The sequence below is a fragment of the Lactuca serriola genome, chromosome 6, assembly GCF_051521515.1.
Source record: "Lactuca serriola cultivar US96UC23 chromosome 6, Lser_US96UC23_V15, whole genome shotgun sequence".
Lineage (NCBI taxonomy): Eukaryota > Viridiplantae > Streptophyta > Magnoliopsida > Asterales > Asteraceae > Lactuca > Lactuca serriola.
In genome coordinates this window covers 6,877,575-6,949,663 of record NC_136413.1, presented here as the reverse complement: position 1 = coordinate 6,949,663, position 72,089 = coordinate 6,877,575, and the positions used below count along the sequence as shown (strand labels likewise).

Sequence of the window (72,089 nt, the reverse complement as noted above, 5' to 3'; positions counted from 1 at the left end):
CGCCATCATACCACGTACCACATAACACATAACATACATACTGTTGGACAATTCTGGGATGCCCGACCAACCCCGTCCGGCCATTCTGGGGTGCCGACCTACCCTGTCTGGCCATTCTGGGGCGCCGATCTACCATGGTCAAGCAGTTCTGGGGTGCTGACATACCCATGTCAAGCAGTTCTGGGGTGCTGACCTACCCTTCGGTCCTAACAATCGACCTCTGAGGACTATTTCACCCCCTACTACTACTACCACATATATCATAACATAAGCATATTGTCAGGAATATCTAGGGTGCCTGACCTACCCTTCGGTCCTAACAACCGAACTCGGAGATTATTACCCTCCTACTACCACTATCACATATAACATGTCATGCTTGCACATAAACATACCATGTACTAGTAAACCAGACAATCATCTCAACTATAATCAACTACTAGTGGGCCGGCCTTGGTGCCTTAGACCCACTTCTATTGGAAGGTAACTTACCTCACACTGCTGAAGTCCCGTAGACAAAACTCTAGCTGTTAGATGACAGGTTCTCGAACTGTCAATCATCAAAATAACACCTAGTCAGTAATTGGGTTCCACCACATATCCATAAGTCCACGCTTGGGATAAAAGACTGGTTTACCCCTATCTTAGCTTGATTCAATCCCAAGGCCCAATCCAAATGTCCAAAAGTCAACTATGAGTCAAAGCCCAACATGTGGCCCAATTTGGACCTTTACATGGTCTTACTCAAAGGCCCAATCATTTATTCCGGTCCAACATTTGACATTCTAATGGCCCAATATCATATAATCATTAAGGCCCAAACTTTGGACAATCTATGGCCCAATTTTCCAAATTGGGCCCAAGCCCCTTACATGGGCCTTTCCTTAAAGCCCATTAAATTATTCTAGTCCATATGCTTGATTTTGGATGGCCCATTAATAGCCTAATCACCAAAGCCCAATAGAAAGGCCCAACTTAAGGCCCAAGTAAGATTAGGGTTTCACATAAAATGACAATTAGGGTTAAGTGAGAATCACTTAGCCCATTAAGGACTTAATCCATTAAGTCCATCACTCTACTAGATAAGTCATATGGTGTGATTGGGTGTAATTCACAACTCAATTCCATTGGCCCAAAAGTGGGTCCCAATAAATCTGAGGCCCATAAATTTAATATTAGGGTTTTCAAAACTCTAATTAGGGTTTCCAACCCCATCTTAGCCCAATAGGCCCAATAGTTAGGTCTTTTGATCAATTAGGGTTCATATGGCCCATTAGTCACATGTTAGGGCTTTTAGGTCAATTAGGGCTTCATTGGGCCCATTAGGGTTTTAGTCCCTTTGTCCAAACATCCCAACGAATCAAACACAACAAGCACACCGCTATTCAACATGGCAACTAGTGGCGGCAAGAGGCAGCAGCCACACCATGAGGTGGTTATGAGTTTCTTTCATTATTCCTTTATCGTTTACAATTTTACAATGCAAATCTCCAAAATAAACACACACACTAATGCTAAACACACATAGACACAACCACCCTTGTGGTGGCCGGCGGTGGCACGTGGTGCCAGCCACCACCTCACGGTGGTGGTGGCTGTTCTTCATTTTCTAGCCACACAAAACACATGCAACACACACTTCGAATAGTAGTATACGCTCCAGCCACCTACCTGGTGGCTCACGGAGTCAACATCAATGGATTTGGGATGGCAGGCACCACCTCATGGTGGTGGCAGTAGGGTTTTCTTCATATCTCCGGCCAAAAAATGCTCTTGCAGCCCTAACCATTGCAACACACACCCATAACACCATAACACGAACACAACTTTATGAGACCACGAACTCAGCCACCATTTCACGGAGGCAATAGCTGACGGAGGCGGTCGGCGAAATATAGCGACCTTCAGTTTGGCAGCAGTGATGTAACCATGGGAAAGAAACGGAGAAAAGAGAAGGTGGTGCGATACCCATAGCCAAACTAAGGCTTCCACACGCAGTCGGAGCCCTAACGGTGGCAGATAAACGTCGGAAAACAGTGGCTTTATCTTCTCGTCGGAAATGACCGCAACGGCAGCAGCGAGACGGCAAGGGGGTTCGGAAGTGCTTGTTGCTAATGCCGATTGATGAGGTAGCGGCGCCTAGAGGCTGCTTGATGGTGCTAGGTGGTCGGAGAACAGAGCAGATGGGTGCTGACGGCGCCGGAGTTGAAGGAGGCATAAGGTGGATCTGGCGGCTGAACATGTTAACATTAGGGTTAGGGTTCCTTAGGCTTATATATCCGACTCAATGGGAATGATTGCCATGATGGCGTAAATGGTCCCTCCCTCATGAAATTATTTCGAAACTAATCCACAATTTACCCTTTCAGCCTTCATCCTTAAAATTCATTACTATTTAGGTACAAGGTTTACCATCTACACCCCTGCTTCCACAATTCCTCTCAAATTCGATCTCTAAATTACCAAAAAGCCCCTTAGCCTCCAAAATATCTTCAAATAAAGTCCCAGAAGTTACCATTTTGTCCCTGCCTTCAATAATACTTACAAATTAAGTCCAGGTTTACACTTTAATCCCCATCTTCTAAAATTATGACAGTTAACTCCTTGAGACCAGCATCTTGCTATATAATTATTAATTTTTGGGCTACTATTCATTCAATAATTTTTTTATTTATTTATTAAATATACAGGGTGTTATAACTCTCCCCCACTTAAATTAGATTTCATCCTCGAAATCATTCCTTACCATTCCTTACGCGCCAAACCACTCAAGTAACATGGTCGTAACCTTGGGCACACCCTACCCTCCCCAACATAATTGTAAACAACCTTCACCAGGCCCTAAGATTGGTAGATGAGTGAATTCCTTGCAACCAGATCACCCCCTACTCTGTTTGAAATTTGTAGTCTCTAGGTGGTCTGACTCCCTAACAGACCACCCATACTGAATCATTATCTCTAAATCCAGTCTACTTATCTCTAAACTGACTACTCAGCTTCTAATAACTCGAGGTTCCCACTGGAAAACAGAATCACAATCCTAATTATCCCTGCAGAGCACTTATACATGGCTAAGGCTCAAATAATCCCACTGTGAGTGACTTGTCACTCCCCAATTAACCAGCTATTCCGTCTGTACTAGCAACCTAAAACACAAACACTCACATTGCCCAAACGCTAAAATTGCCCGAATACTGAACTACCTAAAGCGGTATGCAGCCACATTGCTACTTTCCAAAATCTACTAAGACCTTCCAAGTTCCAATTCATTCGTCAGTCTTCGGAAATACCTGGTCCGACCCGGCTGCGGAGCCAAAGGGCTCCCACTTAGTCGTCTCTTGCATGGAAGCAAACCAAGATCCAAGCTTTCATTTTTATGACATAAATAACCTTAAACATCTGAAATGATAGCTTAAAGGCTTTGGAGTATTTCATACTCACAAAGGTCTAGATTTTGGGACAAAAGATTGAAATCCAAGCTTAACTAAGATATAGAGAGGCATGCATCAAGGTTATAGCTTTATACCTCCAAAAGATGCACAATGAAGAGAAAATTTTGGATCCAAGGACTTGAGAGCAACACCACTTCTTTGATGATCTTCCTTCATAAACAAGAATGCACACGACTCACTCAAAAGCTCAAATATTCTCTAAAATGGTTAGGGTTAGCAAGGAGGTTCAATATGAGGGGTGGAGGTTGATAAAAGGAAGGGTTTTGGGCCGATAAGGGTGTTTAAATAGTATAAAACCCCAAATATTAAGGTTTAATTCAGGCCACGTACGCCCAGCGTACCAGTGTACGCCCACCATACTCGAGCAAGTTCAAGTACACCCATCATACTAGCATGTACGCCCACCGTACACTTGTAGTCTTCAAAAACATAAAAATGCCCCTATCGGCCACTTTGCAAACAATTTGAATACAAAGGAGGTAAAAGATAAATCCTTGGAAGGGAAAGATGTTACAAATCTTCCCCACTTGAGCTAGACTTTGTCCTTAAAGACCGTTTTCGCAATTAGATCACGGTAATGCTCTCGGATCTCCGGCTCGAGCTCCCAAGTCCATTCGGAACCCTTCTGGTGTTGCCACTGGACCTTGACAAAAGACACCACCTTGTTGCGTAAGGCCTTCGTCTTCATATCCAAGATCGCCAATACTCTCTCGATATAATTCAGAAGATCATCAACCTGAATATCGTCTAAAGGGGTAACCGCAGAGTCAACAACCACACACTTCCGAAACTGAGAAACATGGAAGGTGTTATGGATTTGATTGAGCTCATTGGGAAAACCTAGCAGGTATGCAACCTTGCCCACCTTGGAGATGTTCCTGAAGGGACTAATAAAAAGGGGGCCCAACTTGCTCGGCTTTCGAAATCTGATGACACCTTTCCAAGGTGACACCTTCAGAAGTACCAAGTCCCCCACCTGAAACCCTAGTTTAAGGGCTTTTAACCTATATAAACCATAAGATAGCCTCTTTTTTCCTTGTTTAACTAGCCTCCATACCCTTGAAAACCTTAATTCGTTCCTTAGCCTTTAGGTGGTGCTTTTGAGCTCTTGAGAAGCTTTTGGTGGGTATTGTGCATCTTGAGGTGGTAGAAGAAGAAGCTTGAAGACTCATTATTTGGAGGAAGGCCTTGAGATCCAGCTTTAGCACCTTCATTTCATGGCTTTTCAGGTATAAAGTTTAAATCTTGTCCTCTCATTTCATAGATCTACTCATTGGCTTGTTTTTTGGTCATTTTGGTCCCTTTGGGTTGGTTATTGTGAGTTAAGGTCATTTTTGGAGCTTATCCTTGTAGATATGGACACATTAAGGGTTTCTTGAGCATAAAGGTGCAAACTTTATGGTGGTTTTGGTCTCATGCATGTGTTAAGTCATTTATTAAGCTCTTTTGAGCTCTAAAGTCCCATTAAGACATGCATACACATAAAGCTGGAAACGTTAAGTCATAAACCACCTTAGGGAAGTCAGATTTGAGTTTGGGTTGATGTCTTAATCGATTAAGAGTTGAAAACGAGAAGTTGGCCAAGTTGGTGGAGTACGCTCGACATACAAGCATGTACGTTGCGCATACAAGCCCTTAAGCGTCTATGTTGAGCGTACAAGCTAAGTACGCCCCGCATACTCAACAGAGTGGGCTTCGATCATTTTGGGCTCTTGGTTTTGGGCATGTTGGTCTTTGGTTGTCTTGGGCCTTGTTGGGCCATCTGAATTCTATTATTAGGCTGTTTAGATTTTGTTGGACTTTCTTGGGTGAAGGTCTATGAAAGGGATTGGGCCCAATTTGGAAAATTGGGCCATATTTAGACTTTGGGTGATTATTTAGATTATGGGCTTTTGAACATTTGGTTTGGGCCTAGTTTGGAAAAGGGTAAAAAGGTTTTATACCCTAATTTGGACTCTTAGTGTGAGTCGGGATCCAATTGTTGACTGGACGTTATTTTGTGATTGATAACGCAAGAATTTTAGCAGATCTGCAATCAAAGATTTATTTGTGGGTTTCAGTTCTCTGAGATGAGTCTCCTCACTATACTATGGGTCAAAGGCACCAATGTCGACCCATTGGCTTATGTATTGTTAGGGGTGGCCTTTGGCATTGTATGTAAGACATGGAGGTGGCTCCTGGAATATTTTTATGCAAGACCAGGGTTTGGACCCTAGAAGTTAAGTAGATTGTATGCTTGTTTTCTATGTGATACTTGCATGGAAGATTAAGAGGTGGCTCTTGGTAATTTTCTAAAAGACCTAGGGTATTGGCCCCCAGCTTCGCAAGGAAAGACCAGATATGGTTCATGACATAATGGGAAGACTATGGCTGGCACATAGCATTCTCTATGTATGTATGGCATGTGGTATTTTGGGGAACTCACAAAGGTTTGTTCTTACAGTTTATTGTTTATGGTTTCATGTACTTCCGGTTCGAAAGGGAAGAGTCCGGCTTGATCACAGCTCATACACCCATGTTTTTCCGCAACTTTGTGATTTCGGGATTGTAGTCTGATAACTGTTTTATTATGAAATAGTTCTAAATGTTTAAGTAAAAGATAAATGAGTGTTTTGATTATATTAAATATAAAATTTTTACCTTGAATTTTTGGGGTGTTATAATTTTTCGAAGAAGACGATGAAAACATGTAACTCTTCTTGGGTTGACGAAACTCGTCTTGAAATTAGAACATAAAGATATGCATGGGACACGAGTTGGTGTAGATGGGAGGTAAGGATGGGATGATGATTGGTGGATTTTGGTGGAATCATTGGCAGGAGAGAACTATGGGTGATAAGGGCTATGATGCTTGATTCATGTGTGTGGGGAAGGTTTAGGATTAGATAATATACGTATATAGATTAAATTTATGATTGTAGAAAAGCCCTAAAGTTTTGGGCTAGTTTATGATATATTCCTAAATTAAATTTCATTAACGAAAAAAGACAAGAAATCGGTTATTTTAACCACTTCAACCCTTTTTACCTTTTTCAGTAGGTTAACTGTTGGGGTAGTGCGTCAAGTTGATTGATGAGCTTACATGGTAGCTGATATGGCATGTCATTCATTTATAATTAAAAAAATCGGATTTTTTTAGAGAAAAAGGGAAGGTTACTCGAACCCTTAACCTCATACTCTCACACCATAGACTTTACCATGTGAGCTAGAAACACTTATGTTATCATTTCTTCAAAATTATTAATGAAGTGTTATAAGCCTCATCTTCCTTGCCATGTATACACTACAAAAGAACCTGCAAATATAATGTTCCCAATATGAAATGGGGGATTTAAAGTTGAACTCAGAATTCTCATCTCTTTTATTTCACGTCTATCCTATGAATACTAGCAATCAAACACTCTTAAATACCATTTCAAAATTTGAATCTTCCCACTCTCTAAAAACTCTCTGTTATTTCTTAAAACCTAGACATCATAACCAAATTTGCCTTCGTTACCATTGCTTTCCACTCTCGGCCTGTCACAACCACCACCACAACTCACCCTATTTTTCTCATTCTTTATACGCATATACCACCATCGTTATAATCACCACCGCACCACCAACGCATAGCTGCACCACCACACATCCTTTGCCGCCTCCAGAAACCCTAACCCAGATATTTGAAAAGAATGCTTAGATCTAAGAAGATGAATGCTTTCATTTGTGGCCACAAAATATTAGAGATGGATTCATAAAGAAAAACATGTACATAAACCAACCATATATATATATATATATATATATATATATATATGTATATATATATATATGTATGTATGTAGATGAGCATAAATAGGAACAAAATTTTGGTTCTTTCTTTTATTTGATTTTTTATTTCATCCATCTTAAATACAAGCTACAAGTTATAGAACTTGCAACTTCTCTTTTGTACATTCATATTTAAGATTTTTTGGGATTATAGTGTTGTGTCTTTGGGCCTTATTGATTTAGTTTCTTTTGTAAATGAGTTGGGCCTTTCCACTCGTATTTATTTCTAGGGTTTAAGTACTTAAGATGCATTCATGCATCGTATTTGAGTAAACACTGATATTATTCTGTAAACCCTAATCACTCCTCTATAGTAGCAATTCTTCATTGAGTTCTTTTGAGGCGTGACACTTAATCATTCAGCAATATTTGAATCATTCTTGTGTTCATGCTTTTACTTTTTTTGAATCTAAACGATCTTAAAGGTTTTTAATCCTAACAATTGGTATCAGAGCGTGAGACTGCGTAATCTATATGCATCTCTTCTATTTAAAAAGTTTTAGGTTTTCCGTTAATATAGGATCTGGTTCAGTCATCCTCAAAATCATCTTGAAGTCATAAAGGGATCTTGATATTACCCTATAAACTAACTTAGTTTACACGTTTGATTCTCTACAAGTATCAAAGAAAATATCTTCATGCAACACGATGATTCTTACATCAACTCCTTAAATATTTCAATCAGTATTAGATCAACAACAAGGATCCCGATTCTCTTCCTTCATGAATATGAAGTTTGGGCGCTTCATTTTGAAGATTACATTCTCGGTTCATATGATAATGTTTATTTAATATGGGAAGCCATTACTCTAGGTCCATTTGTTCATACAGAAACCAAAAGAGCTATCAAAACTCAGAAGGAATACAACCAGCTGCTCCTTGATGTGAAGGATGTTCCTTAGGATGAGAAATAGAAACTCATCATCAACGTCAAAGCAATGAGGATCATTAGATTCGCTTTGCAGACCAATACTTTTCGTATAGTTAGTTCATGTGATACGACGAAAGCCATCTGGGATCGGCTCAAGGAACTTTACTCCACTGACGCAGATCTTGAGCATTCTACACAAACACTCCTGCTTTCAGAGTTTGGGGCTGTCACACAAAATCCAGAAGAAAATCTGAGCCAAACATTCAATCGCTACAATCATTTTCTTAGAAAGATGATGAAACATGGTATTGGACATGAGGTGATCGAGCAAAAGGTTACTCTCATGAATGGGCTTAGATCTGAGTGGATGGCAGTGGTCTCTACCGTCAAAACGCACGAACAGTTCAAAAGGTACACTTTAGCCAAGCTTGTTGGGATTCTTAAAGCATGTGAAAGTGACGTTTTGAAAGAAGCGAAAGTTGTTTCTGGTATGGGGTCTTTAGCTCTTGTTGTGAATGGCAAGACAGTTGCAGAGGATGAGTCTAAGTCTGATCATTCTGAATGTGATCTTACAAACGAGGAGCATCATTTGATTGTTTCGAACCCAAAGTGGTTTGAAAGGAAGAAATTTTCATCAAACAAGAACCGAAACTATCAGGGTAGCTACAGCTCAGAAAAGGTAGAAGAGGAAAATAAAAGCGCTTCTCAAAAAGAGGAAGATAAGAAGGAAAAGAAGCTCAAGGGTGACTCCGGCTATGACTACAACTATTGTCATGGCAAAAATCATTTGGCTCAGGAGTGCATGCTAAGAAGGTTAAATGAGAAGAAAAAAGGAGAAGATGATGAGACTTACTACATGCGAAAGTTGGAAGAGATCAAGAAGAAAAAAAGTTGTTGATAACTCTATGCCTGCTTTGATTGTGTAGGAAAATATGGTTGAAAACGAGTTTGGCGGGGTTGAGGTTTGGTCGACAGACTCTAAAGTTGACGGAGTTCACAGGGCCACACATGGCAGAGCATTCATTCCGAAAGAAGAGAGTTTGCGGTTTGCAGGAAGATGTTTGATGGTGAGAAATGATGGGTCACAGACGTAGGAGTATGCTACTGGGAGTGGAAGAAGAGATGATAGCTATTTTATAGCAAGACCAGTTCCAGAACAAATCAACGAGGGTGAACAGCTGATCAACAAGGTAAATCTAATTCTTGAATCTCTTAATATACCTGTGTGTAGATACGAAACTGAATTAAACGACCTAAAATTCACTTTTTCAAGCATTAGTGATAGTTTAAAAAGAACTCACTTGACAAACACTAAACTAACTGATCAAATTAGCAGGTTTTTGTCGAAAAGTGATGAGAGGCGGATGTGGATAGCAAAGATCGAGTCGGAATTGTCTATGTCTAGGGATAAATTAATTTACTTGCAACGAGACAATTTGATGCTTTTAAAACAACAAAACATTTTTTGTTTAATTGCTAAAAGGATTTAATTTAACATTACTCAGTTCCACCTTGATTGTGAGATTGGTGAGAAAATTCACAAGATGATTATACCATTTCTTGAATTAAAGGAAGACGAAATTAACGCTGACTGTTATAATTGTGAATCCATTGTCTCGTCTGACGAGACTTCTGATGCTTACATGGTATGACTAGAACAAATTGAAATATACATTAAGTCCAAAGACCACAAAAACATGTTAAAACAACTTTTGGATGAAAACGATAAGAACCAAATTAAATATGATACTATACAGAAATCCGATTCATTGAGTCCCAAATTGAGTTTAGACAATAAGATAAATGTTAAAAGCACATCCAAATTCGATGAGGACAATGATATGAGCGAAATCTATGTAGAGGATGAGGTGTACTGCTCAGAGTTTGTTAGAAACGAAACTGAGCATGTGAAAGCTTTGATTTCTGAAAATTCGGTTGAATTTGCACATATTTCTCAAAATAAACCTGAACTTTCGAAAGCAAAAGCAACAGTTTTTCCTAAAGTACAAACAGTCCCTAATCAGGTGTTTGCTACTAAAGGACTAGACAAAAATCAAACCATCGAATTAACGTCCATTGTCAACGAAGACAACAAAGATGGTTGCGATGAGCACTTTTGGTCCGCTCCTATAGATAATGCAGACGAAACTAGGGCTGTTCAGTATTTGGATAAAACCGAATTGTCCAATTGGACAATTTGGATTGGACAATTTGGTTCGGATATTCGGATTTTTGGATTGGTTTTCGACAAAACCGAATTATTATTTTGGATTTTTGATTGGTTATGGTTTATAAATAAGAACCGAATCGTCCAAAAAATTGAATAACAATTTATTATTTATTTATTTTTAATATATATCTATAGTTATTTATTAATTTTGTAATTTATTTTTTGAAATAGGTTAAAAGTTTCACGTAATAAAAAAATTTAATATGAATTTTCTCTCAATAGTTTTTTATCTATAAAATATTAAAATATAATATACCTTCTTAATTGTTGTTTATAAATTTCAAAACATAACTAACTAATTTATTTTTTCTTCTTGTGTAAAATTCGGTAATATTATAATTATATGTCGTTTTAACATGCTTTAGCTTTTAAAAACCGATCCAACCGAATTATAATTGGATCGGATCGGATCGGATTTGAATTTAGTTTGGACTATTCGGATCTATGTTTTGAAAACCGAAATAAATTTGGATTCACTTGATTGGATTGGACCAAACCGATCCATCCAAACGAACACCCCTAGATGAAACGAAGGGTTTGTCAGAAAGAACCTCATGGAGAGTGAAAGGAAGATATGTGGCAGAACCACTAAACAATTGCTCAAGCTTTGAAAAGGGAATTTCAAGTGGAACCAAGGATATTCAAAGTGAACCTAAGTTAGTGGCAAACGAATCTCGTTCAACAAAAAGCGAAACCCAAGGCGAACATCCACAAGTCCTCAGAGCAACTTGCAGATCAAAAACGAAAAAGGAACTTGAGATATCAAAGAAATCTCAATGAATGGAAGCAATTTTGGCAATCCCAAAATTCCAAGTATGTTCGTAGAGAAAAATCTTCCAATCAAAATGCGAAAACTCATTTGTATGCTAATCCCAGTCAATGTCTGCATTGTCTCTCTTTCAATCTGAAGGGTTTTCGAGCATTCTAACACTCCTATGGTGTACATGCAACCCTATAAAGCTTGGATCTATGTTTTCTATATTATACATGTAAATAATCTAGATTCCAAGGTTTCATCCTAACTAGCATAATAAGAAGTCAATATACTACAAGAAACTAGTAGAATGACATACCTTTAAGATGGAGTAGCTTGATTCCATGGAGCTTAAGAGCCTAGTACCTCAAGTGTGACATCTCAAATGGTTCACACGACACCACCAACAACTTGGAATAACTTGAGTGAGAATTTCTTATGCTCAAATCGGCTAACCCTCATGTGTACACACCTTAGTGCCAATTTCTTGAGCCATGGGGTCCTTATATATTGTGGCTATTAGGGTTACACCATGTAACTCATGTCTTTCCATATTCTTCATGCTCCATGGGTTAAAACCTCCATGGAGTATCCATGGGTTACTCCATGGGTTTAGCCCAACATGAAGAACTATAGATCATAAGCCCACATATATAAGAATGAATGATTTAGACAATCAATCCCCATATATTTAATTACTCTCCTTTTGATCACAAAATCAATTGCAAATTAATTCTTGATAAATACTAATTAAATAATATGATTTCATATTAATATATTAGAACTTATAATATATTAACAAATCATATATATCCTTTTCTCACAAAAGTCTATCCAAATTGTTCTAATGCCATGCAACCAAAATGGACCATGCCAATCGGGTCAAGTACATACCAATTATAGTTATGGACTTAGACACTAATCCAATAGTCTCCCACTTGGATAAGTCTAAAACTATTATTACATATGACTCCAAAATCCGACTAGCAATCGTAGCTCTTAAAAGTTGTTGTCGAACTCTGAACAAATCAATGACGCGTCCATTAGATAAGGTATCATATATTCCTCCATTCTACATATCATATGGACTGAGACATGGATTATAATTATTCTCTATGTCCATTTGTTGTTTCCCGATTTCCGATTTAAGACAACTGACTAATTGAACAAATCAAATCAGTCCAGGCTTGGCCAAGCACTTCGGGTGTCACTGCTAAATCGTCAAGGGGCCCACAGATATCGCTTTTATCCCTTTAAGGGTAAAAGGAATGGATAAACTTCGACTCATATGCTTGTTCTACTACTTGTTCAATCATACACAAAGGCACGTTTTATAACATCAAGTTACCAATGCGTTTTCGTACAATCAATGTATAACCAACTCATAAGCAACAACTCATATCTCTAGGTTTGAATGATATAAGATATTATCATCTCATCATCACTCGTGATAAAATCCATGAAGTGAGTCAAATGAGTGTGGGTTTAATCCAATACTCAGAACTTATGAGCACTCATGAATGTTGTAGCAACTCTTACTATGTCCAATACCTTGTACATCTACAAACGAGCTTCATGACAGTCTTGCCTTAATACCTACTTCCAACGTATTATCAATTGTGGATGGTTTGAACAACTTAGTCATTCAGGAAGAACGACCTAGTTATTCTTGAAGTCAAAACATGCAAAGTGAAACACAAGAATAATCGAATCCAATATGGTCTCAGAACTTATGAATATAAATAGAACACCTTTTATTTATCACCATATTGATTACACATCATTCATTGCATACTGTTTCAAATTATCAACTTTATACTTGAATTAAGACAATAGTTGTCCCATGCTCCAAGCATGTACACTATGTTCTCTAAACACTAGTCATGCCATACACCAAGTATGCACACTATGTTTGTCTATGATCTTTACTTTGTGGAATAGATCGATTGAACATAATTCTATTGATTCTCATTTCACAATCCCAAATCCTTACCGCAAATGCACGAATTCCAAATTCCTACCATTTACCAAAATCTGTTAGATTTTAAACTTATATGCGCAGATCCTCTTTAATGATTATGAGAAAAGTCACAAAGACTTGTCAACAGACATTATAGAGTTTTCCAATGGAGATCAACTCCATGTAAATGAAGTCTCATATTCAAAGTACATTGCTTTGAACATCCTTCTGGCATTAAGTTTTCTAATCTTACACAGATCTAATGAATAACTTCCACCTATGGGAACATTTCCACATTCTCATTTTGACTATAACTTCTGAACAAGAGTTGCCTCTTTTCAGAATATCTCAATATGGTCCTCTCCAAAAATTTACACCATACTTCCAACTGTCCCTGAGCAACCAATCTTTAGTAAACCTTCGATTGTCCTCGACAATTGCTTGATAACTTTAGTCATATCCAGTTCTAGTACTTTTCCCTCTTAATGCCATAGGCATTTGTAAAAATTTAGAACAGATGAATATTATAGCACATGCAATCGATCTTATATCTGAAGCATATGGGACACAATTTATGATGTCTCACATAAAGACATGATTCTAGATCAGTCTTTTGCTACAATATTTTTTATTTGCCATGTTTTCATAATTCGACTATGAAGAGGGATGTCGTAATCATAATCGAATTTGAAAACGCAATATATATATATATATATATATATATATATATATATATATATATATATATATAATTTCCTCATGTTGAACCATACCAACACAAAGTTCATATATATATATATATATATATATATATATATATATATATATATACCAACACAAAGTTCATATATATATATATATATATATATATATATATATATATATATATATATATATCCTTGACTAAAGATGATTAAAATCTCAATCTAACCTTTTTAGAATTGAAATGAAGTATATTTCCCTATCCCTTAATTATAGCAAAACAACTTTTTTTCCAATTGAAACTTTTGTTTTCTATAATTAACATTGCTAACTTGCAACACTTACCATAATTATCATGCTCCCACTAACATGATGATTATTAGCATAACACTTATGCTCTCACTAGCTTTGACATGTACTCAGAAATCAACTAGACTTCTAGAAATCAATATTTTATTGACTTTCTTACCAAAGTTCATACTTCTGATACGAGATGCTTTGATAAAAACTTTATCAAAATCATACATCTTTCCTTATATAGCACACATGTATGTCTAAACAATTTTAGAACTATGCAAAGGGATGTCGTAATCACAGTCTCAATTGTTTAGACCTTTTCCATTCCTCACGAGTCCATGTTAGTGTGCCGATTAACCACACACGCTCCACTAACGACTTTGAGAATGCAAATATCACAATTGCTATCTACTTAAAATCTACTTAGTGAAAGCATTTCCTCACCATCATTTTCATGAATCAGAGAGAAACCTTATGACACTTAGATTTCTATAGTGTATATGTTCCTATCAATGTAAATTTGTCATAAGCATAATCACAAGACAAGGTTAGTGACAAATCCAAACTCATATGGACTGAACTTGTGTAATCTTAACTTCTTGCCATCTGGCAGCACAAGGGCCTGCCATTGCTTCCAAGTTCTTATGCAACCAATTGAGAATCCTCAGAACTCATATGCAAAGCCAACTTTAACTGGAATGGGCACATAAATAGGAATATGTCAACACGATAGGTTATAAACCTCAAGTCGTTAGCTATTGAGAAATTACAGGTTTTATTCTTGATTAGATCTTGAAATTCTTTTAGGATCTTTTAGACTCCCACTGTCCTCTTGACATATAAGACTCTCTTGCCAAAAACCCATTCTTTGACAAACAAATATTCAAGAGATAGTGCGGATTCTTATCAAGACAAACACTGCACACAATTGGTCTAAGTTGGTCTCTGTTTTATCCAAAACATCACAACTTACCAATTTCAAATGTATAAGAGTAATACACATTTTACTCTTACATTTGACAAGTGTTAATAAACCTTCTTTAAGATGTGTCACTCAAATTACAATCTTGGAGTATGACTCTAAGACTTGTTTTTGGAACGAAGTATGACTCATCTTCTTGATTTAACCATTTCAACAATTCACGATTCCTCTTCTTAGCCATAGGAATGCACTAAGATGTCCTTAGAGTACCAATTGTGATATGGTTTCTTAATCATTAAGATGATCACAAAACATGATACTAAAGTACTCTCCCATCTTTTCAGATTTGAGAAACTTTTATCTTTCTGCCAAATTTGATTCTTCCCATTTGTTCTGCCATACATCAAAACTTTTCCAATGTTTCAAAATTATACTTAAACTGTTAAGTATAACCATATTTATTAAACTTTAGTAAATCATGACGAATAGTCTTATTGATCTTTTGTAGTGGACTTGACCAGTGCACACAAATGTGTACTTGATCCCTTAGTCCTTCACTTGACTCACATATACATTTGAACAAGGAATTAGTCTTAATTTCCCAAAGATGAAAATTCTCATTCATCATACTATACAACTTGCATGATTCCAAGTTTCGGTCCAATTGAAAACTTGGGTGATGAGAATCTTTCCTTATTTGGTAAATTTAGACATTACCAAAAATGAAAGAATCAAATTCATATTTTCATTATTGCTAGAAACATACAAACATCAATTTTCATAAATGTCATTGAAAGGAGATATAAAATAAAATAAAACAAAATTTTATTTATTTATAAAATGCGAAAAAAACTTTTTTCCTTACAATGCAAGTTTAAATGAAAACTATGTTCTTACATATTTTCTAGCAATCTATCATAACTCCTAAGTAGTAACTCAAGAAGCCGATCTTCAAACCATGCGATTGAAATCCATTTTCGCGATCAGATTCAGCATACTCTTTCTTTAAGTTTCCTTCCCTTTGCTTGATCCTTCCAAACATCAAAATGTAAACAAGTCACATTTTGTATTAAGAATCATCAATAAGGAGCTTAACAGAGCTAGATAGTGGACTTACCTGAAGCAGAGTCAAACTTTTTGACTTGACCTTCTCTCAGATGTTTCAGGTAGTTAGGGCAGCTTCGCAACCAATGCTCCTTCCTTTGGCAATAGAAACATATGGACCCTTTGGGAATGGTACACTAGAATATCTCAGACTTAGCCTTTCTCTTTACCATTTGGTCAACCGAGTTGACTATGGCCGATCCCTTTCCATTGGGAAGAGAAAGCTTTTCTGGATATCCAATGTTACCATTGTCAATGTCCATGGTTTTTGGGAAGTTGATCTTCTAATCAATTTTTCTTTACCAGTGCTCCAAATCACTGTTGATTCAGCAGCACTAAGCAAATAGATAAGATCATTAAAGGTCATGTAATAGTCTGTTACATAGTAGTCCTTCAAGAACTCACTATGTGACTAAGGAAGTGATTAGCCAACATCCGACTTCCTCAAGACTTTGACACCCAACTCTCCCAGCTTGTCAATATGTGACTTCTTCTCCAAGATGTGAGCACACATAGACCTTGCTTGCCAATAAGGCTTGAGTGACCTTGAACTTGAGGGTTAGGGAGAATAATTGGAGGGGGTGGAGGAAGAGAAGTATGATTTCCATGAGATTTGGGAAGATCATAGTTTTCTAAACTAGACATTTATAATGGGATAAATTCAAGTTAGTTGATTTAAAGTCCTTAATATAACACCCAATATGAAATATTAAGGCTAGGACCCAACACAATATTTTATAACTTGGAAGAGGGATTCCGTAATCCAAGCTATAGAATATTTGAAGGTAGGCGAATGACGATTCACCAATTTCCACCATGAAAAACAAAATAAATTATTAGGTTTTAATTGGATTTGAAACTCCTAGATCTTTTGAGATTCATTGAACTTTTCAATGGCATGTTTCAATCTCGATTATGCCCTCTCAAGTTTTGTGACTGGGATGTCGAGGCTCACAAAACAAGGTGTGAATAACAATGCAAATATACTTGGTACCCTTAATATTTATCACTTAATTGATGTGTCGGTTAACCACACGCGCTCCACCGATCCTATGATAAACATTAAGTTACCCTTTACCTATCTTGTTAAATCCAGGTTAGTGTGTCGGTTAACCACACACGCTCCACTAACGATTTATGCAAAGTGCAAAGTGTAATTTCATGGGTTAGCACCAAATTCACATTTTCCTAAAGTAACTAAGATTGGTAATTTATAAAAGATTTAGTTACTTTATATTTATCATTATACGTATAATGAAGGGAGAATTATAGTCCTTGTCCTATCCGTTCGGCTAACGACCCTCCACCAGTCAAGGAAGCGGTGGGTGAGAGTGTACACTCATTAAACTGTAATTTTATATGCAGTAACCTTATACCCCCCTTATATACCGACTTCGTGAATGAGGCCTACTAACGGTAAGACTGACTTGATCTTATACATATATATATATATATATATATATATATATATATATATTATTAACTTATAATACTATAAAGTATAAGGGTTGAATTTTAACTTTTAAAATTCTAAGGGTTTATATTGGAATTAAAGTATTCATGAGGGAAACTTTACAAATTCCAAAACTTGAGGGCCATGCAGTTTTGAACTATTCAAAAACTTTTCAATTCCATAACTTATGTGTTTAAAATAGTTTTAATGAAAAGCCCTTCAAGTTCCATAGCTTGAGGACAAGTTATGGAAGACTTTAAAACATTTAAAAATGAGACTCTCCATTTTCATAACTTATGGAAATCTTATGAGTTTTAAGAATCATAAATGTGACTTTTCATATAACTTGAGGATATGTTACAAAAACACATTTTATGAATAACTTTTAGATCAATTTGGATTGAAAACACATTATCACATAATTTTTCTATTAATCTAAGCAAACTCATAAGAACAAGATAATTCATATCAAACAATTTTCATGTAATTAGCCTAATCATTAAACTAATACAAAACATGAATCTATTGAAAATTATCTTTTGAATTGGATTAGAATGAACATTACCACATCAAAATAAGTTTTATAAGTCCAAAATAGTTTAAGGTAATGATTCTAGACCAATTCCAGCCTTAAAACACGAAAATCTGCCAACTGGAAGACAAACTCGTCGAGTTCCTTACAAGAAATCATCGAGTTCATGACTTAACACATGAACTCGTCGAGTTTATAGCCAAAAATCATCGAGTTTTCAGTCTGGGCAAATTCTCGGCTTTGAAAAATAAGTTGCATCAAGTATAATTGAAAACAAGCCTAGGCTCTGATACCACTGAAGGGTTTTTCGAGCATTCTAACACTCCTATGGTGTACATGCAACCCTATAAACCTTGGATCTATGTTTTCTCTATTATACATGCAAATAATCTATATTCCAAGGTTTCATCCTAACTAGCATAATAAGAAGTCACTATACTACAAGAAACTAGTAGAATGACATACCTTTAAGATGGAGTAGCTTGATTCCATGGAGCTTAAGAGCCTAGTACCTCAAGTGTGACACCTCAAATGGTTCACACAACACCACCAACAACTTGGAATAACTTGAGTGAGAAGTTCTTATGCTCAAATACACACCTTAGTGCCAATTTCTTGAGCCATGGGGTCCTTATATATTGTAGCTATTAGGGTTACACCATGTAACTCATGTCTTTCCATATTATTCATGCTCCATGGAGTATCCATGGGTTACTCCATGGATTTAGCCCAACATGAAGAACTATGGATCATAAGCCCTGGTAGTTATAACGTTCTAAAATCAAATATCGGTCAAGGGCCGATATTTGGGATATAGGTTATCACGGTGGGATATCAGTATTTTTATATCATGCATAATTAATATATATAAACATAAAACATATATAAAAGTAATATAAAAAGTTAAAATTCAAAACTATCAATGTTTGAAACATAATCTTACGTAAGCCACGGAATCGTCCTCCAAGTCCACATCTACCAAGGCATCCAATTATTTTATCTAGATCATCCACATCAACTCTAATATCATCATCATCGTTTAAGAATTATGTACTTAACACATCAACATGATCAAACCTGTAGAAACTAGCAAGTTAACACTTAAGTATGTAACAATTAACATAACAATAAGATCGGTTAATACTTAAAACATGAATCTATGACCTAAAACTAACAATTAAGCACTTAACATAACAACAGGTTCAGTTAAGTTAAGTCCATAAGACTTAAGGCCATGACTTAACACTAAAAAAAGCAAGTAAAATTACTTAACCGATATCCCACCTGGAAATCGCCTAGAAATATCGGTAAATATTGGTAAATATCACCGATTTTTGCGGTCCAATATTTTGGACTGATATTTGACACCGCTATTTTGAAAAGTATTGATAACCGATATCCCACCTGGAAATCGCCGACATTAACTGCTTAAAGCCCACATGTATAAGAATGAATGATTTACACAATCAATCCTCATATATTTAATTAGTCTCCTTTTGATTACAAAATTAATTCCAAATTAATTCTTGATCAATACTAATTAAATAATATGATTTCATCTTAATATATTAGAACTTATAATATATTAACAAATCATGAATATCCTTTTCTCACAAAAGTCTATCCAAATTGTTCTGATGCCATGCAACCCAAATGGACCATGCCAATCGGGTCAAGTACATACCAATTATCGTTATGGACTTAGACACTAAGTCAACACAATCCAACAAAACCCAAAAGGAACTTTGTTCAAAAACATTCTTTTTCAAAGAAGCCCACTGAGAAACCAAAATCTCATCACTATCAACCCACGAAGGCCTCGCTCAAAGATATCAAAGGAAAGGGAAAATTAGTCTCGCATTCTGACGCTCAAACCAAGAAATCGACCAATAACTTAAAGAAAGTTGAGAAAGAATTTTTCAAGAATCAAATCAAAAACAAACAAAAACAATCTAATTCAAAAGTAATGCAAATGAAAAATAATAAAGTAAAAGTGTTCACCATAACTAAGAAAGATGAAACCACTTTGGTTAAACGAACTTATATGGTTGATCTAGCAATTACTTTTCCTCTTTCTATAAAAGGCTCACAAGGACCCAAGCAACTTTGGGTTCCTAAATCTGCTTAACTTCCATAGGTTATGCGTGAGGAGCAGTTTGACACTAAATAGTATATCGACAGTGGTTGCTCGCATCACATGACATAGAGGAAGGAAGAGTTGCGAGAGTTTCGAGCTCTCAATGATGGTGGAAATGTGAAGTATGGAAACAACTCGTTTGGAAAGATCAAAGGCTGTGGGATGATAATGAACGGATATTTTTCGATTCGTAAGGTGGCACATGTGGAAGCCCTACAGCACAACCTAACTAGTGTTTCACAATTGGTTGTTGGGACAGGCTTGAAAGTATCATTTGACGATGAAGGATCTAAGATTATAGAAAAGAAGACGAAAGTAGTTCTCTTAAAGTCACAACAAAAAGGAGAAATGTATCCTTTGAATTTAAACCCAATACGAGGGAAGCCTGCCATATGCTTGCTTACGAAAGCTCACTCTAATGATAGCTGGCTATGACATATACGACTTTCTCACCTTAACTTCAAAGACATCAATAATCTTGTTCTTGGTGATCATGTTAGAGGGCTTCCTCTCTTGAAATATGATAAGGATCATTTGTGTGTAGCCTGTGAGATGGGGAAGCAAAGCAGAAAAAGTCATCCAACACTAGTAAACACGAAAATCATTAAACCTCTAGAACTTCTACACATAGAACTTTGTGGACCTTTTGCAATCGAAAGTGTCGGTGGTAGTAAGTATATTCTTGTAATTGTTGATGATTTTTCACGTTTCACTTGGGTGTATTTTCTTAAACAGAAATCTAAAGCTACTCCTAAACTCAAGAATTTATAAAGCAAATTGAGCTTCAACTACGAAAGCTGGTTCGCAATGTTCACAACGACAATGGGCTAGAATTCAAAAACCAAGCGTTTGAAGAATTTCTTGCTGAAAAGGGAGTCTCACACAACTTTTCTGCTCCTTACACTCCACAACAGAACGGTGTAGTTGAAAGGAGAAACCGCTCTATGTGTGAAGCTGTACGAACTATGCTCACTTTCGCATGTCTGCCTTTATACTTCTGGGTGGATGCTATTGCAACTGCTTGTTTCACCCAAAATAGATCTATCCTGAATAAGTGATTCTTTATTACTCCTTACGAAATCATAAATAATCATAAACCTGATGTTAAGTTTTTCCATGTATTTGGTTCCAGGTGTTTCATTTTCAATTCCAAGGAACAACGAAACAAATTTGATGCGAAAGCTGACGAGGGTATATTCTTGGGATATTCACTGACCTCAAAGGCATATAGGGTTCTTAACAAACGTTCAAAGAAGATGGAAGAAACCAACCATGTTACGTTCGATGACAACTACTTGAAGATGATTCAGTCGAATGAGAATCAAATGGAGGAAATCTTTCCTAAGACAAGTCCAGTCACTATTCCAATCTCCAATCTGTATAACGAATTCATGCTACTCTTTGATGAGCCTGAGAAGGCTTTCACATCTGAAGCGAAAGCAGCTGACAATAAAATAGATGAATTGAAGAAGATAATTGATGACCCTACGAAAGATATGCATAATCAGCCATCAACGGCAAATGTGTCTCAAGACATGAGTGCCACATTCTAGGGGGATAATTCCGACTCCAATACAAGTTCTCAGGGAGAGCAATCTACACCACAGGATATGAACATTCCATCGCAGGGGGGAGGGGGATTCATCAATTCCTGAAGAAGATGAGCGCTCGTCATTCGAGGGGGGGGAATAAGGATGTGAATGACAATTCGGACAATCAATCAGAATTTGAAGAAGTAAACATTGAATTGGATCCCTCTTATGATCCAAACTATCCTCCACTAACCAAATGGACCGGAGATCACCCGAAAACCCAAGTCATTGGCGAATCTTCTATAGGTGTTCTTACGAGATCTCAGATAAAAGCGAAACAAATGCATTATTCTCTAAAGTGGAATTTTGCATGTTTAACTCATTCGTTTCCAAGGTTTTAATGTAGATCTGGATCATTCTGATTGGGTGCAAGCGATGTAAGATGAACTCAACGATTTTGAACGAAACAAAGTTTGGAGGCTAATTCCAACTCCAACATATGCATAAATTGTAGGTTTAAAGTGGGTGTTTCGCAACAAAATGGATAAAGAAAGGAATGTTATAAGAAACAAGGTGAGAAGGGGTATTTTCAGGAAGAAGGGATTAACTACGAAGAAACTTTCGCACTTGTTGCAAGGTCGGAGTCCGTTCACATTTTCTTGGCATACGCAGCGCACAAGAACTTTGAGGTGTTTCAGATGGACGTTAAATGTGCTTTCTTGAATGAAGAATTAGAGGAGACTGTATACGTGGATCAACCGCTTGGGTTCGTTAATGAGAAGTATCCCAACCACTGCTATATTTTAGACAAGGCAGTCTATGGTCTAAAGCAAGTTTCGAGAGCCTAGTATGAAACTCTCACTCGATTCCTTAAAATGTCCAAATTTAAACAAGGTTCGGTTGACCCAACCTTCTTTCTCAAGAATGAGGGTGACCACTTGATGATCATCCAAATTAATTTTGATGACATCATCTTCGGTTCTACAAATCCCAGCTTAACAGCTAAATTCCGAATGTTGATGGAAACTAAATTTGAGATGAGTTCCATGGGTCCAATTAACTTTTTCCTTGGATTGAATATAATACAGGTACTAGAAGGCATTTTCATTAATCAGGAAGCATATACGAAGACTTTGCTCGCTAACTTTGGCATGGTGGGGGACTCTAACGCGAAGGTTCCAATGGCATTCGGAACGAAATTGACACCATCTCTGGAAAAGTCGGCTGCTGATATGACCCTTATCGTCAAATGATAGGATCATTGATGTATCTAACAGCTAGTAGACACACATATTATGTTTTCCGTTTGTTATTATGTTAGGTTCCAAGCAAATCCTCGCGAACCTCATATGGTGGTCGTCAAGAACATTTTCAAATACTTGAAACGAACCTCATCACTTGGCATATGGTACCCTGCAAAATCAGGATTCTTCGTACAAGCATTTTCGGATGCTGACCGTGGGGGATGTGGATTAGATAGAAAAATCACAACTGTAGAATGCTAATTTCTCGATGGAAAACTTGTCAGTTGGCAATAAAAGAAGTAAACGTGCGTATCCTTGTCAATAGCTGAAGCTGAATATATAGTTGTTGCCTCATGTACATCTCAAGTTGGCTGACATATTCATAAAAGCCTTGCCTGAAACAACCTTCAATAGAATTCTTCAAGGCCTAGGAATGATGGAAGCTGAATCTGTTCCAAAACCACTTTCGCATACATAATGATTGCACTGCGAATCGATGCGAACGTTACCAGTGGTTCGTAGTCACTGTTCATTTGCAGTCTACTTTTACACTGCGAATCGGTACGAACACTCACAGTAGTCCGCGGTCAACTGTTCATTTGTGGTTCGGTTTTTCCAATATCATTTTGTACTTTATGTATATTATTTCTTATCCTTGTTTTGTCTTTCAATCTTTTCTGTTTTCATTTATTTTTCAGAAAATCTCAAAATCCAAAAATATTTTGTTTATGTTTATTTTTTTATCTCTTTTATTTTCATAAATCTCAAAAACATCAAAAATATCTTAAGAAGATCATCGAGGCACAAATTTGTATCATATCTTAATTCATGAGATAAGGAAAGTATAAAACTCTTTATCTATGTATTAGCTAAGTGTCCATAGAAGCATGTTGCTGCATGTTGACCAAAGCCTCAAACGACTCTATGTGAAGCCTTAATGATTCGATCATACCTATCGTTTCTTCCCAATAAGGCTGTTAATGTCACATTAGTTACGAGCTACCTTACTCTTCTCATTATGAGTTAAGAGTTATCTACTTATTCACTTTTGTTTAACAGAGGTACATTCGCTTCTCTATAACCACCTTCACACTTCTCCATTGCCTTCGCACTCATAAATGTAACCCTTGAGACTCTCAGCTACACCAATGAGGTTTATGGTTACACAACTTCTGTGTTTATGATCTTAGATTCATTCACCACGAACTGAGTGAAACTCAAACTCCAACACACTTACATGAATTGACTGTGAACAATTAAATGTTCAAGGTTTTCACCATGGAATTAACGAAAGCCATTTTTGTGGTTTATACCAAAAAATCTCTTTTTCTTTTGCGAGATCTTAATGATGTGTTCTTATCCCAAGAAACTTCTTCCCATAAGATCCAATGTTTTTTTTAAGATTTCAATATCTAATCTTGTCACCAAAATAATTCCAAACCTACTCATTCAACTGACTACACTGGTCACACGAGTACTTCATCCAACATTCGTACTTATATCAAGTTTGTTGTTTGGTTGGAAAATTAGCCACCCATTTAGCCTAATTAAAAGATGTCTTTCAATGTTTCTTATTAAACATTTCATCGTATTTCAACGAGAAACCACACAGACACTTCTTCATCTCTCTTGACTTTGAATAAAGAGATCTTTTCCTGGGATCAACAATTTTGTGTCTTTATTTAGACATCACAAAATCCCACAAACATATATTGGTTTATTTCTTTATCTTTGGCACACTCTTGCACAAAGATCCTAGTGATTTTCCCAAGTCTGGTTCGTGGTTCTTATGGTTCTTTTGATATTCACAGATTTGTCAATAACACTTGAAAACGAAAGCTCTAGTCTCACCGTGAAAGGGATTGCAATGTAATAACTGCGAAAGGGAGAATTTCAAACGGTTACAATTCTGGATAAGATTTGAATTGGGCGCGTGCAACTGCTATTACGCCACCTGACACACGTCTCTGACGTCAACAGCTGTCAGTCACGCTTTTCAAGGTGCCTTTTCAGCAACCGATGTATTCTATCTCCTGATTTCTCTCACCAAATCAACGGTATATAAGGATTTTGACAACTCTTTATTCATTACCACTTACAAAATCCTCTCAAAATCTCTGGCGATCAAAGTACTCTTGTTCATCTTCTTCCTTCTCAAAGCTTCAACAATGGCGGGTTCATCTGAAAACATCTCTGCTTAAGATCAAACTGCACACTCTTACCCTCTAGCAGTCAAACAACATCAAAACTTGGTGATCGATCTTGACCCTGTCAAGTATGATAGCTTTATGCTTCTTATGATTGAATGCCTCAAGTATTCTCCATTGACAATCGCACTCACCAAGATGGAGAATGTTCCTATCTCGATCCTATCCAAGGCTTATTCTTCTGCAAATTATGTTAAGGAAGAACAAAGGATCACGTTTGAGATCCACAACCGTACAACTTCCAACACCAAATCCCGATTTTGTTCTCTCCTACAGCTTCCTCAAACTGACGACATGATCAACCCTGAATCTGTGACCAATGTCGCTCTCTCGAGATGTTCTATCAATTGGGTTACAAAGAAACCTAACTGCCATTTCAAAGTTCAAGAAACCTAATCAACCTCCTCAGTGGAATGGTCTCTTTACCTTGCTGTTTAAGGGTTTTTCTGAAAGAGTGACTAGATCTGGCTTTGCAAGCAAGATGTTCATGGCAATTCTCTATGGTCTCATCACAGGTTCGAATGTCGATTATGGCTCTGTTCTTTGGACCCAAGTGATTCAGAGCACACTTTCTATTACACGTCAGAGTGAACTCTCATGTGCACGTTTCTGGACCATCATTGTCCAACGGTCCATTGACAAGCTCAAAATCCCACTGATGAAGGACGCATTGATGGCATCTGTCTCTACCTTTCACACCATTGGAATTATTGTTTCTGATTCTTCCAAGTTTTCTTTCATTGGCTCAATCCCAGAAGTAATGTTTCGAGACGTGCCAGCCTCTAGCAAAATATTGGAGGGATACAGGAAATTGACTCCATATGGGTTTCATTATTTAACTCCAGAAGTACAAGAAATCATAGCTGAGGCAGACAAACCCAAGAAAGGGGGAAGGGTTCGAAGAAGGGAGAAAATGGAAGGACCATCAGCTCCTGCGAAACCACCCACAAAGCGAACAGCACCAACAGGAACTTCTGTTACTGCTCCCAAAAGGCAAAAGCAACCTTCTCGCAAGCGAAAGTCCCCTACTCCAAGTGAAGACGAAAGTTCGGAGTCTGAGACTCAGTCATACATTCGCATAGAGTAGGAAGAACCACTTGTTCACAACGAGGAGGGATAGTTTTTTCGCAATGAAACGTTTACTTCTAATCCTAAGGTAACTCAATCTCACACTGCCTTTATTCCTTCTCCTCCTTCGCCTCAAACCACTACAACATCCATCACCATTGCTCCATGCCCTCCACCAGTATCTTCCACACCTCAAACTACTATTCCTCTTTCTACTCCTCAATTTACAGATTCCACGACCCCACCAATCACTTCACCCACACCTGCTGTTTCAGTCAACGCATCAGATGCGGGGGCTGGAGTATCAGGTTTCACCTCTACTCATATTTCTCCACCGATTTCCCCATTTCGCACTGATGATCCCGATATGATCTATAAGGATAGTGACGATGACCTGCAAGGATTCACTTTCATTCGTTTCACCATAAGAACTGGCAGTGATGATGAAGCTCCAGTGACGAAGGGGCAATTTAAAGCTATCCATGAAAATCTTGATTCTCTACTTCAATTTGCCAAGCCTTCCTAATATGATGACTACTCTCACGCTACTATCAAGTCTCTTCTTGAAACCCTCGCCAAAGAACATTCATCGAATGTTGAAAGGATGAACACATCAGTTGAGGCATCCAAGACTGTTTGCAATCAAACAACTGAAAAAGTCGATAAACTAATATCTGATGGTCAGCTCTTTATGGGCAAATTTCAACAGTCCTTTGAGTCCAACACTGCTGCAGCTAACGAAGTAATTAATAGCTTGAGCGTTTCTCTAAAATCTGAAAGGGCCAAATTTCAGAACATTCACAATGTTCTCAAAGGTGACCATGACAAGTTTCAATCTTTTATTACTTCTCAATTTTCAAAGCTTCAAGAAGATTTGGCGATGGAAAGCAAAGTCATGGATGCCCTCGCCATCAAGACTGAGAAAGTGAAAACTCTTTCTGTTAAGCTAGATCAATCTGAGAAACAAGTCCAAGATCTGCTATCAGAGAAGGCAGTCATAAAAATTTGTATCTCTGATGTCACAGCCTTGCTCTCAGATCTCATTGAAGACAGCGATTTGATGATTCCAATCAATGTGCAAAAGTATATGGGTGAAAAGCTAAGGCCAGCATTTGCTATTCTTCACCGTTTGGAGGGTGTTCCAGAATCCTATGGCATTCCGAAACAAGGGGGAGATCAAGTAAATCCAATTACTGAGAAGCCAAAACCTACTGTTAAGCTTGTGCCTGTTGTTAAAAGCAAAACTGGGCCAAAGGGTAAAGACAAACTTTTCTCTGATGATCCCATCATTGATAATGAAGAAGAAGAAGAGCTTGACGAAGCAGAACTTAAAAGGAGAAAGGATCGTGAAGACAAGATGGATGAACATCAAAGAATCATACGAGAAGCTGAAGCCAAAGAGAAGGCAGAAAAAAAGAAGCTCAACTCACACTTGAAAGCAGAAACCTCTTGTTTCCAAAGTGGAATTTGAAGCGTCTTCAAAATGCAGCAGTTGATATGCCTAGTCAATATTTGTTAGAACCTATTGTGTCCTTTGATCTTCAAAACACTCAGGACTCTTAACTAGATCTTCCAATGACTCCGAAGGCTTTCAAGTTTCGCTCCTTTATCAAGGTTGCGAATGTTACCTCTTCTGATAATGGAGATGATCAACTTATCTTCGCCTTCTATATCAAATACATGAAGCCTCAATATGAAACATGGAGTACGAGCAAGATAACAACGGTAAAGGTCATTGGACCTATGGAAACGGACAGTTTTCCAAATGCAAAATTCAAAGTTGTCTGAGGTTCCGAAAGTCAAGTTCATGAGTTCACTCTCGCAGACTTGCCATGTATCGATCCTTACTGGATCATGCTCTACAATCTTTTGATGCGAGAAGAACAAAATTACGAACTTGTTGTCAGTCATCTTAAGTTGATGATAATTTCGTATATTCAAGAGGTGGGAACCATGGATGTTGAAATTGTTTTTGTTCATAGAAAGAAGCCTTCTACAGTTCCCAAAGAGTGTCCTAAAGATCTTGAGAAGCTGAAACTTTGAAAGATCTACAAGGAAGGATGGTATATGGTTTTCCAAGCACGAGAACGAAATGACTCTGATTATCACAAGGCATGCTTCTTCCTTGATGATAAACACATGGACTCTACCTCTTGTCTCGATCATGTTCTGAGTATGACAGATAAATTCAGAGGCAACAATGCTGGTGATAAGAAATGTTTTTCGGATATGATCTGTTGGTATATCCAGGTTCGCAAGGCATTGCTAAACATAATTCTGAAAGTATTTGAAGTTCAGAAGCGAATCAAGAATTGAAGTTTCCTCGCCTCAAATGACGCAAAGGGGGAGATTGTTGGGATTATAGTGTTGTGTCTTTGGGCCTTCTTGATTTAGTTTATTTTGTAAATTAGTTGGGTATGTCCACTCGTATTTATTTCTAGGGTTTAAGTATTTAAGATGCATGCATGCATCATATTTGAGTGAACACTGATATTATTCCGTAAACCCTAATCACGCCTCTACAGTAGCAATTCTTTATTGAGTTCTTAATCATTCAACAATATTTGAATCATTCTTGTGTTCTTGCTTTTACTTGTTTTGAATCTAAATGATCTTAAAGGTTTTTAATCCTAACGAGGTTCCAGTCACAAGGTCCATTTATTTTGGGGGTGTAAATCGTTAACACCCTTTTGTCGATTTGTCTAAATATTTGTAAAAGAAGGAAATGACACATGAACTACCATGCCAATCCAAAAGTCCATCTCAGCAAGTAACCAGGTTACCTGCTGAAAAGGTAAAAAATTGTTAAAATTATTACAAAAATCATTTTATGTCCTTTTTGTTGATGAAATTTAATTCAAAATCATACATACTTATAAAGTTGACATTTTTTTTGAATCTCATGCATTTGAAACCCCTATTTTTTAACTTCCTGAAACCACATTCATTTGAAACCCCCTTTTTTAACTAATGCAACTCAAAAGTTTTCTTAATTATGATTTAACACTCAAAATTTTTATAACTTTATATTATGTTTAATTAGCATTTAGTGAAAAGTTTACTATAAAAAGGTCAATCTTTTGTGTCTTTTGTGTTATATAAAATCTTACATGTAAGAAGGATGTCATAACATCAATGTTTTGCTTGGAATATCTTTCAACCAAAAGAAATAAAACTTTTATATTCTTTCTTTATATTCAATTTCTCATTTAATCGTTATATGTGATTTGTATGTATTACTCAATCTTGAATGTGACTCTCCAAACATCAATGTTTTGCTTGGAATATCTTTCTGATTCTTCTTTTTCCAGAAAAATATTTTGATTGCAGGTTAGTGAAGAATTGTCATCAAGTTTCTATGGTTGAATGGTGTTACATGAACACAGAAGATTCAGAAAACGGATATAGGGTTTTTTTTGTTTGAGCAAAGTTGATGAATATTAGTTTTTTCTTTTGATTTAAATGTATGTTTATGTAACATCTTTATTTATATATTCAACCACTCAATGCTCTTATTTATTTGATTGTAGTTTTTCTATTCTGGTTATGTTTATTTTTTATTATTTTTTTGTTGGGTTATCCTATACAATATATTTAAAAGACAATATTTAAAAGATAACATAATTTTTAACATTTGATATGTAATTATGATAGACTTATCATGATATGTTCTTCATATGAAACTAATTTATCTATATTACTACGACAAGAATTACATATGACATTTACGAATATATATATATATATATATATATATATATATTATGTGATTTGTTTAACATGTATATGCATCTATGTATGTTATAAATTTCTAATTAAATATCTTTATGTTTAATAATTAAAGGGATTAAAATGATGCATCAAAACCAATTATTTAGACGAATATAATAATAATAATAATAATAATAATAATAATAATAATAATAATAATAAATACACATTTCCAAGTACCACATTCATTTGAAACTCACACTACAACTCAAGAGTTAATTTATGTATATTTATTAGTTACAACTCAAGAGTTTTTCACTTATGATTATTAATTAGTAATCACTAATGACTTTTTATTTTCCTTTCTTTTATAAGGTTGTAAAGTTTTTGCTCATTAAAAACATTAATGTATTTGAAGAGGTTTGTGATTTAAATATGAAGAGTTAATATAAATGCTATAATAGATGTTTTAGTGTTTTTATGTTATTAAAAGTTATAATGTTTATTTTTCATATTTTTTATTATTCGTTGTATATATATCTTTTTTAATACAAATGTTATAATATATGTTTTTCTATTTTTATGTTTTTAAAAGTTGCAGTTCATATATTTGTTCATACGTTTTGTTACCCGTTATATTATCATTCATTTGATATATAATTTACACAATTTTAAACGGTTTATAAAATTATAAAATAGTTGTATATATCACAATGACTTAAAAATTAAACTATAATGTTTAATAAAACTAATATGGTAACTATATGTTTGGTTTACTACTAACATTTTTTTTTTCAAAGTAGAAATATTAAATAATAATTTGGTAAAAGTTATTATTTAAACTATATAATTATACTCTCGCGCAACGCGCGGGGATTCGTCTAGTTAGATTATAAACTGATCCAAAACATTGAAACTTGTCTACATATTTCTCATATATATTTATTAGATCTAAACTAATTAATAAAAAATTAACTGAAATGTAAAATAGTAATTTCAGATGAAATCTATAACAAACTGAAACAACAATAACAAACTTGATTAAAAATTGAAACCACAAAAACTATTGCTTACTAGGGTAATAATCTTTCTCGCTTTGTTCACAATTAGGCAACTTTTTTTGTACACGTCTAACATTTAACTTGTTATATGTGCTCACATATTACCATTATAACTGACTATAATAGGTGACAATGGTAACATGTAAATCGTCAAATGTGTACAAAAAACAGAAATTGTCTAAATGTGAAAAAAATGAAAAGTTAATTACCCTCATAAGTCATTTTCCTCATTTTTAATAACGATTTTCTTTTCATATATGTTTGTATTATTTTTTTCGGACGTTATTTTTAAAGTATCAATAACGTCCTTAATACTAATTAAATATTGATCAATTCTAAACCTTGCTTTTGAATTAATAAATATGTTTTTGTTTTTTTTTTTGAAATATTTTATATAGTCTCTTATATATATTTTTGCTTTTGTATTTAAGCATGTATAATATCTTTAAAGTAAATAATATCTAACAATAAAATTAAATAAATTAAATATGTAAGAATAAGTATGAAGAGTCTTCTAAAAAAATAAAAATAAAATATTACGTAGCAAAAAAAACAAAACAAAACAAAATCTATATAATGTAAATGTTTTAAAATTATTACAACTTTTTAATACTTATTAATTAAAAGTTTATAAATTTTTTATTTTTTAATACAACATTTTAAACTAGTATTTAAGGAAAATATTTTAAAATGTTATTAAAAAATATTAAATTGTCATACAAAATATGTGAAACACTTTAAAATGTTGTAAAAGAAAGCTTAAAAATAATTGTATTAAAGTTATAAAAAATTATATGAAAATATAAAAAAAAAATTAAAAAGTTGAAAACTTGTAACAAAAATTTAAAACATTTATAAAATATTTGGTTGAAAAACATTTGTATTAAATTTATATGAAAATATAGAAATAAGTCAAAAACAATTTATAAACAAAGTTTAAAACATTGTATTAGAAAATGTTGTAAGAAATTATTAAAAAAAAAAAAAGAATTTAGAAAATTTATAAAAGAAATTGCTCACATTTAATCATTTAACTTGTTAAATGTGTTTATATATTAGCATTGCCACTACGCAGATGACAATGATAATATATGAACATATTTAACAAATTAAATGACCATATATATATATATATATATATATATATATATATATATATATATATATATATATATATATATATATATATATATATAGGGTAAAGTGAATATACCTAACAACCTTATATAAACTAAGGTACCTAACTCAATAATACTACATCGGTTTGTATCATATTTACATTGTAATTGCCTAAGGTTCTTAAACTCCAACCCTATAACTTGATTACTTCCAAAATCTTTGGATTTTCAACAATATCTTTCTTTTACATCACGTCTTTCTATCGAATACCACCTGATGAGTTTCATATCCTACCGCTACAAATGAAAGGATGTAGGAGAAATATAATGATGAATTTCCAATTTTTTTTTTGAAGTAAATCAAGTTTAGGGATGAACTTTAAGAACCTTGGATGATTGCAATGAAAATTTAATGCAAAATGACATAGTTTGATGAGGTTAGATACCTAAGCTTATATAAAATTGTTAGGTATATTCACTTTACCCATATATATATATATATATATATATATATATATATATATATATATATATATATATATATATATATATATATATATATATATATATATATATATATATATATATATACCTGAACCAGACGAAAAGACAATTATCCTAACAAGTCATTTTACCAAAACTATTTATAAAAGAAAAAAAATGAGAAGAAAATTGAGAATCTAAAAAACCAAAGACACCATTTATATAATTTTATCCTTTTTTTTCTATATTAAATGGTCATTAATTTTGTAATTGCCAAGGAAATTTATAGCATTTGGGCTTCCTGGTCTTCCAAATTCTATGTCAACGATCAAATCCAAATTCTTAGTCAACGAATCAAAGTTGGACAAATAAAATGAGCCCCACCCACCATTAATTGGCCTGCCATGGATCAATCTCAATCATGTCTCAGCCAAATCAAAAACTGATGACGGACGACGATCAAGAGAAGCCTTTATCTCCGGCGCCTGAGATCCGTCATCTGCCTACCACCACCGTAGACGAAGCCTCGTCCACCACATCAAATAAGCAAACCCAAGGCTTCAGCAAATGCACCATCTACTGCGGTATCATCACCGCCGTCGTACTCATCATCGCGGTGGTGCTGTTAGTTCTAGGCCTCACAGTCCTCCATGTCAAAAACCCACAAATCACCATGAACTCAGCAACGATCATCGGATTTGACCGAGTCAACTCAACAGATCTACTCACTGGTAAAGCCAATCTGACAGTGGTGGCAGACGTCTCCGTGAAGAACAATAATGTGGCGGCATTCAAGTTTAAAAGGTCAAATTCGAGTCTTTTGTACCATCAGACGGTGATCGGAGTGGCGGACGTTCCCGGAGGGGTGGCTAAGGCAAGGAGGACGATGAGATTGAACTTGACGTTTGAAGTGGCGGTGGCGGAAATCACCGGAAACCAACAGTTTGGGAGTGATTTATCGACGGGGATACTTCCGGTGGAAAGTTATACAAAGATTAAGGGAAGGGTTAAGATACTGAACATCATTAAGAAAAAAGCAACGGTAACAATGAACTGTTCCTTTGCCGTTAACATAACGAGTCGGGGGATTGTCGGTCAAAATTGCAAGAGGCATGTTTCGTTTTAGGATTTCTTCTTCACATGTATTTCTAATGATTTTCTTGTTTTTTCAAAAAAAATATTTTTTGGAATATTATATAAAAGAAATTATATTTTTGTTATTTTATGGTTTAAATATTATACCATTTAGTGAATTAGTGGTTAAACTTTTCAACATAATAAGTCTCTAAGTCTAAACTTTTACAAAATTACCACTTTCAACTACTACTGAAACTTTGACCATTTCGATAATCCACACTCGATAAAGTTCATCAGACGTGTTCTTCAACCACTATATGAAATTAAAAGGTGAGAAATGACAAAAAATAAAATGATTTAGAATTTTCAAAAATTAGAATATAAAGTAAATTTAATCATGTGATGTTTAAACAACTTCATACTTTCACCTGATGTGTTTCTTGTCATTACATCTTATTGGCTAAATCTGCGGCTATTGAAGGATCGTGCAATCCTGTTTAAATTATGTGGACATACGCATACGAGACTCAATATTTATACAATTTTAAATTACATAATTACCGCTTTTAACTTATAATTTTCTTTTATAATGCGTCGAATAATTACTTCATTGGAAAAATTAAAATAAAATATAAGCATGTTTGCGGCGATATAATGTGTATATACCCCGATACCATAAACGTTGTCCCTCAAGAGAAACTTAAATATATTGAACCTATTAAAACAAGATTTAATGAGATGTTTTAATTTTCAAGGACAACAACATTGTGTATTGTGTATAATAGGTATATAAAGTTTTGTTACGATGTGAATTCCTCTCTATTAGGTTCTAACTAATAAATTTGGATTTCGGTAACAACAAAAAGATATTATTGCTCCAATAATTAACTGTCATGCTTCAAGTTTTTAAAGGACCAATTACTTTTTTTTATCGGCGTTTATTACTCTACAGGTTGCTTATTTCTTAATCAAAACAGATTAATGACAACAAATTTAAGCAAAAATTTAAATGTGAAGCAACATGAATCGTGATATGGTAAGCCAATGGAATCAAAATTTTATATAGTAAGTTGCTTCATTTTTACTTGTGTCACCATCCTGAATCGAACCATAAATGTCGCGGGATGGAGAATTTATATGAAAATATAGTGTAAAATTTGGGTTTACACGATGAAGACCCAAGACCCTGATTTTGCATAAAAATAAATAAATAACAATATTTTTACAAATTATTGGACATTTATCTAGTAAAATATGATTCAAACAATAGTGCAATACAATTACCTTTTGAGAGTCTCAACGGAAAGGGTATCATTTGATGTCGATAATGACAATACATTTACTCTCTATAGCAATTTCAAGTGCACGCATGATTTTCCCCATGAGTTCCTTTTATTTAGTCCCACATAACAGTTAATTCCATTTCATTGTTATCTTCTTCCTTAAGTTTAGCAAGTAGTGGTAGTTATCCTATTTAATGAATTGCATCTGATCGACGGAATATATAGAAATTTGCCCCAAAACTCCATTTAACACGTATCTCATAACGTAAAGATAAGCCAATTGAGAAAGTCAAAGAATGTCTCAATGTCAACTTTGAAGACCATTTATTATTTATGAAAACCTTGCCAACTTGATGAAATTATTGGAATAACACTTCTCATGATTGTTAAAAACAAGATACAATACTATTTGCAATCATTCTAAAATGCTTTCAACTATTATCTCATCTAATATTTCATCAACATATAAATTATTTCAGCTTCATAACTAAAAGTCAATAACACATCTTGGAGCAAAAACTTGACAAAAATGTAAAATTCTTTAATGTGGTTCACAATCAATATATGAAGCAATAATTCCATGCTTTTAATAAGAGTACAAAACTCCAGTCTCCAAAAACATTCCATACAAAAACACAAATATTTGTTCAATTGATTCAACAATTTTAAGTTATTATCTCAAGTCAAAAACATGTAAAAAGTTTTTATTACTTTAATTCACGAATCTGTTGCCTTATAGTGCGAGCACAATCTGCAAAATTCTTGACAAGGGTACTGCATTTCAACGGGTCTTTGACATTTTCTTTATAGCAATCCAAACAAGCGGTCAAATCGGTCAAACATGGCATAGGTTTTGCATCCGGAAGCTTAAACTCTTTTTCATGAAGCTCTTTTGCCTTTTGTGTCACTTCAAACAACATTGCATCTTCTTGCTTTTGTAGTTTTTCCAAAACCCTCTCACTGTCTTCAAGAACAGAACGAATGGCATTCACTTCAGGTGGTGAAGGTGGTGGAATTGGGAGGTACATTGGCGGCCATGTGGCGGCAGTTGGTGGTGGTGGTGGTGGGGGTGGTGGAGGGATTGGGTGTTGTTGGGGAGTTTTGGGTTTTGGTTTTCTTGTTTTTTTCTTTACCTTGTTGGTGTTGTCTGCTAGCTGTTTGACTAAGTTTCCACTTATTTGAATGGTAAATGCATCATCCATGGCTTTTGATCCTGTAAAAATAACCAGTTGTCATTGGTTTACACCTAATGCAAATGGGAACTAACTAGCTTTATTGTTCAATGGTTTCTGTAGACTTAAAGCTTAGATCATATCATACATATCAATAATCAGTAATCACACCATAACAGTTTGTAGATATTCAGTTTGAAGATAATCATGTTCGATAACATTTTGAAACGAATCAAACACAAAATCATAATGCAATTGCTGAAAATCTGTTGACTAAATAAAATCGTGATTACAATAATCCCTGAACAAATTCAATACCATGGAAGGGGATCAAACACCTTCAACATAATCAGTCAGGAACCAAAACACAAACGGATTGACGAATTACAGTATTATAAAGATCAGTCAGTTTCATTAGTTCGTATGACCAAAATACTAAATTCAAACGAAACCCTAGATAACCTAATTACGCAAATAAGAAGAGCAAAATCGGTGCCGAGTACCGGTAGAATGTAAACAGAGATGCAATCGACACAAATCACGAAATTTAGATACTCTTGAGAAATGATTTACCTGATTAAACCGAGGAATGGGGAACTTGAATGCGGTTCAACTGTTTAAGAGCTAATATGTACCTGTAGTACTAAAAAATTTCCCGCCTATGGCTTGGGTTTGGAACGCTGCTTCGATATGGACGATTTCGTTTCTGATTTTAGTCGTAAAGATTTTGTTTCCCCAATTTCTCTTCGGCGTCGCTCCTCCGCCTGCTTAAGCTAATGATGCGTCTCTTTGATCTCGCTCCTACGATGTGCAGAATATTGGGCTATTCTCAAGATTGGGCCTTGAGCGATGACCCAAAAGGCCAACAACCACAACTGCCAATGGCTTTTACAAGGATAAAAAATATAAAGATAATATATTTTTAGATTTGTATATATTTGGTTGTTGAGTTTTTTTTTTTTTTTCATATTTGTTTCTTTAATGTGTTTAGGTGTACATATTCAGTCCTTATAACCAACTACTCTAGTTAAACCGAAAAAATGACTTAATATGGTAATTGTAACACTTGAATCCTGGTAAATTTCTCTTTTGTCCTTGTTGAATTTATTTGTGCGTTTTAGTCCTTGAGTTATACGCGGGGCGTACCACAAGGTACACTTAGCGTACTCATGCGAAGACTTGGACAAGGTTTCGGGTGCGTACGCTTGGCTTAATGAAAACCCTAATTTTCAAGTGTAGACACTATATAAAATCATTTATGTCCTCCTAGCCCTATACTCGAAACCCTAAGCCTCCCTCTTGCTTTTTGAGCTTATAGTGTCCATTTTGGTGTGTTTTGATCCATATTCAAGAAGTAGAAGTTTGGTGTAAGGTGGTGGATCAAGGAGGAGCTTGTGGATCTCGACATTTTGCTTCATTTCTAGCTTATTTTACGTAAAAGGCTATGAACTTGATCAATGATGGTTTAGATCTCTTATATTTGAGTATTTGTCCATTTTTGGCCATAAATGAGATCTAGTGGTTTGATACCAATCTAGGAGCTTTGAGTTGCCACTCTTGGTGTTTCTGAGGTTCTAGATGCATAAAGTTGTCACCTTTAAGGGTTAGATCCATCCATGCATGAGTTTATGCCATTTTTGTGAAAGTACAATGCTATATCTTGATTTTGGGATCTTTTGGGGCATGTAAAGTCACCAAGTCAGTGACTTTATGCTTCTAGATGTCTTTTAGGGCTTAGATCTGTGTTTTAGGCTTTTGGTCTTAAGCATTAAGAGCTTAAGACTGATTTTTGGTTTAATGGCTTCATATGTTGGGCATACAAGTCTGTACGCACGACGTGCAACCTAGGTTGCATGTACGCTTAGCGTACAACTGAGTACGCCCCATGTACTTAGTCTATTGGGCTTCACATCTTTTGGGCCTCAGTTGGGTTACTTCTTTGGACCCTGTTGATTTGGGCCTTAATGGGCCATCTAACATCAAGTTTTTGTACTAAGGAAAATTATTGGGCTTTTGGATTAGGCCTATATAAGGGGTTTGGGCCCAATTTGGAAAATTGTGCCATAAATTGGCCATGAATGATTATTTGGTTTTAGGCGTTTTAGATTGTGGATTTGGGCCTTAGTCTCGGATCACATTAGGTCATGTGTAAAATGGTCATTTTACCCCAAGTATATATTATTGGATATAGATGGGAACCCAAGTGTTAATTATATTGGTCGATTCGTATACACGAGATCTTCAACTTTCGTTTACATTGTTTTGGATAACACTCAACTGATTTAAATTTCGATTTCTGTGTTGCACACTAATGTATCGAAACTTTAAAAAATCATAACTTTCTCATACGAAGTCACATTTATGCGTTCTTTATATGCACGCTTTTATTTTCACGATTACTACGACTTTCGTTTAGATTACTTAGGCTAATAAGCAACCTATCTCCAATCCAATTTTTATATCGCACTTTCACGTATAGGGTTGCACGTGAAACTTTGAAGAATCGTAATTTCTTCATGCGAAGTCAGATTTAAGCGTTCCTTATATCTAGTATATTGTCATCACTACTACTACAAATTTTAGCAAGACTATTTATCCTAAACAATCTTTTATTTTTAGATGTTTATTTATCATAATTCGTTAAATTAACGATATATTTTTATACAAATGTTATAAGTCAATAATATTTGCTCATAAAACATGTACGCAATATATTAACATCAATTTGAATCATCTAGCCCTAACTTGTGGGCATTGCAAAAATATTAAGGATTAAATGTACAAAAATATAATAAGGACTAAATGTGTAAAAACTGAGAAATATATTACCATATTAAGTTATTTTTTCCATTTTACCTGGAGTAGCCAGTCATAAGAACTGAATGTATACAATCAATAAAGTTGAAAGGACAAACATGTATGAAAAAAAAAACATAGTGACCAAATGTGTACAGATTGAAAAGTATATTACCCTTTTAAGTCATTATCCCGTTTTAAAATGGATTTAGATTGGTTTTTAATCGGTTCGGTGAGGTTAGAGGAGACATAAGCAAAAACACTGATTCTAAATTGGTCTTGAAAACAAGTCGAGGACTGAATAGGTCTTGGACCGAAAAAGACTGTATCATAGGGATGAACATGGGTTAGTTTGGGTAAGTTTTTGGCTAAAACCAAACCAAGATAGTGAAAATTGTTTTTTCGGTTTTAAAACTCAAATCAGTTTGGTTTTTTCATGAGTTATAAATGTTGTAAAATGTTTTAAATTATTTCAGTCCAAAATTTTGAACTTAACCAACACTAAAGGCTTATAGATACAGTTAGAGTATTATGAACTGAACCACATTTCTCATTTGTTGCTCTAACACTCCGCATACTGGCGCGGCGGGAGAGTTATAATCATAAATAATTATTCATTGATGTTGATTCCTTGCTAGTTTACCCACCACCACTACCAACACCTCTACCACCAACCAACACCACAACTTCCACCTTCTTCACCTATACCACAACCACCTCTGCCAGCAACCATCATAATCATATATGATTATTCATTCTGTGAACAAACATATATGTATAATCAGTTATGATTAGGCATATATTTATAAATATATATAATCATATATGATTATACCTCCCTGTTATATAATCATTCATCATGACTATTTATCCCAAATAATCTTTTACTTTTTGACATTTATTTATCATAATTCGCTAAATTTACAATATAGTTTTATACAAATGTTATAAGTTAATAATATTTGTTCATAAAACATGTACACAATATATCAACATCAATTTAAATAGTCTAACCCTAACTTACGGGTATTGCAAAAGTATTAAGGACTAAATATGCAAAAATACATTAAGGACTAATGTGTATAAAATGAGAAATATATTGACCTATTATATGCACGAAAAGGTATTGATGAGCCCCAAAACCCTATCTAATTACTTTTGACTTAAAACATAAAAACTAAAATCCTTAATTCATGAAAGATGTCCGAAACATCACATTTTTCATTTTACCCTTTGACTCCAAAACACAAACCAATTGATTAGATCACATAATTCATGAAAGATGCCCTAATCATTCATTTTCCATATATATATATATATATATATATATATATATATAAAAGGAAGTAAGGGTATATTGGTCATCTTTATGCATTGTCTAGGTTTTATAAGATTTGCAGGAGTGCTTACTAAAATGAGAAAGAAAAACAATAAGGTTGAGTTCTTTTTATGTGCTCGACCAAAAACAGGACGTACACACACAATCAATGTAAAAATGGCATGACCAAGTAAAAATGTTCACTCAAACATTTCATCGAACAACTGTAGTGAACAACTCACTTTTCACTTTTGAAAGCCTAAGACTCTATGAGTATATCTGAAACCATCCCATCTCAAGCATCCAGTTTAGGAAATAAGAGAAGCATGTGTATATGGGTGGAAACACGAAATTTACGAGATTAAGGATTGAACCATGTACTTATGTGACTTTGGTGTCATTTTGATTCGAACTAATCTTCTCGACGTTAGTCATTGACAACATCACCACTACACATTTCTTAAATTCTCCTTAACTTCTTCAATGGGTATGCTTTCCTGCAAAAATTAATCAAACCCAATAAATAAAAACAAAAACCCAAAAAATACACATGTATTTGATTGATGCATTATTTTTTTCCTTTATTTTCTATTTCATAGCAAATTGACCAAATTTCATCACAAATATTTGAATATAGGCTGTAATCGTTATATATGTTGTTCGTTTATGTAGAAATCGGAGGTTGCTATGGTTATGGGTAATCAAATGAATATAGTAACAGTTCTTTGGTTTGCTCTCATTTTTAGAGTTTGTTGTTGATATATATATATATATATATATATATATATATATATATATATATATATATATATATATATATAGAGAGAGAGAGAGAGAGATTATTTCCAATGAATAACATAAGATGTATCATAGATGATCACTCTGTCATCAATGAATAATACATTAGGTAGGTCATAAAATTACAAGCCACCGAGGGTCATATTATTAAATAGAGGTGATATTTTTATTTAAAAGTTAATTCATTCATATAACATGTATGTTTTATCGACTTTTAAGATAGCTACAAATATTTTGCATCTTATATTGATGGATCATGTAGTAAAAATATCAACTCCCATTTTTAAATGCCTTTGTTAATTGTTATGAATGAGTTTCTGAAAATAATGCGTAAATATAAATTATCCAACACATTAAACCTCAAAATAAAAATAAATTAAACAATAGTAGTATTTACATTTTAGTTAACACTTTCATATAAACAAAATAAATCATATCCTCTATATGACTTGATTAACTAGTTATAAATTAATTAAATGGTATGTTTTTAAAAGTATAGTGACATATTGTTTATAACAATGATTTAAGACAATTAAAAACGCATTAGTACTTTATAACATTAACCCTAATTATCGTTCATAGGTTTGTTATCTTTGTTTCAAGGTATTTTAAATATTTTAAAATCAAACAATTTACAACAATTACTCGAACTCAGAGTATTTCATTTATTTTTGTTGAATTTTGTGTCTTTAAAGAATTATCCATTTAGACCACTTACAGATGAGTCAACATTCAACTAATATATAGTATGTCCTATTGGTCCACTTACCAACTAGAGAATATGTCCGTCTTTCCTTTTTTCACACCTTAGCTACCTAATCATTTCAATTCCTCAAAGGTTTTACTTTTATACATAAACATGATTACACAAATCTACAATATTTATCAATTATTTTATTAAAACAATGTATATAAAAGTCTCATTATAAGTCTTGCTTCAAAGAAGATAATTGTTTAACGACGTTAACTCCTTAAATTTAATTACTCATATAACAAGTTGATGTATAACAAAGAAGCATATAAATAACCATGAGTCCATCCGGTATCGTCACAAGAAAGTTGATCGTTGTGGACGTAGCCACAAACCACGTCCAAATCATTTTTTGTCACAAAAGGCTTGATTGTTTCGTCGTGATTACTATGGTCACGGAAGGCTTGACCGTTTCCAATGGTCAAAATCCTTTTTTTTTAAATAAATAAACTTTTCCTATATAAATTTAACGATTAAATATTATATTTTCAAACCATTCAACTCTTTATACTCTCTAAAAAAAATCATATTTAGAGATTTTTTTTTTACAAATTTTGATTCGGATGACGATGGAAAATTTATCTTGACATTCTTCAATGTTGTACAACACATGCAGAATGAAGAACGTACGGATGTTTCGCATACAAGAGTGGTTGTTAATCGATATCATCAAACCACACATGAATTATTGGTACGTGATACAAATAATTTTCTTTATAATGTTGCGGTATTTGAACGTCGTTTCCGTTTGAATAAGGCTTAATGTTTCGGAGGTCCATTATGATTTTTTAGGCAAAAATCTCATGTTAGAGATAGAATGAGCTTTAGTAGTTTACAAAAATGTGTGGTTGGGCTTAGACATTTAAGATATGATATAAAATTTGATGCATCAGACAAGTACTTGAAAGTATCTTAGAAGACCGCAATTGAGTGTGTATATTAGTTTTGTGCATGTGTGTATGAGGTTTATCAGGAAGAATATTTGCACAAACCTACTATACATGATATTGAGAGATTATATTTGGCACATGAAGAGAGGCATGGATTTCCCAGAATGATTGGTAAGCTTGATTGTACACATGTCGTGTGGGAAAGATGTCCAACTGCGTGGCGTGGTCAATTTACTCGATGTGATATAGGTCAGCCAACTATAATACTAGAAGATGTTGCATCTCATGATTTGTGGATATGACATTCATTCTTTTGAGTTGTAGGGTCTAAGAATGACTATAATGTTCATGGCTAGTCCCCTATTTTCAACGATATATGGACTGACAAAGTACTTGATATGTCGTTCATGGTGAACGCGCATTCGTACAAATATGCTTACCACATTTATGATGGAATATACCCAAATACATTTCGATATATAGAATGACTATCTTGCTTGATTCGAACTCTCTTGTTTGCTTACTTCGAATCTTATTGCTTGCTAGTTAACTTGTTATTCGAACCAATACATTTTGATGACCATTCGTGGCAATAGATAATGTTGGAAATCAGGCCCTCAGGTTTGCACATAAACACTATACTTCTCTGTTTTGAGAAAAAGAAAGAAGAAGAAAAGATGAACGTGACTAAAAAATGGATGCTACATTCTATTCGGAAAACACAAAGGATTTTATAGCCTAGAAAACCTAAATGAACTAAAACAATATCTAGCCCCCGTTTCATCTTTTCTAGCACTAGACCTATCATTCTAAAACCCAAAGACTCGGTCCACATGACCCATTCAACCCATGACTTCACGTTTTTATTTAATTCATTAAATAAAAGAAATATTAAACTAAAACCTTTGATAATCTATCAAGATTAAACCTAACATTCACCCACTTAATCTTGATGATCATGATCTTGCTTCTCTTGCTATCCGAATCATTGTGATTTAATCTTGCTACTTGCTTTAAGAATACAAAGTTCTTATATCTTGCTCTTGCTAAACTTTCTATTTTCTTGCTTGATTCGAACTCTCTTGTTTGCTTACTTCGAATCTTATTGCTTGCTAGTTAACTTGCTATTCGAACCACCTAGGTTCGGTCTTTCCATCTTGCTTTAATCTTGCTGTTTTTGGTTTCTTTCTTGCTAACATACAAGAAACTTTTGTCGCTTCTTTCTTTTGATAACAAAAGCATGATCAACCTTGCTGCTATCTTTCACTCTCTTGATTGCCTTTCTTTCTTCTATGATCCAATATGACATCGATTCTTTCTCTTAAATCTTCTTGCTTTTCATCCCTTCTTTTGGTCGATATACTGTAGTCTTTTCTCGATATCTACTGTTCTTTAGATCAAGAAAATCTGCATACTAACTTGCTGCTGCTAGATTCCTTTTATTTTTATTTCTTATGATCAGTGCCTTTGTTTCTTCTCGTTCTCGAACCTGTAGCCAAGGTCTGCTCCTCCTTTATCGATACCAACTCTCAAACCGACAGATACCATCTTCAACCTACTTCACCCTCGCTCTGATACCAAATTTTGGAAATTAGACCCTCATCTTTGCACACAAACACTACACTTCTTTGTTTTGAGAAAAACAAAGAAGAAGAAAAGAAAAAAGTGACTAAAAATGGCTGCTACATTCTATTCGGAAAACAGAAAGGCTTTTAGAGCCTACAGAACCAAAATGAACTAAAACAATATCTAACCCACATTTCCTCTTTTCAAGCACTAAACCTATCATTCTAAAACCCAAAATACTCGGTCCATATGACCCATTTAACCCATGACTTCACGCTTTTACTTCATTCATTAAATAAAACAAATATTAAACTAAAACCTTAAATAATTTGTCAAGATTAAACCTAACAATAGGTACCCTAGTAAAGAGGTCTACAACAACGACTGTCAATATCAGATTTCTAGTAATGTATAAAACTATTAGTGTTTCAGATTTAGCACTTTGGCATTTGGAAGAGAAATCACTTGCTTTTTTAAACAATTACACATCTCATTGAATTTTTTTAAAATACTATACATTAAGAGTAAATTATAAAAATGGTCCCTATATTGGTAATGATAATTGCACTCCAAGTCCAACTTTTTTTTTTAACTATGATAACTTCATAAATTAACAAACTAATTTCGTAATCAAGTCAGTAAGTGTAATGTCATCTTAGAAATAAGATATTAAAAACTAAAGAGCATAACATCTTGAATATGCCGAAGATCTTTGTCGTGCCCAAGATCATGGGAAAAAATAGTAATGTTTAGAAAATTGTTTAATGAAGTTGATGTGATTTAAAATGTAAACAGTGGATTTGAAAATTTTGGGACAAAAATAGTGTTAAAATGATTAATAAGTGATTTTACGTAAGAAGTTGTAAGATACTCAAAAATGTATCAAGATACCACATAGCATCTTGATAATTTGATATGACAAAAGATTATCAATCAAATAAGTATGCAAAAAAAATGTTGTAATCGATCAAACTATTATAACTGAGTAAAATCAAATCAAGAACATAATGATATACGAGGAAATCCCTTAATCCTTTTGGATCTCCGACATAAAACCTCGAAAGGTGATGGAATCACATGCCTTAGAACTTGTATTAAATCGAGAGTCAAAATTATAGGTGCTAGTTGATCCTAGAAGGAATGTTATTGTGCTCAAGTGTTGAAAGAATTAGAGAACTATAAGTAGTGGAAGTGTTTGTGTGTGCATCGATCAACTAGTCTTCTTATACATAAATAGAATAACTAAAATTTCGACATTCTTGGGATTCACCTTGATCCTTGCTTGACCCAACTTTCTCGAGAGTCTTCAACGTTAATTAGGCATTGACCACATGTAGTTGACTTGGTCTATTATTTTTTATTAAGCCTTGGGTTCCTACGCAATATATTATAAGAAATACGATGACAGTCCAAGAAACTGATTAAATCTAGGGATCTTGCGCTTGCCCGCGCTGCTAGTTCAAGTTCAAGATATTAAAGCGGTAAGTCGAAATTTATAACCACAAAAATTTCCCCCGGAATTCTTCGATCTAGGATCCATGAAGATCGAAGATTTCTAGGTGCAAAACTTTTTCATCAAATTATAATGTGACGCGGCTCGCTTCTCCAAGATTAATCATATACATCCGTTTTCATAGGAAAGTAAATTTTTGAAGGGCCTGGATTTTCAGAACAAATCCTCGTTTAAAACTAAGCTGCTGCTTCTATTGAGCTACGATCATAGGAATTTTCTTTTCTATCCGCCCTTAGTTTCATCATGGGGAAGAAGCTTACTTGGTCTCGAGCTATGTATGATGGTTGGTCCTATTATTGAAGATTTCATTGACTTGTGACTGTTTCCCTAAGACAAAAGCGAAATTAGTACCTTCTCTAATACTAAAATTGAGCATCTCACCTCATTAGGCAAGTTTCCTTAACGTACTATTTTTAGGGTTCCTAAATTAATACTGATATTAGATTATCTTTCCCTTACGTGAACTTGTTTTTATGAATTCCTATTTGCTATTGGGTTATCATTTCCTTTCCTGCTATTGATCTTATATAATTTTTTGAAATCATTGGATTTTCTTACGCTCAAGTCATGCAAGTTTTATGGTGTATCCTATTTTGGGTTCATCGTCTGAATGAGTCTGAAGGCATAAATCTAGGGATACACGAGATCACGAGAGTTTATAACATTTAGACCTTTAGGTATTTTCATATCGTTCTTAAGATCAAAACTTCAAAGCCTTACTTCATTTTGAAAAGTTCCCCAACTGACCATGATTGGAAGAAGCGATATTTCTATTTCAAAGTTTCTTCCCTTGGTCAAGATTTTCCTCCACCCAAAGATTGGGTGACAGAAGGTTGGGATTTTATATATTGGATCTTTTACTCTATTTTTTCTCTTAATGATGACTCCTTTCTACTATTCCTAGACAATGCCAAAGTTTGACGAGCTCTACCTTGTTCGTGAAGAAGCTAAGAAGAGAATTTGAGAGTTTTTGGAGATTTCTAAAGTGAAAAGAAGTTTTAAGGTCCTCATTGATTGTATCCTAGAGCGAATTGTTGTTTCTACATGGAAAATGGGTATAAATTTGGTATTTTCGGTCCAGATATTGATTTAATTGTCGTATTTGATCATGGGCTCTTTTTAGTTCTCCTTTCAATGTCAATAGTTTTCTATCTTCAACACCTGTCATCAAAAACTGAGAAGCCTTCTTCTTTGGCTGTAGGAAAGTTGGACGTTAAGCACAAAATTTTAGAGCCCAAGAAAAGAATGATTGTATCAGAAGTGGGACAAGAAATTTTTGAAGGGTTGAACCCTTTTGACATTAAACTAAAGATGATATCATTGAATCAATGTTTAAGTTTCAGTTTATATGTTCTTTTTCAAATATTAATATTGACAAGCTATCTTAGGTGTAAACTTAATGCTAAAATGAGCTAAAGAATTAGAGAAAGAATTGGGTATATTAAAAAAAAAACTTGAACATGATTTGAAAAAGAAATTAAGAAAAAGAACTTTTAATTAAGGTGAGAGAGTTAAATGCTAAGAATGGTGAGTTATATCTTAACAATAGTGAGTTGAATGATAAAAAGGAGGAAATGGAAAAAGTGGTAGAAGAGCATGATTGTAACGTCCCAATTTTCAAGGCAAACATTTCACTTTTATTTATTAAAATATAACAGAGTATGATTACATTGTGCGGAAACATGTTGCGAATTCATGTGTGTACAGTCGAACCTTTCTCTTCTCATAAATCACTAAAGTACGTGAAAAAAATATAAACAACTGGGTAAACACAAAGCTTAGTGAGTTCCTCAAGATACCATACACCACAATACATATACATGCATACCAACGCGCCCCGCCCGAACTACTTAATGGGCCTTGCCCAACATATATAACAGGCGCCGCCCAAATGATGTGACAAGCCTCACCCGACACACATAACCATACATAGAGATTACACCTTAAGTTATATTGATACATGCACATAGAAGTTATACTATTGTCTCTACTCTACTAACTCATATGTCCTAACATACATGGATATATATATATATATATATATATATATATATATATATATATATATATATATATAGTATAGTGAGATAACTCACCTGGACCATTTCTCAGAAGATTAACAACTTTTTGGGTGATCCCACTAGCAGGCAACGTGCCTAACAAGTATTAACCTATAATATTATTACTTATTAATCCTTATGACAATCCGGTAATGAAAGTTAGATATTTCACTAATCCCAACGAATAATGAGAGTTCTATCAAATAGGGAACAACCAGGTAGGACAGTTGGGAGGCAAGATCATTTCGGCATATAACTTTTCTGAAATCCAACAACCAAGCAAACGTGACCATTCTAGACACCTCTCCCGTTAGTAGATCAATCAGTATAATGAATTTGAAATCACTGATAAATCTTAATTATAGGTTTATAATGACGAATATGACTATAGTTATAAGTTATAATTAAAGAAGAGTAAGTGTAACTCAACTTACAGAGTATTCTGATGAATACCAGGAATTATATGGGTAGAACTTTGTCCGGGAGCTTCTATTCACCGGATATCTGACACTGTAGGGCCTCACTAAAGTATTTGGAACTAAGGATTGATAAGGGGCTAACGGATAGAAAAGCTTCAGAGAATTCAGAGGAAAGGTGTGAAGAAAAGTGGCTAATTTTTGAACATTATATAGGGCTGAAAAGAAGTGTGCGCCCTACACTTTGTCTGGGCACGCCGCACACTCTGTCGGAAGGGGAGACATGTCGATTGCTAAGTGGTGACATGTGTCACGTTCTTTTGGAAGGCCAGAAGCAATTTGTGCACCTTGTTGGTGTCTGCGGCTGTGCACTAAAAAGTCTAATTTCTTTAAAATTTCATAACTTCTCCGTATGAGCTCCGTTTTCGACATATTTTATATCCACACGTAGCTATCGATGAGATCCACAACTTTCTTTTAGAATATATTGGCTAATTATCAATTTATTTTTAAAGCTGTAATTTTAAAAGGCTTAGAGGTATGAAATTAAATACGAGCCAAGATCGGCAATAAAATCACAAGCATTAGCTGATTTTGTGGCTGATTTTAGTGACGATCTACAACATGAACCATTGTTTCGATAATGACTAAAAAGATGACTGATATTCTGACATTAGTAGTCATATCAAATTGAGTCCGACTACGATGAGAGGTCATCAGGTCACGACCCATCGGTCTCTTACAATAGATAAAGGAATGTATTTATCCTAAGAAGAAGGAGTTCGCAATAAGGATTTCTTTTGTAACTTGAAGGTTACAATTGAAAGTCCATCATAGTAAGAAGAGCAGATGAAGGACTGAGCATCACGGTTATTACTTAGGATGGAGAGATAACGTATGGAGTCAGTATACGAATCCTGTTTCGTTGATGATTCCGGGACGTAATCATCCTAAGGGGGAGATAATTGTAACGCCCGTAGATCCGGGCTAGTCAATTTAGAGACAATAAGCATCAAAAATGACTTTTTGATGGAAGATTATTTAGAAGGATTAATCTTAACTAAGTTACAGTATATGTTACAAGGATTCTGTACGTATAAATAACGCCGAAATCCGAGTTATAACGAAGAAGTTATGACCTGTCGAAGATTCGCGACAGAACCGGCACGACACAGCGCGACGTAAATAGTGAATTTACGTTAGAGCGATATTTATCCAAAACAATCTAAATGATAATTGAAGATCTCATCGATAGTAGTGCAACGACGGAAAGACGGATGAAAACGGACGTCAGACGAAGGAGTTATGAGTTTATAACGGAGTTTTCCTGTCTCGGCCTACTAAAAATAATATATAAGTAATATAATTATAATATATTAAAAATAAATTAAATATTAGCCAATGGAGTCTGAACGAGAGTTGTAGATCATAATCTCACCTTCTCGTCGATATAAAGAACATCGAAAACGGAGTTCGTATGCGAAAGTTATGAATTTCTGAAGTTCGGGGCGTGAAACCCAAAGCTGTGTCAGAGACCACAACGTGGCAAGCAGTGCCACGACGTGGCAAGTCTCCTGACACCTCCGGGAGTCCCCCAGACGCAACTTGCGAGGACGTATGCAGTGAAGACCAAGCCCACGACGTGGAAAAAGCGTGCCACGACGTGGCAAGGGCCAAATTTGCCCTATAAATATATTTGAAGGGCTAGCCGTTTAGGGTTTCTATTTTCTCTCCTCTCTCTCCCGTAATCACTTTCATCTTACACATAGATATGAAGTATTTTATAAAATACGTGCTATGTGTATATATATTGTTGTTTATATGTGTGAGTGTGTAGTTACTTTCTTCTAACACATAAATATTAAGTATTTGCTATGAAATACATGCTATGTGTATAATATAAAGTTATTTATACGGGTGAGTGTATAGTCCCTTTGATAACACGATTTTAATACAAGTATTGTTTTAATATATTAAGTATATGTTTTGGGTGAGTATGTGATCACTTTCTTCTAACATATATATATATATATATATATATATATATATATATCCTTATTCTAATAAAAGAATAGTTTTATTTTCCTTTTGACATATGTCATCTTATTAGGTCTCCTAATTAATGCATAATTTATTCTCCTTTTGCCATGTGTCACCTTATTATGTCTCCTAATTAATGTATGCCACTTGTCAACTCCATTTCAAATTTCAAATTTTAAAATTTCCACTTTAATTACATTAAATTAATAACATTATAATATAAATTAAAATAAAAATAATACAAATCATATAATTTTACATATTTATTTAAATCAATGATTAAAATTTATATAACTAAAAAAAACTCTTAATTAATAATTTTTTAAAATAATTACTTAATAATTTTGAGTTTTTGCTATAAAAATTTAATTAATTTTGTAACTGTGGTTCCCACGGGTTATAAACTAATATATATATATATATATATATATATATATATATATATATATATTAAGTATTTGCTATGAAATACGTGCTATGTGTTTATATATTGTTGTTTATTTGAGATGAGCGTAGAATGAATGTTTTATATAGGTGTTAAATGAGTTAATCTGTATATGTATTTTATATCTACAAAAATGTTGGGTAGAACATGGGTAGATGAATTAGATGACGTGTGATGATAATTAGGTGATGAGAAATAGGTGATGATAATTAGGTGATGAGAGATAGGTGATGATAGAAAGGTGAGGATAAATAGGTGATGATAGATAGGTTATGAATTACCAGTCCAGGCGATGTTGTGGCTGTGTATTCATGCGATGATAGTCTAACCCTTATTATGAATTACGAGTCCAGGCAATGTTGTGGCTACCTATTCATGCGATGATAGACTAACCCTTATTATGAATTACCAGTCCAGGCGATGTTGTGGCTGCGTATTCATGCGATGATAGTCTAACCCTTATTATGAATTACCAGTCCAGGCGATGTTGTGGCTGCGTATTCATGCGATGATAGTCTAACCCTTACTATGAATTACTAGTCCAGGCAATGTTGTGGCTACGTATTCATGCGATGATCCTTAGGAACAAACTAATAAGGAAATGTGATGTAAGGAGATGAGAGGTAAATACGATGTAGGAGTTGACCCTTAGGATAATTCCTTAGGGAAGGTACTTAAGAATAAACGAAGATAATGGGGATGGGTAATTGGGATGATTATTTGATGATTGAATATAATAATTATATTATTGTGAGTTGAAAACCCTATATGCTCACCAGGCTCCCAAGCCTGACCCACTCAGTGTTCTTTGCATTACAGGTAATGGCACAAGGGTATAAGTTGGTGGACTTGACGAGAGAATTAGGATTATAGATCAGTAGTTATAAATAACTTTTGTAAGGTCTAAGTTATATTGTTTATGCTTTTGGTATGTATCGGAACATGACATCCCGAGGTTTTATTATTTAATGAAAATACATTCTCTTTGAGAAATGTTTTGATAAATGGTTATCATATTTTGTTTTTGGGACAAATTCCGCAACTGTTTTCCTTAAAAAGGATTACTCTGATTTTAAAACAAAGCATAAACAAATTGGTCTTTTCTGGCCGCGAAATTGGGGATGTCACACATAATCCAGTAGCAAAATCATAATCTACAACCTAAAGAGAAGACTAGATGAAAGAAGGGAAAATGGGTTGAAGAACTTCCTTTCGTTCTATGGGCAGATAGCACTACAACAAACACGATGACGTGCCAAACCCCATAATCCTTAGTATTTGGAGCAGAAGCCCTGATCCCAACTGAAGTGGTGATTCCATTGATGAGATACTAAATCCAAGATCAAGATAATAACGATATGATCTTGGCTCAGGATCTTGACACGATTGATGAACTTAGGGATCTCACCAAGATCCGCATTTTTGGCCATCAAAAAAGGATTGCTAAAGCTTACAATAAAAATATCAAGGTTAGAAGATTCCAAGTAAGTGAGTTGGTCCTTGTAAAAGCATTTGAAAATACCAAGGATCCTAAGGCAGGTAAGCTGGGACTCAAGTAGGAAGGACCCTATCTCATTGATTGAGAAGCAGGAAATGGGGTATATTGGCTGGCCACTCTTGAAGGAAGAATCTTGCCAATATAATGGAATGGTATACACCTCAAAGAATACTTCATGTAAGTAAATTTCATTTCATTTCATCACAAAAAATTCAAGATACAAACCTACTCCTTACCCTCACTTTTCCCTTTTATTATTTTTTCTCAAGATCATTACTAGCTTAAGCATTGAAGGGGCGTTAGCTCTTAGATAACATTTTCAACATGTAGAAACTTAAAGATCCTGTCAACCACGAATAAGAGATTGATCATCTCTCGTCCAATCAAGGGTACTTAATCCCTCTAAGGTTTAAAGAGTTAATAAGCTCTTTCATCCATGTTTGGGTTTGCATACCCCTCTTGGATGTACAATATCTGACTATGGAATGTGAATAAGGGGATCATTTCATGATTTAGTGTCATGGAAACCCTCTTACTTGTGAACATATGTTAAGATCCTAAGTGATAATCTAAGTTGTGATCTTCCCCAGTATAATCTAAATTGGGACCTTTCCTAGTATAATCTAAGCCAAGATCTTGCCCGGTACAATCTAAGTTGGGATCTTCCCCAATATAATCTAAGTTGGGATTTTCTCTTGTATAATATAAGTTGGGAATTTCCCAAGAATGTATCTAGAGGGATCCTCCCATATTCAAGTTGTAACAACCAAAATTTTCAAATAAAATTTTCATTTTTTATTAACGAAACATTTCCAATAAACCACCAAAATCTCAAGATCAACTGTTTTCAAATTCATAACACCAAAATTTTTATTTTGAATATCACAGTGTCCCATAAAACGCCTGAGAGAGTGTATGTCGCGGCATCAAGCATTGCCCTTGCCCTTAGGCTCAAAAGTAGCTGAAACAAATCAACAAACTGTAAGTTAATGTTAGCGAGTTCCCCAGAGCATACCCTACGCAATCCACAAAATCACATAATCCATATTAGCTATAAAAGCTACACAAACCACATAATTCATGCATACAACATATAGGGATGCCATGGGCTCCCCCAAGGTCTTAGTACAGGATGTCATGGGCTCCCCACATGGTCTTACACCTAAGTGTCATGGGCTCCCCCATGGTCTTTAATAGGAAAGCCATGGGCTCCCAACATGGTCTTACATCCAAATGCCATGGGCTCCCCTATGGTGTTTAATAGGAAATCCATGGTCTCCCCACATGGTCTTACATCGAAGTTCCATGGGCTCCCTCATGGTCTTTACTTGAAAAGCCATGGGCTTGCCCACATGGTCTTACATCCAAGTGCCATGGGCTTGCCCACATGGTCTTACATCAAATGGCTGCATATTTCATATTTTTAAGATCATAATAGTTTTTATAAACCCTAAAATCTTTAGGATCCTAATCATCTAAAGACACTTAGAAAAATTCTACTTTGATCCTATTTCTACAACCAAACCATTCACGAAAAAGAGGTAATAAAACCAAAGCATAGAAATTAAAAGGGTTTCCCACCAACCCAACAAAAAATAAATTGTTTACAAACCAAAAATAAAAATTGTTTTTAATTAATCAAACCTAAGCATCTAAGGTTGGATCACCACCCGCAGGAGTCGCCTATTCTCCCTTCTTATTCAATTCCTATTCTCCATTCTTATTCTTCTTCTCTGCTTGCCTCCCATGATCCTTACTGGCATTAATAGACTTTCTAGTTAAACTAGCCATGGCATCACGCCAACCAGCCAGATTCCAAGATCGCATCTCCTTTTTCTATATCTTCCATCATCTCGATCTTCGCATCCCAAATAGCTTCAACGACACTGCTCTATAGCTCAACGATCACATCCTCAATCTCCTAGGCATGCTCCTCCATCTTCCCTGCCTTCTCCTTTCTCAGCTTCTCTACCCTTGCCAAGAGATCCTTATTAGTCACCTTTCAGATGGCCTCATGCTCCCTCAAGATGCGCTCTACTTCCTCAGCCACAAGCTTCAAATCCTCAGTGGAGCTGGAAGCATGATCTGAACCCTGAGAAAAATTCTAATTAGTAAATTAAAATTCAAGCAAAAAAGAAAAGGAAAATTCAAAAGTGTTTACAGTTTGTGAGAAGAATATCAACTTCTTCATGGCCTCCTCTGCCCCTAGACTCTCCAGGCTGAGATCCAGAATCTCGTACGAATTTTTCTTCTAGGATATGTGATTCTTCGTAGACAGATCAATCACATTCCTTTTTGGAGGTCAAGAAAAGAAGTCTTTTGGTTCTTGACCAAGTGCTTACCACTAGATATAGCCTCATCAAGATCAGAGAGGGAGTAGAGAGTGTTGGAACGTGTGAATTTTGGGATCCTTAATGTAATAAATTAAAATCTTACCCTTTTTGACCTAGTTCGTTGGGAGGAGATCACCATTGGGGATAGACTACTATTTCACAAAGAAAAATCTCTCTTTCTAAGCACCATCATTTTGTTTTGGTTTCAAAATTAGGTGTGACTTGTTGGTTTTGACTTTGATCAGGAAATGGGAAGACCCAAAAGTTTGAAGATCATAAACCTGGGCCAATTCAACCAAACCCATGTAAAGATCTTTGGACTGATTCAACTGATCAATCCAAAAAAGGATCCTCCAGATCACATGCATGGTTTAAATATAATAGATTTTTGTAACCTCAAAGAATTCTAAAATAATACCAGAAAAGGATAGGTCAAGCCTAAAGAAAAGGGATACTCACAGAAGCAAACCCTAGTAAGAGAAAAAAAGTCATGTTTAGCATGAGCATCGAAAGACCTGAAAATATTTTCAGTGGGAAGAGGTCCACTCGTTTTTAAGGATTCGATGTCATTATCAACAAAAGAGCAAGTATCTTTGTAAGTCAGGATCTTTTGACTGACAAAATGCTCTTCAGGAAGAGCGAGGATGCTTGTGCGCGAACGAAATGATTTTCTACCCATGATAAACAAGCAAGCATGAAAAATAAGAGAAAACAAAGGAAGAGGTTTACCTTGGGGATTACATAACAACGCTTGAGAGATAGCTAGAAGAAGTAAAGAAGGAATGGGAACCCCTATGCCCTATTTATTCGAGATCATAGAGGAGAGAGAAATGATTTCACAGGATAACCATTCCTAAGTAAACAAATAAAAATTTATCTGTTGGAGTTTGAATTTTGAAATCCTTATATTAATTTAATCCTAAAAATAAATTACTCTTTAAATATTCAAAATTAATTCAAATATTTTGCATGTATAATTTGGGGGCAATTGTTAGGGGTGATGATCCTAAAACATGTCCAGGATCTCAGATCTTATTTTAGAGTCAGGATCTTGAATATTACCAATATTATTTTCTAACGAGATTAATGACTATATTTATTGTTTATTATTCACCTGTGCAGAAATAGTAAACAAAAGACACATATACACAAAAAAATCGTTCTAGTCAAGCTTAGAACCTGGAATTACCAAGTCAAAGCAACATGCAAAAGCTTGTTCAACAGGATCCCGGCAATAATGGTCATCTAGTTAGTCAATATAGGCTATAAATAAACATGTATAAATCGCATAAACACACACCTAGAGCTACTAAATCAGTTGTACTCATTTTCTCAAACTTATATATGTAACTTGCATTATAATTAATTAGATTAAACAAGGTAGGTGATGATTATCAGCTCCCAAGGTTTTATGCTGGAGATCCTAGCAAGGATCAAGGGTTTTCCTTGTAAGATCATGCATGTTGTTTTCACTTCATTTGTGCACTCCTATTGATTGCAACACAATATCATCTCATACAATTTGGTTGATCTATATTTGATCGATTTTGACCAACACATATATATTCTATGTGAATTCCCTGAATGTACCGCTAGTGACTATGATGCTCATGATTTTACAATGCCTTTTGACACTGATGCTTCTGAATGTTTATATTCTGAGTATAATACCACCAAATCCATATATTGTAGTTCTAATCATTTTCATTTTTTTTATAACTAAAGAAAGTGTTTTTTAAATTAAATAAAAATACTCCTACTCCATGGAAATCTAAGTTGCTTGAAAAACGAGAGTCTAGCTCTAAAGGAAAAACCAGTTTTGGAATTAGAAAGTTCTATAGATGTGGTGATCCCTATCATAGGGATGATAACTTTACTTTTGAGGAAAACACAAAAAGAGAAGAAAATAATTTGATTTGAAACAAAAAATGGTTGAAGAAAGAAAATTCCTTGAACTGTCTTCCTATTGAATGATATAATATCTTTGGATCTGCGAAGACCTCCATCATTAAACCCATTGCAAAATAGGTAAATAAAGTGTTCTAATTGTGTATGAGTGATGAAAGTCAAGAGCATATATGGTATCTCGACAGTGGATGCTCTCGACATATGAAATGATTTAAGTTTCTTCTAGAGAATTATGTGTAGAAAGATGGCTCTGTAGTCACATATGGAGATAATGGAAAATGAAAAACAAAAGGTTTTTGAACCATCAAATGTAAGTCATCTTAATTCCCAAATGTGTCTTATGCCAAAGGATGAAAGTATAACCTTATATCCATCAGCCATCTGTGTGATGCTGGTTATGAAGTTCACTTCAACAAGCATGAAGGAAAAGTAATTGATTCCAAAAATAGTACTGTTCTATCAACAAATCGTCATACTGAGAGGGTTACCGAAAATGAAGTTCTTAAAGAAGAAAGTTTGTACTGCATATGAAAAAGGGAAATAGACCAATTCTTCTTCTAAGCCCAAGTTGTGCTCTTCCATTTCTGATCCATTTAATCTACCACACAGGGATCTCTTTAGTCTTGTTCCAGTTGAATCTCGTGTTGGCAAGAAGTATTCATTGGTCATTGTTGATGATATTTGAATGTTTACCTGGGTTATATTCTTAAGCAAAAAGTTGAGGTCACTGATGAGATTATTTTGCTGATCAAACAAAATGAAGCCTTCTATGATCTCAAATTCAAAAAACTGAAAGTGATTATGGTATTGAGTTTCATAATGAAACTTTAGAAAAATTTTGTGAAGAGAAAGGAATAATTCAAAATTTCTTAGTTGTTAGAACTCCTCAACAAAACGGATTTGCTGAAAGTCGAAATCGTACTCTCATAGAAGCTGGAAGAACAATGGTCATGGATGTTGGTCTCTCTCTTTCATTTTGGGCTGAAACTGTTAATACTGCCTGTTATACCCAAAATTGTTCAATAATTATGAAAAGAATTAGCAAACCTTCTTACCAGCTGGTTAAAGGTAGAAAACCTGACATCTCTTACTTTCATGTGTTTGGTTGTGTTTTCTTTATTCTTATTCAAAAGGATCGGCTCTCAAAGTTTCAAGAAAAAGAAAACGAAGGTATATTATTGGGATATTCATTTATTTGAATGTCCTTCAAGGTGTTTAATTGAAGAAACCAATTTGTTGAAGAGTCGGTTCATGTGAAATTTGATAAGATTTCCTATTCAAAAGATTCCATTGATCATCCTAGATCAATTTTAGATGAGCTCATTTCATCATATTCTCCTAAGTCTCATTCTTCTTTCGACCCAACAGCCACTGTTCCAACCGTCTTGTCATCTCATGACAACTCTTCCATTCCAAGTCTTGATTCTTATTGTCTCATCTATGATGATGACTCTCCTAAGAATTAAGTTATTAGAGTTCATATTGAGGAGCCACCCACTTCATCTGATCAATTTTCTCTCCGTGATGTTTGTGATCATCCTCTTTCTCAAGTGATTGGAGACCCTGTTGTTAGTGTTCGTATACCTCGTCAAGTTTCATCAAATTTCTGCATGTTTGTCAATTTGTTTCTCTAATTGAGCCTAAAAAGTTAAAAGATACATTGGATGACACTAACTGGATTAAATCAATGCAAGATGAATTATATGAATTTAAAAGACATAATATCTGGACTTTTGTTCCTTATCCACCGAGAAAGACAATTGTTGGTACACATTATGTGTTTCATAAAAAAATGGATGAATATGTAGTTATCACAAAAAACATGGATAGACTTGTTACTCAAGGTTTCACTCAACTAGAAAGACTGGATTATGATGAAACTTTTTCCCCTGTTGCACATCTTGAAGCCATCAGGGTCTTTCTTTCTTATGCATATTTTTTGAATTTTAAATATTTTAGATGGATATTAAAATTGCATATCTACATGGAGATATGGAGCAAGTAATTTTTATTAAGCAACTTCCTAGTTTTGAAAGCAAAGAATTCCCTGATCATGTCTACAGGCTGGAGAAAGTTTTTTATGGACTACAGCAAGATCCCATGGCCTGGTATGATTCTATGACGTTGTATCATATTCAATATAGTTACAAAAAAGGACCCATTAACAACAACTTGTTCATCAAGAAGTCAGGAACTGATCTCATTCTCACTCAAGTATATGTTGATGATATCATTTATGGATCTAAAAGTGAACATCTGAGCAAGGAATTTGCAAAAGTTGTGCCTAAAAAGTTCGAGATAAGTATGATGGGTGAATTGACTTTCTTCTTAGGCCTTAAAATCAAGCAACTTACCAAAGGAATATTCTTCAGTATGAGTATATATGTCGCTAATATGCTAAAACTCTTTCATTCTCTGACTGCAGGCCTACAAAGACTCTAATGTCAATTTTTGTGAAGATTTCCATGGATTCGAATAGCCCTGATGTTAATACTACTTCATATGGGACTGATTCAAATGGATCTGATGTTAATCCTACTTCCACTTATTTAATTAGCCATGATGTCAAATTTTATACGGGGATGACACCCCCACATGCAGTTGCTAGCTACAACATTGATGGTCAAATCACAACAGACATAAATTTCTAAACTATCTTACAACGTTCGATGAAGCATCGTGCGAGTCAAATATCAAGTTGAAAGCTCGATTATAGGAACTCATTGTAGTATTGTTCAACCAACCTTAACTAATTATACCACCTAGAGGGGAACGCCTTGAAGTAGTAATAGTATACATCAATATGAAAAAGGGGTGGCATATCTGATAAGAAAAGTTATAACATTAAAATACTAAGAATATTAAATACAGAGATAATACTATTCTAGTGTATGCATAGAAAGCTATTTTCAAAGTTATAAAAACCTATGAACTCACCAAAATTATGCTGACATTTTCAAAACCACATGTATTCTTATGAAAATAAACAATAGAAGTAGCAGTGAGAAGGGAGAAGTCATTAAGGGATCGATTGGGAGTATTTTTTTTTATCTTTGATTATTTTATCTATGTTAGGAAGTGTTGTGTGCTTGTACTACAAAAAACGATGTAACTCATTATCTAATGAATAAAAGTAACTCTTGTGTTATATGTTTTGTGTATTGTTTAATGTATTCAATAATTATGTACCACATCAAACGTCACACAACCCGATGCTTCCATCTCCAGCTGAGGGTGTGGCAACCGATAACTCAAACCTTGTCCCTTGGACCCCAACAGTCCCATGTCTTCCATCTGGTAACTTCCAAGCAAAATATTTTGGATTCAAAACCATCCCATGCGCTCTTTGTGGACACCTAGCCTTAACATGGACCATATGAATATAAATAAAACATAGCCTCGACTCTTTCTAACTACAGTCTCGACTGTAGTGACCCTCTTGACCACACATGCCAGAAGATCCGTGAATACCTTGGTATCTTAGTCGAACATCGATCACTCTGGTCTTCTTGAGTGCAGTTTCTGATGCGTGAACCTGGTCATACTTCTGTTTACGTTGTTGGGTCTCCTACTCCAGCTCATTGTCCTTGGCTGGCTCCACTAAATTGGAAAGATTCTTACAACTGGAAATGCTTACAAACTCATGGACCACCTTTACATATCATGATAGCAAGTCATCCTCATTTCCTTTGTCGATCCATATAGTGGTGAAAGCAATGCTCACTCTCTCTAAACATGGAGGTGATCTTAGCCACTGAATCTATAGCCTACTTAAGTACCAAATAATCCCGAGCCAACTAGTCAACCTCAATGGTCGGGACAAACTCTTTTTTTATCACACCCTCGGTCGATAGTGGAAATGCTAGGCGATGGGACAATGTCATGGATCATAATCATTTGTATACATCGAACATACACAACAATAACATAATAATAGAATTATTATTATTGAAATTGAATTATATTGATACTTGTTTAGAGTTATAGTAACTGCAATACAATAGTAGGCCTCCGTCGGTAGGCTAGAAAAACTATTTTATAGAAGATTGTGACTCCACAACTTCATTCCATAATTGAAACCTTCTTGCTCTTATTTCCCTAACAATACATGTGTTTTTAAAGATTGTCAATGCATTGTTGATGAGTTTACAGGTTTGAATTGTTTGCACCAAAATTATGTTTACTGAAAGTGTACTTTTATAGCAAAACTATGTTTATTGAAAGTGTACTTTTACACGAAAAGCATGTTACTGAAAGAGTACTTTTATACCAAAAGTATGTTTATTGAGAATGTACTTTTATACGAAAAGTATGTTTACTGAACATGCACTTTCATATCAAATGTATGTTTACTAAACATGCACTTTTATATCAAAAATATGTTTAATGAAGGTGCACTTTTATACCAAAAGTATGTTTACTGAATGTGTACTTTTACACCAAAAGTATGTGTACCGAACGTGTACTTTTATACCTAAAGTATGTTTACTAAATGTTTTCTTTTAAACCATTGAGTGATATGTTCTGTTGATATGTATAAGTTTGTAAGTTTGTAGGTTTGTATGCACCCTAGGCATATGTTTTGTATGTTTGTGTGTTCATATGTTTTTTTGTTTGTTTTCCCTCCACGATGTAACTTGTATCTTTGTGTGTTTGTATTATAATTTCTATAGTAACTATCTACTATATAAGTTTTGTAATAAGAGTTTCGACGTTATAAGTCATGTATAAGTTTTGTGAGCGCTGACTCTACATGTCAAAGTATCTAGGAAAAGGTTCAACAGTGTAATTGTTTTTCAAGCAGAGGTTGAGTAGTATAACCCTACTGTTATAGTTTTGTAAGCATAGGTTCAATAGTATAACTCTACTAATATAGTTTCATAAGCTGAGTAGTATAACCCTACTGTTATAGTTTTGTAAGCATAGGTTCAATAGTATACCTCTACTAATATAGTTTCATAAGCAGAGGTTCGACAATATAACTCTATTGTAATAGCTTTGTAAGTAGAGGGTCGATTGCTTATAAATATCAATTTGCATGTATTCTCCCCCAAAAGCTATAAAGCGTTGTAAAAAGCGTTGTGAAACTGACATTAGGTTTAGTGTAGCGTATATAACGACAAAGAAGTGAAGCCAAGAAAAGTTTTTAGAAATAAGCATCGGTGAATAGTGGCGTGTGAAAGTATTTTCGTCGGAAAAACTTGTTGGAGCTTTGCCGGAAAATTGGCCAGAAAGTTCACTGGAAAGTTGTTGGTGAATAGTAATTCACCGAAAATCTTGTTGAACAAGTGTTCGGAAAATGAATAGTAATTTTATGGTGAATACTGTTTTTTTGGAAATTTGTTCGGAGGTTCGCCGAAGTTTGGTCGCCGGTGAATGATGGCAATCGGTGGCTGAAGACGACTGTCGTCGACAACGATGTGGATGGTGGCTTCTGGTCGTCGGCTGGAGGCTGGTCGGACCTCCAGATGTGGCTCGTCGGAGCGGCGACATCATTCTTGTGTGGTGGCAGGCGGTGGCTAGCGGAAACTCGGTGGCAGGGTGCCGGCAGTTTCCTCGTCGAAAATGTAGAGAGAGCGGGATAGATCACGAGAGAGAGAGAGAGAGGGGGAAAGGGAGTGGTGTGATTTGAGAGGGAAGCCCCCCTCCTATTTATCATTTTTCCACGTTTCGATCCAACGACTAACGTCAAATTCGATCTCACGGTCCAAATTCATTGATGAGTCATTGATCTTATCCTACACGGGCTTTAGGTTTTTTGTGACATTGAAGTGACATTGATTCCTTCTATTAAATCAGATACTAGATGATTTCTTGACTCGATAAATACAAATTCTATTTGTGGAAAGATAGTGCAGCTAACGTAATGAACCACCTAAAGGTTCCTTTTCAGTAGAAATTCATTTACAGTTACACTTTTTCACTTCACAAAAGGGTTTAGATGTCGTGAGATGAAAAGGTTAGGTTCTAAATCAAATACTACATTAAAACATGTTCATAAAATATAACTATCTTTTCGTGACGAATCCCACAATTAACACTACGTATCGTCTTAAGTTTTTTTTTTGTGGTGAAGTTTAGATTTTACTGTTGGATCTTATCCACAACAGCTAAGGGCTTTCTCGGGTAAAAAAAAGTTAGGAGCATGATAAATTCCTAAATTAAATAAGATTTATGGGAAAATTGATCGGTAATGAAAATTTATCCATATATACGTAGTACTACTCATTTGAAGTATGGTTTTGACACTTATCGGGTGGTGAGTTGTCACCTAGTTGTTCGTTTTCTTAGAAGGGTCGTGTCTTTCGCATACGAACTCTGTTTTTGACTTTATTTATGTCTATGGTTTCGTAATCCATGAACTATATGGTAAACATATTGTGTATGCATACAAATTTTTAATACAAATATCTCTTTCAATCATATGTATTAACCCATTACTTATGTATAGTGAAACTATTTGTTTGTCAATGTTTTGTATCAATCAAAGACTTAATTAATATTCTCGACGTAATTCAAAGTATAAAACTTTATAAACATCAAAATGATTTTATTAGAACTTATTAGGTCTATTACAATAGTTATCGAAGTGATACTGTTTGGCTAAAGTAGACCTAATTTTCACTGATATTCTCTAACCCGTTAAAAGAAATTCGTCCCAAAATTTGGCCTGTACTACCTTCTATCGAAGCAATATTGAATGATTGGGAGTACTTTTTTATCATCTGGTTTTCATTTTTCCCAAGTAAACTTTGCTCCTACCCTAGAGTTCCATCGGACTTTCACTATGGGGATGTAGATGTGTTTTAATCTTTGATCTCTTTATCCATGATTTCTATAGGTGCTTCCACAAAGTGGAGTTTAGAGTCTATTTGAATTTCATCTAGAGGGATATTAAGAGTGTCGCTAGATGAATACTTCTTAAGGTTCGATACATGAAAAGTATCACACATATTGTTGAGTTCCTGAGGCAACTTGAGTCTATAGGCTACAAGACAAATTTTTGTTAGAATTTCAAAGGGTACTATGTATCTTGGGTTTATCTTGGCATGTTTTCTGAATCATATCAATCCTTTCCAAGGGATGGATTTTAGCCTAACACGATCTCCAACTTGGAATTCTAAAGTCTTACGTCTCTGGTCAGCATAACTTTTTTGATGACCACGTACAAATTTAATCGTAGCTCGTGTCTGGATGATCTTTGCACTCGTCTCGTGTATGATCTCAGGGCCAGTAAGTAGTGTATCTCCAACATGTTTCTTAGCTACTGAGTATCACCTACTTCTGGCCAATATATCAGTGATCGTCACTTGCATTTGTAATGGGCCTCAAATGACGTAGCTTTGATGTTGGTGTGATAACTATTGTTATAGCAAAACTCAACTAAGAGGATATGAGAATCCCATGTGTTTCCAAAGTCTATCACATAGGTATGAAGTATGTATTCTAGATTTTGAATGGTTCTCTACCTCTGGTCATCTATTTATGGATGATAAGCCTAGTTCATATCCAAACATGTTCCTAAGAACTTTTGAAATGATTGCCATAATTATGAGGTGAATCTAATATCTCTATAAAATATGATAGATGTAGATACCTCGTGAAATTTGACAATTTCCTTGAGATAAGTCATGGTTAGCTTGTCTATCTTGTTTGTGTCTTTGGTAGGTAGGAAGTGGGTGAAATTAGTTAATCTGTCGACAATTACCTAAGTAGTGTCATGTCCACTAGACGTTTTGGGCATATCCTAAAATATCTCCTAGGTCACTAGGAATCCTACTACATCGTAGTATTAGTTGAAGAAGAAACTAATACTAATATTGACTAACTATATGACAAATACAATTACATGTGACTAAAATTAAACCATCATTTGACCGAAAGATCTTTCACTACAATGGCCAGATTTAGATGAGAGATGCATAATAGAGTCAAATCAAGCATTCTAAAACTATTTAATCCTATAATCATGTAATCTAACACAAGTAGTTCTTAAGAATATGTGGAATGACATCATCAATGTCAGTCGTTGAAATGTAGATTCTTGTGCAGATACCCCTCAACTTTCATGCATATGGTGATCTTTAGATTCCTTTTGCATTTGTCTCTATAAATGCTAAACATTTCTTCGTTGGATAAAGCTGGTCAAATAGCATTTTCGTAACACAAGATTTTGGTTTGAAAAGATGACATTCAATCCATGTGGATTCCTACATCAAATTTTCTAGTTGTTATGGGTATATGGTTAATGTGAAAGACATGACTGTTATGTGTTAGGACGTAATTTGTTAAAACTTTGTAGCTAGTTTCTAATGGTTCTTTAGCCATCTCTACTCTATATATATTTCCTCAAGTCTACTAGATTTATGACTTAGAAAATGTTTAAAATCAAGGGTTATAAAAATCTCATCTGCATTCGAATCAAATAGTACAGTTGCACATAAGTTGTTAAAGAGGAAAAAACTAGTCACTACTGATGGTTCCTGGAATTCATTCTATATATCTATTATGAATGTTCAGCCATGAGTATTTCCTCCTTAATTTAGGAGTTTTGGGAAATACTTTTTGAAATGACCTTGTTCGCCATATTCAAAACAACTTTGGTTTCTACCAGTACTTGCTCTAGTGTTTGTTATAAGTGATGTGTTTAAGTACTACTTGTCTTCATGCCCCCTTTTTTTGTTACAATGTTGATAGAATAGCTCTATACATGCACCCATATGTTGGTAGTTTCATTTTTCAAACTTGGGGTTGCTTCCAGTATACTGCTTCTATGGGTCGGTTTTTGCAACATAAAACTACCCATCATTTTGTTCATTCCTTAAGGATTATCTTGCGTTTCCATTGGAATACTTATTAATCATCATTTTCTTATCCCCAACCTTTGCAATATAAGTCTATTTGACCAAGGTTCCTCGGAGTACCGCTTGATCTTCTTAAGCTGAAGGGCAATCTCTTGGTACTGTCATAGGTGTCGTAACTATTCTTTGAACTTGCTTCTATCTACTGCTTTGAAATCTGGATCCTATACTCTAGTTCGAAACCCTGGTGTTGAGGGTATTGGTTTCCCTTTAAGTATCCCCTAGCTGTCCAAGTGGTGGCCCTTCTCGAAGCTCAACCTCCATCGGGTTAGTGGTCTAGTAGTCTCCTTGAATGTTTCTATCGGTGTAAAACCCCGATCTAGGTATCAATCCAAATCACTATATTGGTGCAGAATCCTAATCAAGTGAATGACACAAATCATAAATATGAAATAAGAACACAATGTTGAAACTTCAATGCACACTATATTAATCAATAGTCTAGTACATAAGACTCTCTATGTCTCTCGGTTCTCTCCGTCTCTCTCAAATCTCAAAATCAACAACTAGAATGACTAACTCTAAACACGGCTGAATAAATACAACATATATATATATATATATATATATATATATATATATATATATATATATATAGACCTAATTACAAAGGCCCAATCCAAAGACCAACTGAAATCACTTAATGATTTCGGTCCAAACTCCACCGAATTCATGGTGTTTCGGTCCTAGACAGAGAACTCAAAAGCTATGTAAAGTAAAGTATAAACCACAAATCATGTCCCAACTATCTCCCCCTTGGTTTATAGCTTTCTTTTCTTTTCAACCTTCTCTTTGTTCTTGAGTTTCAGCTTTTATCTTTGATTTCTTCACGACTTCAAGATGAACATATGGCTTTCTACATGAATGACTTCATCTTGAATAGTTGAACTTCCTTTAAAATTTGACTTTGAACGCACATTGGGTATTGAGGATTCTTGTGTGGGTTCTTGAAAATTAGCACTTTCAGCTATTAAAGACTTCAGAGATAATTTAAGAGAGACCGATTCTTCTGCATCACTTCAGCAGGTTCATGGATAGCAGCAAATTGATTGAGCAGGCTTCAATGCAATTCATCACATAACTTCAAATACAATTTCACCTTGTTTCCGGGGTTGAAAGGTTGAAGAATAATCTTCACTTCTTGTTCCTTCGAATGAATATTCTTCATCGATCACAAATGCGTCTTCAAAAAGTAAACATGACTAAAAGTCCATGTGGATCACAGAGTCATAAAGACCCTTCTCACCACAGTTGTTCAAGGATCCAGCCTTCTATCGGATAGAGACTACTTGCAGTATCTGTGTGAACACAGAAGAACACACTGTGATTTGTTGAGTATCAGAGAACTACTCAGGGTTATTTTTGATGTTAGACCCTTCATATCCTCGATCAAAGATCTCAATACAGTTTTTCAAGTTAACTAGTTAACTTGGCCCTTGGCAAGACGTTCATTGGTTTCTGAATCTCAGCTGAGTGTACCATTCTAGTGTCAGTGAGAGTTAATTAGGAATAACTCACAAAACCATCCTGTGGCAAAAGTATCTGAGGACATATTTCCACAGTTTAGCATGACACGAGGTCAAGGCCCTTTGGCGGGACATTCAACGATAATCGTGCCTTGCGAGGTGCGTCACCCTAGTGCCAATAACCAATAATTCCTTACCTGCAGAGAATATATCCGAGACCCTGGGTGCATGTATAGAGATATTCTATCAACATTGTCTTCAAGACCCTCACAAGGAATTATTGGTTATTGGCACCAGGGTCTCGGAAATAGATATCTATTCTATCAACATTGTCTTCAAGACCCTTGCGAGGTGATTCTTCGTAGTTTGGCATGAAAAAAAAGAATATGAAGACCCTGGACGGGATGTTCAGCGATATCTATTTCCTGGTTAAGTGAATCGCCCTGGTGCCACGACAGTTCTTAAGTAAGGATAACTGACAAGACTAATTTTGATAGTCTGTACAGTTTCAAACTTTCAATTCCATAAATACGACAGTTCTTAGAAAGATACCACCTAACTGATATTTTGTATAGTTTCATGCCTTAAATTCCTTGAATACGACAATTCTTAGAGAGATACTGCCTAATAGACTTGAACATAAAAAGTTCCCATCTTCTCTCGCTTATTGAGAGTGAGTGTGTGCCTTTCGGTTGCGTTGGATTAACCAAGGCAATTAAGCTCAGACATCCAGAGCAATTTATAACAACGAGATCAAGAAACTTAAACACTTTAGATCCACAAGTCATCAGTTCCTTGTGAAAGTAGTGTGAAGTGTAATGGCCGTCAATTTCTTTCCAGGTCTCTTCTCCTTGCTCATCCATGTTTCAAGGCAAAGAAATTTTAGAAATAAAAATAAAAATAAAATAAAATTAGCACACACAAAAAAATAATTAAGAATAAAAATAAAATTAAAATACGCTAAAAAACAATACAATATTTTTGGAATTTTGATTTTTCTGAAAATGAAGTAAAAACATATATAAACAGACTTTTGGAAATTTTGAATTTTATGATTTTTGTTTGGTTTTAATTCTCCCCCTAAATTTGTGTATAGAGGAGAAAGAAAGAAAAAATATGAACAAATTTAACAAAAAACAAAAATAAAATACAAAAAGTACAAAAAAAAATTGTGAGTCTTCAAAACGAATCATTTTAAGAAAACTCACAAGCACATCAAAACGAGCTTTTACAAAAGGTGTTGTAAACAAATCGGCCATATTATTAGCAGTGTGGATTTGCTCCAAATGAACAATTTTATGCTCAAAACAATGTCGTATAGAATGAACTTTAATATCTATGTGCTTGGTTTTAGAATGCTGGATTGGATTTTTAACAATTTGAATAGTAGCATCATTATCACAGAAAATAGGTGTGTATAGAAAATTCAAACCATAATCCAACAGTTGATATTGCATCCATATGACCTGAGAACAGCAAGCAGATGCAACAACGTATTCAAAACCTCAACTATAGAAGTGGAAACCGTTTGTTGTTTCTTGCCTTGCCACAAGATCAGTCTGTGTCCCAAGAATTGACATCCAACACTTGTAGATTTCCTATCAATGTCACAACCTCCATAGTTGCTGTCAGCAAAAGCATATAGATAAATTCACAATTTTTAGGATACCAGAGACCTAATTTAGGTTGCCCTTTAAGGTACCTAAAAATTTGTTTGACGACAATTAAATTAGAAAGTTTAGGATTAGCCTGATGGCGCGCGCATTGACAGACTGCAAAGAGTATATCTGGTCTGCTAGCGATCAGATACATCAGAGAACCAATCATGGATCTATATAGAGTTTGATCAACTGATTCTCCATCCGAATATGATGTCAACCGAGGTCGTTCAACCACGGGAGTAACAGAAATTTTAGCATCCTTGAACCCAAATTTCTCCAAAATGTCATCAACATATTTGCCTTGATATAGTAGAATTCCCGAAAAATCCTGACACACTTGAAATCCTAGAAATATCATCATTTCGCCTAGAGAACTCATCTCAAACCTCATCTTCATGATCTTTTCAAAATCTTTGCATAGTTCATCATTTTTTGACCCGAAAATGATATCATCCACATAGATTTGAACAACAATGAGGTCTTTCTTCACTCTTTTGATGAACAACGTCTGATCAATCATGCCTCTTGTGTACCCTTGAGTTAATAAATGTTCGGTCAAAGAGGCGTACCAAGATCGAGGGGCTTGATGAAGACAGTAAAGTGCATTGTCCAGCTTGTACACATGATTTGGAAATTTTGAGTTGACAAAACCTGGTGGTTGATCAATGTAAATTTCCTCTTTAACTTCTCCATACAAGAAGGCAGTTTTGACATCCATATGATATACAGTGAAACCCATGTAGGAGGAGTATGCTAAGAAGATACAAATTGCTTCCAGTCGAGCCACGAGAGCATATACCTCTATGTAATCAAGACCTTCTATTTTCCTGAAACCATGAACAACCAAATGCGCCTTGTTTCACACAATAACCCCGCTATCATCTTGCTTAGTGCGAAAAACCCATCTTGTGTCAAGAGATTTCTTTCCTTTAGGAAGTTCTACTAGTTTCCAAACATACAACTTCTCAAATTAATTCAACTCTTCATGCATGGCATCCACCCAACTTGGTTCATTAAGAGTCGTCTCAACGTACTTTGGCTTGATTTAGGATATGAAGCATGAATATAGACATCCGTTAACATATCCGCTCTGGTTTCTTCTTTTGACCCATCTGCTACAGAACCTATAACATTTTCAATGAGATGGTTGTGTTGAACCCTTGAATAAATCTCATGATCCACCGATTTTGAAGTGATTGGAAGATTCGTGATGTTCTCTACCCTGCTTGTGGCTGATTCACTTCTATCCGATGATCAGAAGTCGTATGAAGTACTCGCCACATACTCATCACGAATTCTCTCAAGAAAGAGAAAATCCATAAAAGTAGAATCAAAAGTTTCCGCAGAGTCAGAGATGAAATTTTCAGTAGAGGTGAAATTTTCTTCCAGAACTAGTGAATTGTCCACCTTTTTCGGAGATTCAGCAGGTGTGGCATCATCTAGAGGTAGGGGATCCAAAGTGCCATCATTCAAGCTTGTAGTTTCATCCAGGAGTACCAATGGCTTGATAGGTTCAACAATGATCACTTCTTCTTCATCGTCCCTACTTGATCCTCACGAGTTTTGATGGGTTCCTGAAACATTATCAGAAAACACATAAAATGGTTTAAATAATTCAACATAATCAAATAACCAATCAGGGCCGAATCGAGCATCTGTCTCGTTTTCTTCTATCCAGCGGACATCAAAGGACTCCATGATTTGCTTGGTAGCTTTATTATAGACCCGATAAACAGTGCGTCCAGCATACTCTACGAAGTAGCAGTCATAAGCCTTTAAATTGAACTTTGGAGTGGCTTCGATATAAATAAGAGTGAATGCGCATCCAAAAGTGCAAAAATGAGCAACAATTGGTTTGTAACCATAGAGGATTTCATATGGAGTCTTCAAATGATGTTTGTTGATTGGGATACGGTTCTGAACATAACATGTCGTATTTATAGCTTCAACCTAGAAGAACACCGGTAATTTTGAGTCACAAAGCATTATTATAGTAGCGTCGATTAGGGTTCTATTCCTTCTCTCAGCAACACCGTTTTGTTGTGGTGTGCAAGTAGCACTGTATTGATGCTGCACCCTTTTTCAGCACATAAATCATCCAGAATAGCATTCTTGAATTCTGTCCCATTTTCGCACTTGATGCCTTTCACCTTTTCATTGGTCTGATTCTCAATCAGGACAATGAACCTCTTGATCAGCTCTGTAGTCTCCCTCTTATTCTTCAGAAAGAATACCCAAGTAAAATGTGAGTAATCATCTATTATAACTAGATAGTACGAGCTTTTTTTGATGCTAAGAACATTGACTGGTCCAAAGAGATACATGTGAAGAAATTGAAGAAGTGTGTCGATTGAGTTGACCATTATGGGCTTGTGCAGTTTTCGATGATGCTTTCCCTGTGCACAGGCCACAAACTTCTTGAAGGTGACAAAATCTTTAATAGGCAATCCTCGAAAAAGATCATTTTTAGCAAGATGATTTAGATTCTTTGCATTTTCATGACCGAGGCGACGATGCTAGAGTACAACATTCTGTTTAGAAGTCTTTGAGAATAGGCAAGTAACGTTCTCCGGGATGTTGTGATTCATGTCGATGATATAGGTGTTGTTTCAAGATTCTGATATCACCAAGATCCATTCTTTTGGTATGAAGATACCATGATTTAGAATTAAGAACTCCTTCTTGGTGAAATGAGTTGAGAAGTCTCTATCGCAGATTTGAGAGACACTCAACAAACTATGTTTCAATTCAGGAAAGAATTTGACGTTTTCAAAATTCATAACACCACTTGTAACGGTCCCTATTTGAGTGATCTTTCCCTTTCATCCTCCCGCAAAGAACACATAACCACCATTAATGTTTTGAATGTCGTGTAGTTAAGATATGTCTCCTGTCATGTGCCTGGAACAACCACTATCAACATACCAAGGTCTGATGATATTCCTCCATAGTTGTTCCTGCACAAGTTACGGGATTAATTAGTTTTTGGGAACCTAGTCCAACTTGAAACTGGGTTGACCATTACTATTAACTCGAGATACTCTTTCCCATACTGTATCTTGTTTACCAGTTGATGATTTAGAAGAAAAGACTTTGGGTACCCATTGGTAATTTGGTTTGTGTACTTTCTTGTTGGACCGAATGGGACCTTTTTCACTTGCCTTTGGGATGGGACTACCTTTCGATTTAGGCTTGTATTGTAAGTGTGAGCTTGAGGACGACCCTTGAGATGACTTTGACCTCACCTGATTTGGTTTGGTTGAGCCATCTCATGAGTCAGTTTTTGTTTTGTCCTTGAAGGTCTGGTTCTTGGCCTTGTCATCATTCCAGTTGTTATTACGAGGAAGTGACCTCGAAGGATTTCTTTTGGAAGATCTCTCATTTGGTACGTTCGTCCATCCAAATTCAAAGAAAGGAGCATATGAATGATGTGGATAGTTTCTAGCAATGTGACCTGGAGTCCCACAATTAAAACAAGTTTATCTTTTTAAGAAAGTGTTATTGGAGCTTGGTCCTGATTCAGAAGAGTCTTGTTTCAAAGAATTTCCACACACACATTTACATTTATCAGACTCTTTCACAACTT

General features: G+C 35.0%; 2 protein-coding genes across 3 annotated transcripts; one reads left to right on the top strand and one right to left on the bottom strand.

Moving 5' to 3' along the window:
• The first annotated feature begins 33,001 nt into the window (after positions 1-33,001).
• LOC145059287 (late embryogenesis abundant protein At1g64065-like) lies at positions 33,002-33,871 on the top strand. The gene has a single exon (XM_079007142.1). The coding sequence runs from the start codon at positions 33,073-33,075 to the stop codon at positions 33,775-33,777; it is 705 nt and encodes a 234-aa protein (XP_078863268.1). The 5' UTR covers positions 33,002-33,072; the 3' UTR covers positions 33,778-33,871.
• A 1,705-nt stretch (positions 33,872-35,576) lies between these two features.
• Positions 35,577-36,989, bottom strand: LOC145059039 (copper ion binding protein). Of its 2 annotated transcripts, none has more exons than XM_079006900.1 (2): positions 36,819-36,989; positions 35,577-36,224 (listed from the first exon to the last, which is right to left on the bottom strand). In XM_079006900.1, exon 2 carries the CDS (start codon positions 36,211-36,213, stop codon positions 35,719-35,721), a length of 495 nt encoding a protein of 164 aa, XP_078863026.1. In that variant the 5' UTR covers positions 36,214-36,224; positions 36,819-36,989; the 3' UTR covers positions 35,577-35,718. The 2 variants fall into 2 exon arrangements, with proteins under 2 accessions (XP_078863026.1, XP_078863025.1); XM_079006899.1 differs by having other exon boundaries at positions 36,757-36,985.
• Between the last annotated feature and the right edge of the window lie 35,100 nt (positions 36,990-72,089).

Excerpts from the sequence above, each read along its gene's own strand:
- LOC145059287 (XM_079007142.1), top strand. The coding sequence starts at position 33,073 with ATGTCTCAGCCAAATCAAAAACTGATGACGGACGACGATCAAGAGAAG.
- LOC145059039 (XM_079006900.1), bottom strand. The coding sequence starts at position 36,213 with ATGGATGATGCATTTACCATTCAAATAAGTGGAAACTTAGTCAAACAG.